The sequence below is a fragment of the Anomaloglossus baeobatrachus genome, chromosome 3, assembly GCF_048569485.1.
Source record: "Anomaloglossus baeobatrachus isolate aAnoBae1 chromosome 3, aAnoBae1.hap1, whole genome shotgun sequence".
NCBI lineage: Eukaryota > Metazoa > Chordata > Amphibia > Anura > Aromobatidae > Anomaloglossus > Anomaloglossus baeobatrachus.
In genome coordinates this window covers 637,294,051-637,366,139 of record NC_134355.1, presented here as the reverse complement: position 1 = coordinate 637,366,139, position 72,089 = coordinate 637,294,051, and positions in this window count along the sequence as shown.

Genomic DNA, 72,089 nt, shown 5'->3' with positions numbered 1-72,089 from the left:
AATGCAGCATGCTGGGATTCATTCTGCATTCCACTGTGGCATGAGAAATCAATCGCAAATGGACACTGCCCCATAGTTTTGTACTGGTGCGAGTGCAGTCCGATGTTTTATCAGATTGCACTCGTCTGTGCAAAATGCAAGTGGAACCGAGGCCTCATACCTGAGTTACAGCCCACATTATACTCTAGTGCTGAAATCACAACTCTGCAAACATCGTAGCCAAATTTTCTAAAATATTTATGGATTTAAAAATTAATTAATTAATTATTAATTAATGTAACTTAAATCAATTCATGTATTTATTTCAATAGAAGAAGATATTTACTTTAAAATTTTGCAAGCAAATTTTAAAAACATACCGTGAACAAAAGACAGTGGATGTGGTTTGGCAAGTGACTTCTAGATACATGACATGCGTTTCTCTAAACAAAGTGCCCAGCCTGTTCATTCACGTCCATTACTAATTTTCTGAAAACGTCTGATTTGTAAGTCTTTAATCCTTTGAGCTAAATTATAAAAAAAAGACTTTACAGCGCTTTATTGTTTTAAGAATTTTCTGCCGGATTAATTCTGTACATTCTGTCAAACTGCAGTTTGGAATGACAATGTAGTAGTGTGTGATAGGGGAGCGCTATTCTTCACAGTTTAGCCCCGGGGATTTTCATTACATTCCTTCATCACACAGGTGAACTGGATTCTTATTTATGGTGTAATGTATCGAAAACACAGTAGAACAAATAAAGAAAAAAAGCAACAACCTGCTTAATATCTGGAAGTCATTGAGAAGCTGATTACATTAGATTAACAAATAATAAAATAATCTTTATTTATGTGGCCAATAAATTCCGCAGCACACAAACAAAATACAAGTGTGAAAAAATTGGGGGTTTTCACTGGATGAAAGGATCAGGTTGTGATGCATAATGTAGAATGAGGGAAATGGAAGAGTTAACTCTTGACACCATAGACCTGCATAAAAAAATATATATTTATACTGAACTCTTAAATCTGTGGAGATTGGGAATTAAACCTAATTTTTAAAGGAAATGCCAATGAATTATTAAGGTATGAAAGCCAAGGAACACAAAGCTAAGGAATACAAAGAAAAACATTCCAAAGAGTTCCCAAAAGCAAAATAAAAATATATGTCAAAAATACCAATATAAAGATACTAGCTGTAGGACCCAGGTATTGTCCGGGACAGTAACTGTCTCTCTGTTTCTCTCCCAGTCTCTGTCTGTGTGTCACTGTCTGTCTGTCTCTCTGTTGCCTCTTTCCTTGTCTGTCTGTCTCTCTGTCTGTGTCTATGTCTCTGTCTGTCTGTTTCTATCTCACTGTCTGTCTTTGTATCAGTCTGTCTCTATCTTTGTCTGTCTCTCTATCTCTGTCTGTGTGTGTCTCTCTCTATATCTGTCTGTCTCTATGTCTGTCTCTCTCTTTCCCCGTCTGTCTCTTGCCCCATCTGTCTCTTGCCCCATTTGTCTCTTTCCAGGTCTATCTCTTTTCAGGTCTGTCTCTTTCCCCGTCTGTCTCTTTCCAGGTCTGTCTCTTTCCAGGTCTGTCTCTTTCCAGGTCAGTCTCTTTCCAGGTCTGTTTCTTTCCCCATCTGTCTCTTTCCTGGTCTGTCTCTTTCCTAGTGTGTCTCTTTCCTGGTGTGTCTCTTTCCTGGTCTGTCTCTTTCCTGGTCTGTCTCTTTCCTGGTGTGTCTCTTTCCTGGTCTGTCTTGTTCTAGATTTGTCCCTTTCCAGGTTTGTGTCTTTCCCCATCTGTCTCTTTCCCAGTCTGTCTTTGTCTCTTTCCCCGTCTGTCTCTTACCAGGTCTGTCTCTTTCCAGGTCTGTCTCTTTCAAAGTCTGTCTCTTTCCAGGTCTATCTCTTTCCAGGTCTGTCTCTTTCCCCGTCTGTCTCTTTCCAGGTTTGTCTCTTTCCAGGTCTGTCTCTTTCCAGGTCTGTTTTTCCCCATCTGTCTCTTTCCTGGTCTGTCTCTTTCCTGGTGTGTCTCTTTCCCGGTGTGTCTCTTTCCTGGTCTGTCTCTTTCCTGGTCTGTCTCTTTCCTGGTCTGTCTCTTTCCTGGTCTGTCTCTTTCCTGGTCTGTCTCGTTCTAGATCTGTCCCTTTCCAGGTTTGTGTCTTTCCCCATCTGTCTCTTTCCCCGTCTGTCTTTGTCTCTTTCTCCGTCTGTCTCTTTCCAGGTCTGTTTCTTTCCAGGTCTGTCTCTTTCTGTCTCTTTCCCTTTCTGTCTCTCTCCCCGTCTGTCTCTCTCCCCGTCTGTCTCTTTCAAGGTCTGCCTATCTTTGTCTGTCTCTTTCTTTGTCTGTCTCTATCTCTTTGATTCTTTCCCCACCTGTGTCTTTCCAGGTCTGTTTCTTTCCAGGTCTGTCTCTTTCTGTCTCTTTCCCTTTCTGTCTCTCTTCCCGTCTGTCTCTCTCCCCGTCTGTCTCTTTCAAGGTCTGTCTCTTTATAGGTCTGTCTCTTTCCTCATCTGTCTCTTTCATTGTCTGTCTGTCTGTTTCTTTCCCCGTCTGACTTTGTCTGTCTGTATCTCTCTGTCTCTCTCTATCCGTCTCCCCACTGACATCATATTATCTCACACATAAACTTCTTATACTAACACTGTCCTTTGTTCCTATAGCAACCAATTATAGCTCCTATTAATAAACTTTAGTTCCAGGGCTCCATTCACTTTAATGGAGGCATGTTTTTATGACAGTAACTGTAAAGCATGGGGTTAAATTTTCATGTCAAAACATAGTCTACGACATTCCCTGGGTCACATGAGGCATCTGTGCAAAATCTTGTGATTGTAAATGCAATGGTGCAGATTCCTTTAGCGGACATACACACACACACATACACACATACACATACACACACACACACACACACAAAGTACATACACACATACACTCAGCTTTATATATATATATATATATATATATATATATATATATGTATATATATATATATATATATGTATATATATGTATATATATACTGTGCATATATATATAGATATATATATATATATTACAGATAAAGAAAAATTAAGAAAGAAAACTGGAATATGGTCTAAATAGTGTAAATTGTATCTATAGAAATATTAACAGAACTGATAATAGATGGTTAAGTGATAGCGAAATCAAAAAGGGGCTTGTGTGAGAAAATGAAGAATTATATTACATAAGATACATAAGGAGCAGGAGTCACATAATAAAATACTGGGGCAATATGATAGAATGTAGTAATTTAAATAAATTCACAAATAACTAGTAAGGTACAAATATACAAATTGATGTTACACCAAACAAAAAATCAGTGAAAAATGTCCAGGAAAAAAGCACTAGAAAAATCACAATCTACATAGCACCTTAAATAGTTATCAATAGTAGAAAAACAAGTCAATTGCACATCAAAGAGGTTTATATTGCACCAGAGGGACTGCACCACAAGAAAAAGCAGGACCTATTGCACATACAGAGATTGGCACCATGCAGCATATAAGGGACCTATTACACATAATATATAGTGTGGCACTATACCAGATCATAGTGTATTAATTGCAACGGATGTAAAGTGCAAGGCAAATCTGTAGGACCACATAAATTGATAATCTTCTTGATGTATAGTGAGCACAAAGGTTTACCTAATAGATGAAAGCACTCATGAGAGATCATGCTGAATGCCAACCCCGATGTACGTTTCGGTCTTCCGTCATCACGGTGTATATTTCAAATAAGGTCATAATTGAAAAAAAAAAAAGGCGCATAGAGCATTTTAAAAAAGGAGAAATATAGGAGGAATAGTTAATGGTTTAAATAATCTCTGCTATGCTGAATAATGAAAGGTCTGCAGTAATTAAAGTTTGTCGACATAACTGAAAAAAGGATATTTTATTTTATTATAATAAAGTTCCAAAGGTAATATTAATAAATTTGATGAACATATTGCACAAAACACATCATGAACCAAATGTTACTTATGAATGTTTGTTTGTATATGAACAGCTGGATTGTAAAGCGCTGTGGACAATGTTGGCGCTATAGAAATAAAGATGATTATTATTATTAGTTTTATTATTATTATTGCTATATGTAGAAATGCACACACCAAATAATGTAAGGTCACTTATCAAAAGCAAATGAGGTCAAATATGACAAATATGTTATACAGACAAGACTGCATGGTTGAAATTTTTTTCTTCTACCACTCACTCAACGTGCAGTTCACATCTGCTTCTTATGGGAATTTATTAGGATCTTATATCAATAAATCATATAATTGCACTTTATATTGTTCTTTCTTCATATATTTTTAATTTGTCTTTAGGAAGACTCTTTTTGGAATTGATAGAGGGTGGATCCCGGAACAAAAACGTCCATTTCAAAAGTATAATATAAAACTTCAAATTTATTGGAAAAATAAAAACAGCATAAAATTCCTCCGATCAACGCGTTTCAGACGCGATCGTCCTTAGTTCATGACTAAGGACGATCGCGTCTGAAACGCGTTGATCAGAGAAATTTATTTTATGCTGTTTTTATTTTTCCAAGAAATGTGAAGTTTTATATTATACTTTTGAAATGGACGTTTTTGTGCCGGGATCCACCCTCTATTGATTGCCTTCAGCCTCCTTCTTCCAGCGAGCACCGTCCAGATTCTCCTCTAAGAATTTCCCCTGTTTTGGTGAGCTGAAGTACACTTTTTTTTGTATTGGATTGGTCTTTTTGGAATTGATATTGGGAATTAAGCTGGTTGTTTGGAGTAGTGCATTCCAGAGAATTAGGGCAGGTCAAGAAAAGTCCTGAAAATTGTAATAAGATGGATATTAGTCTTTAATCACTAGAGAGCATGGGTAAGGAGGTAGAATGAGATGATGTAGAAGGTAGGTGAAGTAGAGCGATGAAGCACTGAGGAGAGATCGATAAGTTTAAAAGGTATAGAGATGAGCAAATCTATTCATAATAAATCAAATTTGTTAAGAATTTCCACAAAAATTATTTTTCTTCAGCGCTCTATTGGGAGACCCAGACGATTGGGGTATAGCTACTGCCCTCTGGAGGCCACACAAAGCACTACATTAAAAGTGCAAGGCCCCTCCCCCTCTGGCTATACCCCCCCGTGGTATCACGGGTTCTCCAGTTTTAGCTTTGTGTGCGAAGGAGGTCAGACATTCCATGCATAGCTCCACAGATTTTAGTCAGCAGTAGCTGCTGACTGTTTCGGATGGAAGAAAAGAGGAAACATATAGTGTCCCCAGCATGCTCCCTTCTCACCCCTGGATGGTGTTGTAAGGTTGAGGTACCTATTGCTGGTACAGGGCTGGAGCCTGACATGCTGTTTTTCCTTCCACATCCCCTTGTAGGGCTCTGTGGAAGTGGGATCCTGCCGGCCTCTCAGCTCTGATGCCGGGCTCCATCCACAGACCCATTAGAACCTGATGGATTCGGAGCAGGAGTACGATCAGGGACAGGGCCCTGCATCTTACAGGTACTCTGTGTCCCCGGCAGGCACAGACACACTCCGGGCTGGCTGGGTGTTATAGTGCGCCGGGGACCGCAACGTGGAGTTGGTGTCCCTACAGATTACTGGGGGATTGTTTGTGTTTGGGAACGCAGCGCCGACCCCCTCTGGACCGGGCGGCGCTGCTGTGACTTGTGGTGCGCCGGGGATCCGCCGTCCGCGCTTTTACGGCGGCGGCGGTTATAACTTTAGTCCCCGGCTTTTTGGGCCTAGGACGCCGGCAGCTCCGTTTCGTTCCCGCCCCCACCCTGTCATTCAGGGTAGGGGAGAGACTCTGTTCGCAAGCAGCGACGAGGGCTGGAGCCTGATTTACATGCTCCAGCCCTCACACTAGGCACAGAGGGAAGCAGGCTTCCCGCTCTTGGCCAGGAACGCCCAGGGCCCGCCCCCCTTCCTCTCTCGAGACGCCGGCAGCCATTACATGCATGCCTGGCTGGAGGAAGGACGCAAGGCTCTGGGAGACCTGGACTAGGGGCTATCTGGCGACCACACACCCGCTTTTTAAGCGGGCGGTAAGCGATTTTTCTGTGCTGGTCCCTCTAGTGCCTCACTGTGTATCAGTGTACTGGATACAGTTATATAGATATTGTATTTCTTGCACTGTGAGGTGCGCTTCTGGCTGCATATCCCAGATCGCTCTGTGGAAGCAGCAACATGTCATCCTCAAAACGCAAGGCGGCCAAGGCAAAAAGGGCTGTGTATACTGCGTGTGCTGCATGTGGGGCTAATCTACCAGCAGGCTCTGATGACCCCCATTGTGTGCAATGCTCCGACCCGGTGCTGCTTCGCCAGCCGGAGTCAGGAGAGGTAGCGACCCAGGCTGAGACGCTTGTAAGTTCTGCCCCGGTGACAGGGACGGACTTTGCAGTTTTTGCAGATAATATGTCTGTATCTATGGCAAAAATCCTTGAGACCTTGCAATCTATGCATGGGGCTCAGTCTCTGGGCACGGCGAGGCCTCTGTCCTCAGGTCCCCCTTACTTGGAATGTATCCAGCCCACAGGGGGGTCCCCGGCTTCACAGGCCGAGGATTATGACTCAGATGATGGCCCCAGCCACCCTAAGCGAGCTCGCTGGGAAAGACCCTCGACGTCTTCACACTGCTCAGGGTCTCAGCGCAATCAGTCTCCCTGTGATGTGTCTGATGAGAGTGATCAGGAATCCACTCCTGGAACCCCTCTCAACCTGGATACCCCGGATGGGGATGCCATGGTAGACGACCTTATCTCAGCCATCAATAGGCTGTTGGATATTTCTCCCCCAGCCCCTTCAGCAGAAGAGGCGGCTGCGGAGCAGGAAAAGTTTCGTTTCCTTTATCCCAAGCGTAAATTGAGTGCTTTGTTAGATCACTCTGACTTCAGAGAATCAATCCAGAAGCACGACGCTCACCCAGAAAGGCGTTTCTCTAAACGATCTAAAGATACGCGTTTCCCTTTCCCCCCTGAGGTGGTCAAGCGCTGGACACAGTGTCCAAAGGTAGACCCCCCGATTTCCAAACTTGCAGCTAGATCCATAGTTGCAGTGGAGGATGGCGCTTCACTTAAAGATGCCAATGACAGACAGATGGACCTTTGGTTAAAATCTGTCTATGAAGCTATAGGCGCGTCGTTTGCTCCGGCATTCGCAGCCGTATGGGCACTCCAGGCTATTTCAGCTGGCTTAGCAAAAGTGGATGCTATCATGCATCCAGCGGTGCCGCAAGTGGCGCACCTTACCACGCAGATGTCGGCGTTTGCGTCCTACGCTATCAATGCGGTCCTAGAATCTACCAGTCGCACCTCAATGGCGTCCGCCAATTCGGTAGTTTTGCGCAGAGCCTTGTGGTTAAAGGACTGGAAAGCAGATGCTGGTTCCAAAAAATGTTTAACCAGTTTGCCTTTGTCTAGAGAGAGACTGTTTGGCGAGCCATTGGCTGACATCATTAAGCAGTCCAAGGGTAAAGACTCCTCTTTACCACAACCCAGAACACCCAAACCTCAGCAGAAAAAGTGGCAGCAGAGGTTTCAGTCCTTTCGAGGTTCGGGCAAGACACCATTTACCTCGTCCAAAGGGACTCAGAGGACGCAAAGAAACTCAGATTCGTGGCGGACTCACACACGCCCCAAGAAAGCAAATGGAGGTACCGCTTCCAAAGCGGCTACCTCATGACTTCCAGCCCCCCCCCTCCGCATCGCCGGTCGGGGGCAGGCTCTCCCGCTTTTCCGGCATTTGGATGTCACAGGTCAAAGACCGGTGGGTGACGGACATTTTGTCTCGCGGGTACAGAATCGAGTTCAATTCTCGTCCTCCAGCTCGGTTCTTCAGAACCTCCCCACGGCCAGACCGAGCAGATGCTCTGCTGCAGGCGGTGGATTCCCTAAAAGCGGAAGGAGTGGTTATCCCAGTCCCTCCTCAGGAACAAGGGCAAGGGTTTTACTCCAATCTCTTTGTGGTTCCAAAAAAGGACGGCTCGTTCCGTCCTGTTCTGGACCTAAAACGGCTCAACAAACATGTGCACGCCAGGAGGTTCCGGATGGAAACCCTCCGCTCTGTCATTGCCTCAATGTCCAGAGGAGACTTCCTTGCCTCAATAGACATCAAAGATGCTTATCTCCACGTGCCAATTGCTACAGAACATCAACGTTTTCTACGTTTTGTGATAGGAGACGACCATTTTCAGTTCGTAGCTCTTCCATTTGGTCTGGCGACAGCCCCACGGGTCTTCACCAAGGTCATGGCGGCGGTGGTAGCAGTCTTGCACTCTCAGGGACACTCGGTGATTCCTTACCTAGACGACTTATTGGTCAAAGCTCCCTCTCAGGAGGCATGCCAACTCAGCCTGAATGCTACGCTGGAGACTCTACAGTCTTTCGGATGGATCATCAACTTTCCAAAGTCGATCCTATCACCGACTCAGTCACTAACGTATCTTGGCATGGAGTTTCATACTCTAGCAGCGATAGTGAAGCTTCCGCTGGACAAGCAGCGGTCACTACAGACAGGGGTGCAATCTCTCCTGCAGGGCCAGTTGCATCCCTTGCGGCGCCTCATGCATTTCCTAGGGAAGATGGTGGCAGCCATGGAAGCAGTTCCCTTTGCGCAGTTTCATCTGCGCCCACTTCAATGGGACATTCTCCGCCAATGGGACGGGAAGTCAACGTCCCTGGACAGGAAAGTCTCGCTTTCCCAGACGGCCAAAGACTCTCTACAATGGTGGCTCCTTCCCACATCATTGTCTCAGGGAAGATCCTTCCTGCCCCCATCCTGGGCAGTAGTCACGACAGATGCGAGTCTGTCAGGGTGGGGAGCAGTATTTCTCCACCACAGGGCTCAGGGGACGTGGACTCCGCAGGAGTCCACCCTTCAGATCAATGTTCTGGAGATCAGAGCAGTGTATCTTGCTCTACTGGCCTTCCAACAGTGGCTGGAAGGAAAGCAGATCCGAATCCAATCGGACAACTCCACAGCGGTGGCATACATCAACCACCAAGGAGGGACGCGCAGTCGGCAAGCCTTCCAAGAAGTCCGGCGCATTCTAATGTGGGTGGAGGACAGAGCATCCACCATATCCGCGGTTCACATCCCAGGCGTAGAAAACTGGGAAGCAGACTTCCTCAGTCGCCAGGGCATGGACGCAGGGGAATGGTCCCTTCACCCGGACGTGTTTCAGGAAATCTGTCGCCGCTGGGGAGTGCCGGACGTCGACCTAATGGCATCCCGGCACAACAACAAGGTCCCGGCATTCATGGCGAGGTCGCGCGATCAAAGAGCTCTGGCGGCAGACGCCTTGGTTCAAGATTGGTCGCAGTTTCAGCTCCCATACGTGTTTCCGCCTCTGGCGCTCTTGCCCAGAGTGCTACGCAAGATCAGATCCGAGTGCAGCCGCGTCATACTCGTCGCTCCAGACTGGCCGAGGAGGTCGTGGTATCCGGATCTGTGGCATCTCACGATCGGTCGACCGTGGTCACTGCCAGACCGACCAGACTTACTGTCCCAAGGGCCGTTTTTCCATCAGAATTCTGCGGCCCTGAACCTGACTGTGTGGCCATTGAGTCCTGGATCCTAGCATCTGCTGGATTAGCTCAGGGAGTCATTGCCACAATGAGACAAGCTAGAAAGTCGAATTCGGCTAAGATCTACCACAGAACGTGGAAGATTTTCTTGTCCTGGTGCTCTGCTCAGGGAGTGTCTCCCTGGCCATTTGCATTGCCCAAGTTTCTTTCCTTCCTGCAATCGGGGTTAGAAAAGGGCTTGTCGCTCAGCTCCCTTAAAGGGCAAGTTTCGGCACTATCCGTGTTTTTTCAGAAGCGTCTAGCACGTCTTCCTAAGGTGCGCACGTTCCTGCAGGGGGTCTGTCATATTGTGCCCCCGTACAAGCGACCGTTAGATCCATGGGATCTGAACAGGGTACTAGTTGCTCTCCAGAAGCCGCCCTTCGAGCCTCTGAAGGAAGTTTCCTTTTCTCGGCTGTCGCAGAAAGTGGCGTTTCTTGTTGCAATCACATCGCTTCGGCGAGTGTCTGAGCTGGCAGCTCTGTCATCCAAGGCTCCCTTCCTGGTGTTCCACCAGGACAAGGTTGTGCTGCGCCCCATTCCGGAGTTTCTCCCTAAGGTCGTATCCTCTTTTCATCTTAATCAGGATATTTCCTTGCCTTCTTTTTGCCCTCATCCGGTTCACCGGTATGAAAAGGCCTTACGTTTGCTAGATCTGGTGAGAGCACTCAGAATCTACATTTCCCGCACGGCGCCCATACGCCGTGCCGATGCACTTTTCGTCCTTGTCGCTGGTCCGCGCAAGGGGTTGCAGGCTTCTAAAGCCACCCTGGCTCGATGGATCAAAGAACCAATTCTAGAGGCCTACCGTTCTGCGGGGCTTCCGGTTCCTTCAGGGCTAAAAGCCCACTCCACCAGAGCCGTGGGTGCGTCCTGGGCATTACGTCACCAGGCTTCGGCTCAACAGGTGTGCCAGGCAGCTACCTGGTCCAGTCTGCACACTTTCACCAAGCATTATCAGGTGCATACCTATGCTTCGGCGGATGCCAGCTTAGGTAGAAGAGTCCTGCAGGCGGCAGTGACACCCCCGTAGGGGAGGGCTGTTTTGCAGCTCTAACATGAGGTATTTATTTACCCACCCAGGGACAGCTTTTGGACGTCCCAATCGTCTGGGTCTCCCAATAGAGCGCTGAAGAAGAAGGGAATTTTGTTACTTACCGTAAATTCCTTTTCTTCTAGCTCTTATTGGGAGACCCAGCACCCGCCCTGTTGTCCTTCGGGATGTTTTTTTGTTGTTTGCGGGTACACATGTTGTTCATGTTGAACGGTTTTTCAGTTCTCCGATGTTATTCGGAGTTAATTTGTTTAAACCAGTTATTGGCTTCCTCCTTCTTGCTTTGGCACTAAAACTGGAGAACCCGTGATACCACGGGGGGGTATAGCCAGAGGGGGAGGGGCCTTGCACTTTTAATGTAGTGCTTTGTGTGGCCTCCAGAGGGCAGTAGCTATACCCCAATCGTCTGGGTCTCCCAATAAGAGCTAGAAGAAAAGGAATTTACGGTAAGTAACAAAATTCCCTTCTTTTTTTGCATTTTGATTCACTGAAATTCTGAGGGTTAAGAAGGGGTTAAAAGAATTCTTACCTCTCCATCGCCTTCCCCATACACTCCTCCAATCAGCTCCACTGTCTTCTCTCTTCCATCAACCTTTTTGTTTGCCAGGTCTCTGCAACTGCAGTTCTTTAGTAGGCTCCAATCCATCACGCAGGGTGCAATGCATGTCTTTGACATTAATGACATGTATGGCATGACCAACACCTGTTAGAGTAGAATTAACTCCAAGAAAAAACAGTGAGTTTAGAATTTAAAAAATAGATTTTTATTAAGAAATATTAAAACATTATAAAAAATAGTATATAATGGTGCTTCAAAAAGGAGGGATGCAATACCAGTCTATAATTTAATGTAAATGAAAATATAACAATATAATTACAAATATACAAGCACAGGTATTAAAGCAAATAAAAAGGTTAATAAATAGCTATCAAAAATATTTTTGCTAGAAATGTATATGGTCAGAGTAAACCTATCTTATACATGTAGCAAACACAGATAAGGAAGTCTATTTTAATTTAATATTCAAAGTGCTGATAAATGGTCCTAAAGTGCATAGACTATAACATTGAATTCATTATTCCAGTGAATATGACAGGAATACATAGTGGGAATTCAAAAAGTGCACAATATAAATAAAGTGCTCCTGTGCTTGTAAGGTTTGTTATTACCTGCTGTGTTGTGCTGTATCGTCCCTCCACCCTGACGTACGTTTCAATTAGCTTTCTTCAGGGGGTGTTTATAATGTTTTTAATATTTCTTAATAAAAATCTTTTTTTTTTAATTTTAAACTCACTGTTATTTGTTGGAGTTAATTCTACTCTAACAGGTGTTGTTCAATATTCTATTAATAGTGGTAGGTCTAGTAAACAGTGGTAGTGTGATAGCGACAGAAACAGAAGAAAGTAAAAAATAGAAATGAGAAGACAGTGGAGCTGGACAGAAGACTGGCAGAGGTGGCGGGGTAGAATGGAAGCGACCAAAGAGAGCTGAGGATAAGATTTTTTTTAACTCCTTCCAGACAAATTTAATTTGTGAGAATTTATTCAATGCAAATTACATTTTCCTACCAAATTTAAGCAAATCTATTTAACTTAATCTCTAATCTATAATTTATTCTAAATAGTTCAGAGCTTGTCTTATTGCATTGAAAATGTGTTCTTGTAAAGCTAGGACTACAAGGCAACTTTGTCATGAGTCACATAAAAGTTGTATAACTCATAAACTTGTGCAATCTGTTTGTGACTTGCTGACTTTCATTTTGGTTCTACTAGGGTGCGTATTGTGCGATGTAGATTTTGCAACACCAAATAGACAGAAAAAACATGTCACAAGTGAATTACAGTTTCACACAACTTACAATGAAGTCTATGTTGAAAAAGTCACAAATGATTTGTGCAGCCTGCAATTTTTGGGGACTCTCACTTCTTAATCATATTTTGTGGTTGGTGGCACCCTAACTACGCTCCAAATAATTACGGACAATGTCTCAATGTGGCATTCAGATCTTCGTGTCTCATTACCAAAATGATGTGAGGTCTAACCCTAAAGCTAAAACAATGAAGCACATATACAAATGGAACTTTGTCACTGAAGATGCATTAGGTTTGTCATAATGGGCAGCACGGTGGCTCAGTGGTTAGCACTGCAGTCTTGCAGCGCTAGGGTCCTGGGTTCAAATCCCACCAAGTACACCATCTGCAAGGAGTTTGTATGTTCTCCCTGTGTATGCACGGGTACTCTGGTTAACTTCCACACTCCAAAAGCATACTCATAGGGAACCTAGATTGTGAACCCCAATAGGGACAGTGTTATAAATATTATTAATGGTCTATGCAGAGGATAGATTTGCATAACTAGCAAAAAATTCAGACTCATTTTTTATTTCTTTACAAATGGCGACTATTAGATAACGTAAGACCAGAATTTGCTCTAAATATGTTGGGCAAAAACTTATAAACCTAATAGACTCTCTAAGTCTCAACATGAAGGAAAACATTCTTCTTTGGGCTAGAATTTTATCTACAATTATATAAAAAACCCCAACTCAATAGACTTAGGGGTGCTTCACACACAGCGAGATCGCTGCTGAGATCGCTGCTGAGTCACGGTTTTTGTGACCTCATTAGCGATCTCGCTGTGTGTGACACTGAGCAGCGATCTGGCCCCTGCTGTGAGATCGCTGCTCGTTACACACAGCCCTGGTTCGTTTTTTATTGTTGCTCTCCCGCTGATAAGCACACATCGCTGTGTGTGACAGCGAGAGAGCAACAATCCTGAATGTGCAGGGAGCAGGAGCCGGCGTCTGACAGCCTGCGGTAAGCTGTAACCAAGGTAAACATCGGGTAACCAAGGTGGTTACCCGATATTTACCTTCGTTACCAGCCTCCGCAGCTCTCACGCTGCCAGTGCCGGCTCCTGCTCCCTGCACACGCTAAGTTAAGCAGTTAGAGCTGGTAACTAAGGTAAACATCGGGTAACCATACCCGATGTTTACCTTAGTTACCAGTGTCCGCAGCTTCCAGACGCCGGCTCCGAGCAAGCGGAGCGTCGCTTGCACGTCGCTGCTGGCTGGGGGCTGGTCACTGGTCACTGGTGAGATCTGGCTGTTTGACAGCTCACCAGCGACCATGTAGCGATGCAGCAGCGATCCTGACCAGGTCAGATCGCTGGTCGGATCGCTGCTGCATCGCTATAGTGTGAAGGCACCCTTAGTAAATGTGTACTAATGTCTTCACTAATTAATGTGTTAGGAAAAAAAGGTCAAGGCTAGTTCATCCATTTACAACAGTATATGGCTGCCATTACCAAGCCTCGCCTTCTCTGGGACTTCAAGCAATGTCACAATAGACATTAGGGATCATCCCTGTGATAAATAACTTGTCTTAGAGCTACAAATGCTTCAGAGACAAATGTGTAACACAGTATAATTGCATTCCTGTGGAATAGTAAAATGAATTTGAATGAGCTGCAATACACAACACTGCCTAAGGCCTCTTTCACACGTTCGTGAAAAATCACGCACGTTTTTCACGGATGTGTCAGAGGTGCATATTGCCCTGCGTGAACCGTGTTTATGGCACACGTGTGTTCCCCGTGTGTTATCTGTGATAACACACAGAGAACGGGAACTTTCTGCTCACCTGTCCCTGGCGTTGCTGTCCGTGGTGCTGATCTTCGGTCTCCGGTCCTGCCGACTCCCCACTGCTGCAGCTTCCGGCTGCAGTGAACTGAATATGCAATAAGCATAATGAGCGGCGGTCGGAAGCAAGTGACAGGAGGGCTGGAGAAGGTGAGTAAAGTTTTTTTTTATTTTCTCAAACACATGTGTTTTCTTCGGCGCGTGTCACATGGAACTCCTCCGTGTGGTCCGTTTGCATTCCGTGTGACACCCGTGATGCCAGAGAAAAACGGACGTTTGGAGCACACGGGCAGACGTATGCTCCACACGTACACACGGTTCATGGCAGAACACACATGTGAGCGCAGACCCATTGATTTTAATGAGTCTACGTGTGCGCGTGTCTCCAGTACGTGAGGAAAAGGACCAAACACGTACCGGAGACACGGACGTGTGTAAGAGGCCTAAGATAGATATCGGCATCAAGAGCCGATGCAGCACATGCAGGCGATTCTGCAAATATGATGGAGAAAAGGACCTCTCACAAGAAACATTGAAGCAATATGGGACCAAGTAAACCAATTTCTCAATCATGAAGAGATATTCTAGGTTGCAGGAGACAAGATGGCTAGAAAGAGGGCAGTGGTCTAATAACTCAATGAAAAGGAACTGTTTTGGATCCAGGCTTCCAGGCTAAAGGTGGCTTTACACGCAGCGACATCGCTAGCGATGTCGCTTGTGAAAGCACCCGCCCCCGTCGTTTGTGCATCACGGGCAAATCGCTGCCCATGGCGCACAATATCGTTAGTCCCCGTCACACAGACTTGCCTGCCTAGCGACGTCGCTGTCGCCGGCGAACCGCCTCCTGTCTAAGGGGGCGGTTCATGCGGCGTCACAGCTACGTCACACGGCAGCCGTCCAATAGAAGTGGATGGGCGGAGAGCAGCCGAAAAAAAGTGATGCCCACCCTGTTGCCGGAGGACGCAGGTAAGGTGTTGTTCCTCGTTCTTAGGGTGTCACACGTAGCGATGTGTGCTGCCTCAGGACGAACAATCTGCATCCAGCACCATCAACGATATTTGGAATTAGAACGACGTGTCAACGATCAACGATAAGGTGAGTATTTTTGACCGTTAGCGGTCGTTCGTTCGTTTCACACACAACGACGTCGTTAACTAGGCCGGATGTGTGTCACGAATTCCGTGACCCCAACGACATCTCGTTAGCGATGCCGTTGCGTGTAAAGCGGCCTTTAGTATTAACCCCTGTGTGGGGGCAACACTACTGTGACAACCAGACCACTGGGGTGCCACATAATCATGGAGGGGCCGATGGTTGTCATGGTAGCACAGGGTCATGTGATGACTCCTGTCGCTATCATGACGTAGCTCCTGTTACTGCCGACAGAGCACCAGCTGTTTTTGCTGTTCTGAGCGCTGCTGCTCTTTTCTGGAGAAATGAATGAGCAATCAGACTGCTGACCCTTATAGCCCCCTAGGGGCACTAGTAAAATTAAAAAAAAGTAAAAAACAAGTTTTAATTTAAAAAAAAATAAAAAAAAATAAAAAACCTAGATGTTCAAATCACTGCATTGAAAATGAAAAGGTTAAAAAAACTAAAAGAATATACACATATATGGTATTGCCATGAGAATCATAAATGTCCATTATATGAAAATATAAAATGTAATTAAACTGCGTAGCAGCAAAAAACAACAAAATTAAGTTTTTGCTCATCGCAAATTTTGTGCAAAATGCAATAACAGACAATATAAATGTAGCATCTTTGAAAAAATGGTACCATTAAAAATTTCAGGTCAAGGCTCAAAAAAAAGGCCATCACTGAGTCTCATATCCCGACAAATGAGAATGCTACAGGTCGTGGAATATGGCACAAAAAGTGTGCCACTTTTTTTGGACATACTTCTGAAATTTTTTTAACTCCTTAGATAGGTGTAAACTTATACATGTTTGGTGTCTACGAACTCGCACCGACCTTAGGCATCACACCCATACATTAGTTTTACCATATAGTGAGTATGGTGAATAAAATACCCCCAAAACAATCGTTTTGCCATTTTTCAGTACACTATATGGTAAAACTTATGGTTTCATTTAAAAGTACAACTCGTCCCAAAAAAAAAACCAAGTCCTGATATGGCAAGATTGACAGACGAATAGTTGTAGAAAAGGGAGGAAATGCAATGTCTTGATACACATTTGTATGTTTTTAATCAGGTTTAAAGTGACTTGTGATTAATTTTGACATTGTCTAAAAAACTTTAGTAATATTTTTCATTTTTCATGTATGGTGATCTGTTATGAGGGGGACCCGGGGAAGCGTGCCAAGATGGGAAATGGACAGCTTCCGCCAGTCAAGGTCCACTGTGCGGTGTAAGGGACCGCTGCTATGGTCAGGAAAGAGTGAGCGGGTTGCTACTAGTGATCGTATGGAATGTCACAGACGATCTATGTACACCGGTCCGCCCTAACCCGTGAGGGTTGTATGGCTCGGGGCTCCTCGTTCGGTGTACTTGTTGCACGGGGACGCACAGAGGTGCCTACGCACGTGTGCCAGTGGGAGTCACAGGAATATGGCACGAGGGTAGCACAGAGGTGCCCACGCACGTGTGCTTCAGTAAAAGGTGAGTCCGACAGAGACTCTAGGAGCTCACCTGGGACAGGAACACAGCCTGCTAAACAGAATACTGCCAGAGCAGCAAGGCAGGGGCAAGACCTGCAAACCAGGTGCTGCCTAAGCAGCAAGGGCAAAGCCCACAAAAGACAATGACGTCTGTACAGTGGCGTGGCAGCACGCTGCCAGACATCCAAACATAGAAGGACAGTCGCACGCCGCCATGAAGGGGGAGCTTTTAAGGAGGCGTAGCTCCACCCAAGGGCGGGCGCGAGACGGACGTGACGCAATCAGGATTCATGATATCCTGGCCCGGCCAGTCAGGATTCAGCACATCACCAGCCTCGTCATCGGGCCGTGTGATATCAGTGAGCGAATCAGAAGACGTCACGTGGGGCACATGCTCATCTTCCTGCCTCTGGGTCCTAAAGGTGGGATCCTTGGTTTCACAATGTGCAGAGATAAGGGAAGTCCTGCTGCTTCCCTGAGCATCCATCCTTTGCACACTGCGCAACCTCTCAGACCCTCTGTGATGCTGAGCAGGAGGGCATGTGGCAGGGAAGGGATTGGAGACCGCTTTATTCCTTGCAAAGGGAGAACCACTAGGTGTCACCCTTCTGCTGTGTCTGTGAGCAGGCATCTCCTACAGACCGTGCAGTCTCCTAGACCCTCGGCGCTGCTGAACAGAAGGGCTCGTGGCAGACAAGGAATGGGAGACTCCCTCATTCCTTGCAACCGGAGAGCCACGAGGTGTAACAGTGATCCCTCTCTATAGTACACTTTTTCTTTCTTGGCTTCATTCATTTTCAAAATGCAATGTGATTGTATCATCAGAAAATAATATGTAATATTTTAAGGGATTTTTAAGTGTTTTACATTTTAGTGAAGAACAGAGTTAAATATTACATTTTTTATCTTGTTCTTTTTGAATACCTCTAGACCTTGTAAAGAAATTAAACACCTGTTTTATCATGCTACGTGATAAGTGGCAATCTATTTTTAATTAAAAATATTAAAAAGGAAGCCTCACATAATGCTATGACATGTGTTGGATAAGGACATTATTACACCTCATGGCCATTTGGGGGGCGAAGCCACTGAATATTCGACGGTACCCATGATGGGGAACAAACTAGAAGTTAGGGGAGTGATGGGTAACTGAAGCAGGGGCACCTAGACTGGCCCTCAGACTGGGAACCCTGCGCTGTCCCTTAGCCCAAAGTTATGCTTAATGGTAGCAAGGTCTGTACTGCCAGAATGACCCTAAGTCCTATCCGAGCCCTGGTCTAACAACCACTCTCCACCACCTCTAGGGTGAGACAGGACCAATGTAACAAACCACACAAATAACACAGACAGGGTAGATCACAAATCACATACACACAGCAATCAGACCCAAGAGAGAGATAATACGCGCACAGAAAGATATAACATACAAGGAGGAAATAAACTGACAACAGGGATATTTTTAAACCAGACAAGATCATAAACAGATCACCAGAAACTGGATCACATGCTAAGACTGGAATCGCTGGAGCAAATCTGGAGCTATTATCGGCAATGTGGAACCGGAGCCAGCACCTTATAAATGGTGGAGGTGGTTGGGAGTGATCATTAGCAATCTGAGCTCCTAGCAGCAGTTCACAAGCCAGACTGGATTAAATCCTGCTGAACTGATGAGCAGTGAACATGAAACAGCTGATGCCCGGCTCTGGTTGAACAACTAAGAGATACCAGGTTGCCTGTCAGAATTTGCAGTGTGAACAGAGTCTGACACCAACATGACATCTATCGAGTGCAGTGCAGAACAGAACACCACAAAAAGAGGTCTGTGAGTGAAGATCAGACTTGACAAGGTTTTGTACAAGGAAGAGAACTCCTATTTGGCCATTTTAATTCCAGGAAATTGGTGGAATTGCAAAAAATTTGGATTCTGGCAAATCTGAATTTTTAAGGAAATTTGAGGCGAATTTTAGTTAAATCAAAGCAATTCACCTATCTACTCTACACCCCAATTTCAACATCTATCAAGCATCCACATGATGCTGAAATGTTATTACAGACTTTACAGGAAGAAACCACATTTTTTTTTATAATAGTAGATTTTAAGGTAAAGTGGAGTATGGTCATTGTTAGACTTTTATATTTTATATATACACAATATAATGATTTCTGAATGTAAAATGATGAGGAATACTCAACGTTCATGTTCACTATAAATATTTTGGGGCTGATTCAATCTCAATGAAGGGACGTCGTAGGGTAATTATGTTGAATTCATTAAGAGGCACACGCCACTTAATGAATTAAGCGCATCTCATTGCATCCATGCACCTCACCAGACATACTACTCCAGTCAGTGACTAGAGTAACATTTCTGGAATAAACTATTCCACTTAAGTGTCATAACTTCTGATGAATTTCACACGCTTTTTTGGCGGATCTAGCCATGACTGGTACAAAATCACCAAATATTGCATAAGAATTTGAAAATTTTCATTGTTTTAAACAAGAAATCTGACATAAACACATAAATAAGTACCTTAATGAAAAATGGCCCTCCTAAAAGGTAAAAAACATGAATTAAAAAAAATTCTGAATCTCATATTTTAATTATAAAGTTATACATTTAAAGTTTGTGAGTGATGACAGCAATTTTCTTACTTGTTGACTGATCAGGTAAATTATATATGTGTCTGATATGATTTATGGCTATTGTAAGATTTATTTGATTAAATAGTTTATATTTTGCTACTTTTTAAAAGTAGATGATTGAAGCTCAGTGTTCATTTGCCTCCTGATTGAGTTTTAATCAAAGGTGAGCCATAAATAATCTAAAATTATAGTCTTTACTTAATTTATAGGGAATGTTTGAGTGTATACATGTGTGTATCTATATTTCTGCGCTACCCAATACACTACTATGAAGATATAAAATATAAAAAAATTGGCATCTTCCTACAGGAGTTCAGATTTGAAGCTAGTTATGAGCTTGTAGGAAATGAACGTCACGTGTATAAACCGTTCTTCACATGTAACCTTTCCGGACAAGCTTTTCTGCATTTATGCATGGTGAATAACATTATAAACAGTCAATATATGATTTACATCTTACATTTTCACCAGTTTTCCCTATTACAGGCTATATTATTAAACCCCTCCACCACCCGCCGATATTCCGTTTTTCGTTTTTGTTTTTTCCTTTCTTTCAAGAGTCATAATAAACTTTTCTCCTCTATAGCCATATGAGAGCTTGTTTTTTGCCAAACGAGTTACAGTTTTGAATGACACCATTCATTCTGCCCCGTATTGCACTGGAAAATGGGAAAAAAATTCTAAGTGCGGTGAAGTTGCAAAAGAATTCCACTGTTGTTTTTGGGAGGTTTTATTTACCATGTTCATTATATGGTAAAACTGCCCTGGCAGCATAAGTCCCCAGATCAGTATCAGTTCGTAGATACCATACATGTATAGTTTTATTTTTAAGTGGTGAAAAAAATTAAAAAATTTGTAATAAAAAAGTTGCGCTTTTGTCACCATTTTTCTGAGATATTCCGTAGCATTTTCACTTTTCAGGATCTGGGGTTGTGTGAGGGCTTATTTTTTTGCATCTTGGGTAGAGATGAGTGGACCCAGACTGTAAGAATTTGGATCCACGGAGTTTCAAACGTGCCGGGCGCTGGGCCCAGGCCAGGGATTCTGGCTGTTTGATCCAGATCTGGCACTTGAGAAATTAAAAAAAAATAAATAAAGGAAAAATAAAGAAAAAAAGAATAAAGCGAACACTTAATATTTACCGGGGCTCCGGCGCTGCTGTACACTGCTCTTGCGGTCTCTCCTTCCTTCAGTTCCTGTGCCGCTCATCATTGCTCATCAGGGGAAGGGGTTAGATTGCTGTTTACTCTAAGCTGGCAGACTGAGATGTCTCCACTACACATCATCAAAGACAGAGATAAATTCCTTTTTGCACATAGACTGAAGCAGTAACACCATAGAGAACATTATGCTGCAGTGCTGTCAGATGAAGTAAAAGACTTGTTAGAAAGCTCAGCACAATATGTTTATACCTCTGCCTTTTTCCTCAGTCTGCTCCTCTCTCCTCCCTCTCCATGTAGTATAATAATCTATAAACTGACACTGAAGTGAGCTGGTAATCCACCTTGCCTTGAGCAAGACAGATTTAGACAGTTTGGAGGAATACATTTGTATGTTTTTCTGGAGTAGATGATAAGTTCAGACTGCAGGAGGAGAGCAAAAAGTGTCTGATAGGTGGGGAAGGAAGCAGATTTCCCTGACAAGATTTATTACAAAGTTTCTTAAGGGAGCTTTACACGCTGCGACATTGCTAGCGATCGCACCCGCCCCCGTCGTTTGCGTGTGACGGGCAAATTGCTGCCCGTGGCGAACAATATCAGAGGTACGCGTCACATGTACTTACCTGCCTAACGACGTCGCTGTGGCCGGCGAACAACCTCTTTTCTAAGAAGGCGGTTCGTGCAGCGTCATAGCGACGTCACACAGCAGGCAACCAATAGAAGTGGAGGGGCGGAGAGCAGTCGCATGAATGTCACTCCCACCTCCTTGCCGGAGGACGCAGGAACGTTGTTGTTTGTCATTCCTGGGGTGTCACACGTAGCGATGTGTGCTGCCTCAATAACAACTAGAGTTGAGCGCGGTTCCCGGTTCGCGGTTCTCCAGTTCGCGGTTCGAGTGATTTTGAGGGGTGTTCTAGAACGAACTAGAACTCGAGCTTTTTGCTAAAAGCTCGACAGTTCGAGTTATGTTTGAGAACAGTTCTAGCAGTAAAAGCAGGGCTTTTTACAGCTACAGTGTGCAGGGAGCCATCGCTGGCAGCCTGCGGTAAGCTGGTAACCAAGATAAACATCGGGTATCCAAGCAAAGCTTTGGTTAGTAACCCAATATTTATCCTAGTTACGTGTGCAGGAAGCCGACACTTCCCTGCTCAGCTTGCTCCGCCCCCCTCCTGCACGCGGCATGTACACACACACACACTCACACTCACCTGTCCCCAGCCATGCAGTCCATGACACTGACGTCCTCAGCGCCACATGGCCCCGCTAGGCTCCACCCACTTCACCCTCCGCCGCCTGCACATATGGCCTCGCTAGGCTCCGCTTACCTGTCAATCTGCACACATGGTCCCGCTAGGCTCCGCCCACCTGTCACTCTGCACACATTACCCCGCTAGGCTCTGCCCACCTTGCACTCTGCACACATTACCCCGCTAGGCTCCGCCCACCTGGCACTCTGCACACATTACCTGCTTACCTGCAGTGATGAAGTCCCGCCCTCCCGACCTCAACGGTGTCACTGTCCTCCATGGCCGCCGCTTGTCACATCTCCTTCTCTCGCTGCCGACCCGAGACTGTGACTAGTGGTGACGTCACGGGCCGCTCGCGATACTTGGCTGTGAAGGTCATTGAACTCAGTGACAGGTGCTGTCAGCAGTGCAGGAGATCAGCGCAGGTAATGTATCTCGCTGACAGCAGCACTTGTCATCCCCTGCAGTGACCTGGGCTGACCCATTGATGTTAGCTCAGGTCACTGCATTGCTCTCCCAGCCAATGGGGAACATCCTGCTCTTCATTGACTGGGACAGTGTGGATCATCATGGGAAACCCTTGGATTACAGCAGACCTGGATTTGTTTTTCTTTCTAATAAATTGGTGAAAGAGGCAATGTGTTGGGCAGTGTTTTTTCAAATAAAAATGTGTTTGTCATCTACTTTTTTTTATTACTGACTGGGTTGGTGATGTCGGGTATCTGATAGACGCGTGACATCACTAACCCCAGGGCTTGATAGCAGGTGACATTACACATCTGGTATTAACCCCATATATTACCCCATTTTCCACCGCCCCAGGGCACGGGATGAGCCGGGGCGAAGCACCACGATTGGTGCATCTAATGGATGCGCCACTTCTGGGGCGGCTGCGGCCTGCTATTTTTAGGCTGGGGAGAGTCCAATAACCATGGACCTCCCTAGTCTGAGAATATCAGACCCCAGCTGTCTGCTTTACCTTGGCTGGTGGTCCAATTTTGGGTGGACTCCCACGTGTTTTTTTTTTTTAAATTATTTATTTAATTTAAAATAACAGCGTGAGGTGCCCTCAGTTTTGGATTACTAGCCAAGGTGAAGCTGCCAGCTATGGTCTGCAGGCTGCAGCCGTCTGCTTTACCCTAGCTGGCTACAAATATAGGGGGAACCCCACGTCATTTTTCTTTTCATTTTTTTGGCTTAATACAAGGCTAAGCACCCCTTAGTGCAACATGAAAGGCACCAAAGGGTGCAAAATTACAAAATGCAGGAGAGTGGGACATTATGTGTCTTTCTGCCATTATAATGACAGAAAAGACTGATATGAAGTGTACAAGCACTAGAAAATCACCAGAGCGATTACGCTGTGAAAAGCAGTAGAAAATGGCACTGGAGTGAACATGTGACCGCCTCATGTAGGTTGAAGCTATGGATCTGTACCGCCCTGGGGGCTCGGCTGCTCTCCGTCGAGCCGCTCGGATCCGGGCTCGGGTTGTCGGTGGCTCGAGCGCCTCCAGACTGGGGGCCACGTTGCTCTGGAAAGGGGGGGTTTGGTTGTTTGGTTTGGGGTGGACTGGTTTCACGGCCAGAGCCACGGTGACCAGTAACAGTTGTGACGCCACCCACGGGTCGTGGTGAGGTGATGGGCACCACTGCTGCGGTGAGGGTGCGAGGGCTCGTCCGGGATCGGTGGTGGGTCGCAGCTAGGTGTTGACCCCTCCGTAGGTAGGGGGTTTGTTGGTCCCGGGGCCAGGTGGCAGGAGCGGGGGGTTGCAGGATGCAGGGGCTTGCTTGCAGCATGGTGCCTGATGGCACTGGTGTACTCACGATTAAACCACACAGAGTCAATGGTAAACCAAGTTCATTGTAGATCGGTGCCCGCAGCCGGCTGTGTATGTCCCCAGTGAGGTTGGTTATGTGGCCTTTCTGCTGCACCTTTAAATTTGCTATAGTGACTCCTATGCTTCAGCAACGGTAGTCCGCTCCCCGGCTTTTGGGTACCGGAGGAGCCCTTTTGCCTGCAGATGCTGGCCCTTTGGATCTCTGGCCCTTGGCGGTGGCTCTTATCCGGAATCGGTGGGCTGTTGCCGTCTATCGGGACTTTGGGTGGGAATGAACCCCTGAGGTCCAGACCGCAATCAGAAGATTTGTCTGAGCCCGGTTGCTTCTGGGCTAGAACGGGGTCTGAGTACCCTGCCTGGTGCTCCGGTTGACTTGTTAGCTCCCCGGTTCAGGTCTGAAGGGTCACCACCCTCTTCTCGATCCCTACGGTTCTGCAGTTCAGTCCATGACCGGACTCCTGCAGACGGCCACCACCGTCTGCCTGACCGTTCCAAGGGGTCCTAGGCTCCGTCCTAGGCCCCTGACTCTCAGCTCGCCACTTTTACTCCTCTCACTACTCCTCTCCCCACTCGACTCACTTGTCCTTTCCCTGCCTCAGGCCAGCAGACTCCTCGGAGGGCGTGCCTATCTGCCTGGCTCCGCCCACCTGGTGTGCCTTGCTAGACCTGAGGGAGGCGGTCAGGATTTGTTGGCTGTTGGTGCCTCACTGGGGTGGGGGTGTGTGTGGTGTTGTGTGTTGTTACCTGTGACCCCTGGGGGTCCAGGGCATCACAGTTCCTGGGTAAATTTATGTATTTTCCCTCCTTCAGTTTTTTTGCAGTACGCAAACAAACGGAAGGCACACGGATGACATACGGACCGTATATGGAACAGAAACGTATGCCACATGGATGCACACGTAAAAAAACCAAACCGATTTTTGCGGACCGCAAAATCGGATCGGTCGTGTGAATGTAGCCTTATTCTGATCTGCCATTTATAAAGAGCAGGCAGAAATAAGTGAATAGCGCCCCCCAGCGTCAGAAAATCTCCGGGGTTTCAGGGGGTAGCTGAGACCCTGGAGATCATGATTTAGGCCGTTTTTTCCGGTCCCCGCTCAAGTGATCACAGGTATACACCGTATACCGATGATCACGTTACAGTAAATGACAGCATCGTTAAAAAAATATTTATCTCCCATCTGGCATGAACAAACATGATAAATATCCTCCCCGGTCCCCCGGTGTTGCCAAAGTGCCCCCCCTGACACCCTCCCGGAAATCCAAGATGGCCACGCGCACAGCAGCGCGCCGGTTGCATTCACCCTACTCCTCTGATTTCTATCGCATGTGCCATGACACATGCGACAGTAAACTCCTCCCCAGGCCCTGCCAGGTCACCCCCAATTACCCCACCGGTGTTCCCCAGTGTCCCACGGTACCTGTGCAGCGTTGATCCCCCGCGTCCCTCTCCTTCACAATAGACGCTGCCGCATGCACAGAGCCGCTGTCAGCTCAGCTTCCTGTGTTCAGACACAGTGAGTGGTGGTTATGCATCTGTAAGCTAAATGGGCGGCACGGTGGCTCAGTGGTTAGCACTGCAGTCTTGCAGCGCTGAGGTCCTGGGTTCAATTCCCACCAAGAACACCATCTGCAAGGAGTTTGTATGTTCTCCCTCTGTTTGCGTGGGTTTCCTCCCACACTCCAAAAACATACAGATAGAGAATTTAGATTGTGAGCCCCAATGGGACAGTGTTCCCAATGTATGCAAAGCGCTATGGAATTAATAGCGCTATATAAATGAATAAATTATTATTATTACTGCAATGCCCTGCTCATGATGTAAGGAACATAGTTGATCAGGAGAGCTATACTACATTTCCAAATGGAGGTATTTGATTTTATAGTTTCCCTGCTGAACGACTACCAAACATGAGAGTCCGTTATACGCCACAAGAAAACACATCTAAATAGCGAGCTCTGTTGTTTAGTATTCATTCAGCTGGATAACTGGACTTAAGCGTCTTTTTTTTTTTAACAATTTTTTAAATAAAAAAATTAATGGGCTTCCCTGTATTTTGATTGCCAGCCAAGGTAACGCCAGGCAGATGGAGGTGGCAACCCATAGCTGTCTGCTTTATCTGCACTGAGAATCAAAAATAACACGGAGCGCTACGTCATTTTTTTTAAAGATTTATTTTTACAGCATTGTCATGTCAGGCAATCAAAATACAGGGAAGCCCTTTTTGTTTTTAGTTATTTAAATAGATAATTAAAAAAAATATATATGGGCTCCCGCTGCATTTTTTTGTATTGCTAGCTAAGGGTAATCCAAGCAGCTACTGGCTGCTAACCCCCACTGCTTAGTGTTACCTTCACTGGCAATGGAAAATCAACGGAAGCATTTTTTTTTTTTTTTGCCAAAAAACTACAAAAAAAATGACGTGCGCTTTTCCATATTTTTGTATGCTAGCCAGGTACAGCAGGCAGCTACGGGCTGCCCCCAACCCCCAGCTGCCTATTTGTACCTGGCTGGGAACTAAAAATATAGGGAAGCCCTTTCTTTACTTAATTCATGAATTTTATAAAATAATTAAAAAAAAAACAAAAAAACGACGTGGGCTTCGCCTCATTTTTGTGTCCAGCCGGGTACAACTAGGCAGCTGGGGGATTGAAATCCACAGCACAGGTTAGCCCGAGGTTTCTGGGCCCCTCTGCTGCGAATTGCAATCCGCAGCCGCCCCAGAAAATGGCGCTCTCATAGAAGCGCCATCATCTGGTGCTGTATCCAACTCTTCCAACAGCCCTGAAGCCGGGTGGTTTGTTGGGTAATCATGAGTTAATACTGGCTTTGTTTTACTAGCTAGTATTAAGTCAGAGATTCTTAATGTCAGGCTCGTTTGACCCGGCCATTAAGAATTTCCAATAAAGGGTTCAAAAAAAACACCACACAGAAAAAAAATACTTTAATAGAAATAAATACACAGACACATTAGAGACTCCATCTTTATTCCCCCTCTCAGCCCTCCACGATCCATGCTCTTCTGTCTTCTTTCCCCTTCAACACATGCAGCTCTGTCTGCTCCATCAGACAGCACAGCTGCATGGGGGAAAACGCTGTGCTCCGGGCAGAAATCACTCTGTGAGAGTGACCACAGGCTCCCGGCTGTAAGCGGTGGCACGGGTTGCCATAGCAATGCTGCTCCGATTACGTGATTCCGGTGGCGCTGCGTGCTGGTAGCGGGACGTCCCTGTCACCGCTACCAAGCGCGTTGCTATGGCAACGGTGATCTCCGTTATTGACCGGCTGTGACAGCCGGTCAGGAGCCGGCTTCTGCGGACGCTGGTAACTACGGTAAACATCGGGTAACCAAGAATCCCTTTCCTTGGTTACCCGATGTTTACCGTAGTTACCAGCATCCGCCGCTCTCACGCTGCCAGTGCCAGCTCCCTGCACACATAGCCAGACTACACATCGGGTTAAATTAACCCGATGTGTACTCTGGCTAGGAGTGCAGGGAGCCAGCGCTAAGCGGTGTATGCTGGTAACCTTAGTTACCAAGCGCAGCATCGCTTTAACGCTCTGGCTGGGGGCTGGTCACTGGTTGCTGGTGAGATCTGCCTGTGTGACAGCTCACCAGCAACCCGTGTAATGACGCTCCAGCGATCCCTGCCAGGTCAGGTTGCTGGTGGGATCGCTGGAGCATCGCTTAGTGTGACGGTACCTTAAGGGAATGGGGAAGCAGAGCGGGGAGTCGACCGTGTGCTAGAGCATGTCGCCGGTACACGGCGATACACAAACGTGCACCGTGTAAAAGAGAGATACAATGACAGGTCCTAGCATGACGCGTCATAGTCATGTGACCAGTCTGTAGCCAATGAGATAACAGACACGTGACTGGTCAAATGCTATTTTGATGACATCACGTAGGTCCTGCATCACTGCTGGTTAACAGGAGGACGCAACGATTATCGGGAGGAATAGCGGCAGGAGACAGAGTGCAGGACAGGTAAGTGTTATGGCAATGTTTATTAACTGTATGTGTACATTTATTATGCTTTTTTATGTGTTTGTGATTGCCTCCCATTGTTTCCTATGGGTTCGAGTGGTTCGCCGAACCGAACTCGAACCAGACCTCAGTTCGGCGAACCGAACTCGAGCCGAACCGCGACCGGTTCGCTCATCTCTAGTAACAACGAACAACCTGCGTCCCAAACGAGCAACGATATTTGGGAAATGAACGACGTGTCAACAATCAATGATTTGGTGAGTATTTGTGATCGTTAGTGGTCGCTCGTAAGTGTCACACGCAAACGACGTCGCTAACGAGGATTGATGTGCATCACGAATTCCGTGACCCGAGCGATATCTCGTTAACGATGTCGTTGCATGAAAAGCGGCCTTTAGAATCACCTGTACTATTAATTTATGCATATTTTGTTGAAACTACAATTTCCTTTTGAGACCCAAGTATACAGTGATGCACCATTATAACAGAATAAAAGCCGCTTTGCACGCTGCGATCTCGCTAGCAAGATCACTAGCGTGCGTATCCGCCCCCATCGGTTGTGAGTCACGGGCAAATCGCTGCCCGTGGCGCACAACATCGCTCGAACCCGTCACACTATTTACCTGCCTAGCGACGTCGCTGTGACCAGCGAACCGCCTCCTTTCTAAGGGGGCGGTTAGTTCAGTGTCACAGCGATGTCACTAAGCTGCCACCCAATAGAAGCAGAAGGGCGGAGATGAGCGTCTGTAACATCCCTCCCACCTCCTTCCTTCCTGATTGCCGATGGCCGCAGGTAACGTGAGGTTCCTCGTTCCTGCAGTGTCACACATAGCGATGTGTGCTGCTGCAGGAACGACGAACAACATCGTACCTGTAGCAGCAACGATATTTGGGAACTGGACAGCATGTCGACAAGCAATGATAAGGTGAGTATTTTTGCTCGTTAGCGGTCGTTCGTACGTATCACACGCAACGATGTCGCTAACGAGGCCGGATGCGCATTGGCGATGTCGTTGCGTGTAAAGCGGCCTTTAGAGTATTCCTCATTTCTGGCAGCTTTGTCTAGCACACATCTATAAAAGATAAGAAAAGAGCTAGGAAAATTTCAGTGCCTATTGCAAGCACATGTAAAAATTTTAGTATCAAAATGAAATAGAAAAATTGCTTTCTAGTTTCATATTTTTATAAGTCAATAGTACTGTATGTACCGTGGTTAGTTTCACCAAATGAGGTGTACTATTAGATTTTTGTGACCTATATTTATTACAGTGCTTGGACACACTTTTGTTTTTTCTAGTTGTCTAGTGGGTTAGTCCAACCCCTACTATCAGGGTACTGTCATAGTGTCATTTGATTTGAATCTGTGTCATAATGACAGGTTCTATTTAAGAGGCATCTGTTAGAAGTTCAGTATCGAGCCCTCCAAACTGTTTAAATTCCCATATTGCTTTCTGAAAGGTAATGTCATTTTTATCTATCCACCGGGTTGGTCATATATATAAAGCCTGCTTTACACACTACAATATATCTTACAATGTGTCGGCGGGGTCACGTCGTAAGTGACGCACATCCGGCATCGTAAGGTACATTGCAGTGCATACATAGCGATTGGACGGTAAAATGTTAATCGCATGTACGTTGTTCATTCCTCATAAATTGAACGTCAGGTTGTTCATCGTACCCGGGGTAGCACACATCGCAGTGTGTGACACCCCGGGAACGATGAACAGATCTTACCTGCGTCCTGCGGCTCCCGGCCATCAATGCGGAAGGAAGGAGGTGGGCGGGATGTTTACGTCCCGCTCATCTCTGCCCCTCCGCTTCTATTGGCCGGCTGCCATGTGACGTCGATGTGACACCGAACGTCCCTCCCACTCCAGGAAGTGGACGTTCACCGCCCACATCGAGGTCGTATGGACAGGTAAGTATGTGTGACGGAGGTGTCGCGGGCGGGGAGGATGCCGTCGCTGCTGCGCTCTCGCTAACGCTCGGGTCCGGCGCTGCTGCGGCTGCTCGGTGGCTCGAGCGGTGAGCCGGATCCGGGGACTCGAGCGGCGCTCCTCGCCCATGAGTGAAAGGGGTGGTTGGTTTGGGGGATTTAGTCCGAGACGCCACCCACGGGTCGTGGTGAAGATGGGCACCACCGCTGCTGGTGATGGGGATCCCGGGAGCAATGGTAGGGAGCAGTTGGGATGTTGTTTTCCCCCTCCATGGGTAGGGGTCGGTGGTCCCGGGGCCCGGTGATGATGTGACGGGGAGGCAGGGTTGGTGAGGTGCAGGGTTGCAGGGACAGCGCGGCGCGGTGCCGGATGGCACGGGTGTACTCACTCAGTAAGAGATGCACAAAGTCCTCGGTAAACCAAACGGCTGGATGGACGGGTCCCGCAGCCGGCTGCAGTGTCTCTCCCTGGACAGGTGATGGCGGCTGTCTTTCCCTGCACCTTGATGTTCTCTTTCTGACTCCTATGGATTCCCAACGGTAGTCCGCTCCCCGGTGTATGGGTACTGGAGGAGCCCGCTTGCCCACAGGCGCTGGCCCTTGGGTCTCTAGCATTAGGCGGTAGCTGTATACCCTCACGGTGTGGGCGGTTGCCTTCAATCGGGACTTTTGCTGTTATGAAACCCCTGGGGTTCCAGTCAAATTCGGATCTGACTATTGTCGGCGGCTCCAAGCCTGGTCGGGGTCCGATGGCCCTGCCTGTGTGTGCTGGCTTCACTTCGCTCCCCGGTCGGTACTGGCGGGCCATCGCCCGACCCCGGTCTTACGGTTCCGTGTTGCTCCACCACTCCTGCAGACGGCCACCACCGTCTGCCAACCTTGCTGTCAGTGCCTGGGCCACAAATCCAGACACCCAAGTGCTTGCTCCTCTCACTTCAAACTCCAACACTAATCTGCCACTTTTCCCGCCTCCAGGCCTGTGAACTCCTCGGTGGGTGGAGCCAACCGCTTAGCTCCGCCCCACCTGGGTGGACATCAGACCCTGGAGGGAGGCAACAAGGGTTTTGTGTTTGGCTGGTGTCCCTGTCTGATGGGGGTGGGGTGTTTGTGTGTTATCTGTGACGACCTGGCTAGGCCAGGGCACTACAGGGGTTAATCATTTGTGCGGCACATTCAACAAAATTGAACGTGCCGCACATACGAAGGGGGCGGTTACGATCGCATACGATATCGTATGCAGAATCTGAACATGTAAAAGCAGGCTTAAGATTGGTGAGATCTTACCACCAGTCCAGAAAATGTTTGACCTTTTTCCCCAATATTAAAAAAGCAATAGTGTGACTGTATGAACATTTCTCCAGTCAGCATGTGAACCAAACCCCAGGATGCAATTCACATCACATTCATGTAGACACATACAGTGGGTACGGAAAGTATTCAGACCCCTTTACATTTTTCACTTTTTGTTTCATTGCAGCCATTTGGTAAATTCAAGAAAATTCATTTTTTCTCATTAATGTACACTCTGCACCACATCCTGATGGAAAAAACAGAAATGGTGACATTTTTGCAAATTTATTAAACAAGAAAAACTGAACAATCACATGGTCAAAAGTATTCAGACCCTTTGCTCAGTGTTGAGTAGAAGCACCCCCCTTTTGAGCTAGTACAGCCATGAGTCTTCTTGGGAATAATGCAACAAGTTTTTCAGACCTGGATTTGGGGGTCACACTGCTACGGAAAGCATTACAGCAGGACAGTGGCATCAATTTCCCCCCATTTCTACTTAGTGTATTTGAACAGCAAGGTATTATGGTTAGGGATGAGCAAGTAGTGAAATACTCGGACTTGTTATACTCGTAACGAGTAGGTCCTAATACTCGGGTACTCATTACGAGTAGCAAGTCCAATGCAAGTCAATGGGAAATGCGAATAATTGTCTGCTAGACCCTACAAAGTGGTGTGGGGGCTGAGTAAAAGGCTGAAATGAATGTATGATTGTTTAAAAGCCGGCCGGTAAAAAGCAGTCACCGTCCCGTGGGCAGTGGAGTAGGGGCACATGGCACTGTGTACGGCACTGTGCTCCCTACTCTTCCTGGCGGTGTATGTACAGCTCTGGCTTTTGCACTACAGGCAGAAGCCGGCGGTAAACAGACTGCAGCAACTAGAGCTGTACATACGGTAGATCCACTGACAGTGCACAGACTAGGAGGCTGCGGAAACATTCAAAGGGTTAGGAGTGTCCAGCAGCTACGTCCGTAAGGATTCATAAACGCACAAAAGTTTTCAGCTCACCCACCAGACCGTACAGCGATCCTCCAGCAGCCATGACGAAAGGAACTGGGCATCCAGAACAGACCTCGAAAACAAAGAGTCCAGCGCTCCGAGAATCACAGGAGACCGCTGTCTCCCTATGGAGTATATGTGTGACAACATGCTGTACCCATAACTTATATGACATCTAACTGGAATTCTAACCTGACAGTCTCCTGTGATTCTCGAAGCGCTGGAATCTTTGTTTCCATAAGGATTCATAGGAGAATTTCCGTTTCTTTAAAAATCCATATTTATTAGGGTCCCATTAAAAAGTTCATGGTTAAAATCAACCAGCGTTGGGTGATGTAACGCGTTTCAGACCAGCCAGGTCCTTATTGACTGTAGTGAATAAGGACCTGACTGCACAAGTACAGGGCAGTGGGGAGTGCAGCACCAGAGAGCGAAGGACCTGGGCGGGGAGCGTGCATCAGCTGATTGCTTAAACAAGCCGGTGACTTTTTACACCCGGCTTTTAAACAATCATGCATCCATTTCAGCCTTTTACTCAGCCTCCAGACCACTTTGTAGGGTGCAGCAGACAATTACTCACATTTCCCATTGACTTATAGTGGACTCGTTACTCCTAACAAGTAATTACAAGGATACTCGCGGAGTAATGAGTAGCCCGAATACTGTACTACTCGGCGAGTACCAAGTAGTAACAAGTATACTCTCTCATCCCTACTTATGGTCCATGCAACACACAGGATGTGGGCTGGCATTTTCATTTTAAAAAGTGAGCACACAGTGACTGTGGCTTTTGCAGCAGTGCATCCAGGCCATAATAGTGCCTTAGAAATTGCTGTACAGCCAGGTTGATCCACACGGTGCATATGTTATTTTGACTAAGCGTAGTGCTGCCATCAGGTTTCCACTGTTATTGCACATGGCCTTTTCTGGCTCCAGGTTCAGTGGAGACAGTTATTAATCAAACTGGGCCTGGAGAGTGGTCCTCATCTCTGCAGCTGTGTGACTGCATTCTCCAATCCATGTAAATTTAAGCACTTCCTGATTGCGTTGACTTACAACAGGATGTTGGTTGGCACTTTCATTTTAAAAAATCAAAAGATGAATGATTGACAGGAATAGACCTTTTACTCACAGAGCCTTGGCACTACAGGCAAGATACTACTTAGAAACCCATATTGGAGTCTTGATATTTAAAAACCTTTTTGGAAGACTGCAGAACAGTGGCATTAATTTGCCCTCCCCCCATTTCCCCATAGTGTGTTTGTACAGCAGGGAAGTATGGTCCATGCAACAAACAGGAAGTGGTCTGGCATTTTCATTTAAAAAAAAATCAAAAGATGCATGAGTGACATGTGTACATCTCTTGCTCACAGAACCCTGGCACTATAGACAAGACACAACTTGGAAACCCATATTGGAGTCTTGATATTTAAAAACATTGCAGGCAGACAGCAGGACAGTGGTGTCAATTCCCTCCCCCATTTCCCAATACAAAACAAAGGATGTGGGCTGGCATTTTCACTTTAAAAAAAAAATCAAGAGATGCATGAGTGACAAGCGTAGGCCTCTTGCTCCCAGAACAGAATGGGTCTGCTCATCTCTAGTGATGAGCCTATTAGGAGGTTTCTTTTTAACAAATACCCAACCACTTTAATAACATTTTATCCCAAGGCTTGCTATAAAAAAAAACAATATAATTTTAGGATTTTACCTTTCTCAAAATTCCCCTTAAAACAAAATAAATTTCATCTGAGAAATAAGGACATTTCAGCTCTTTCTGGTCTTTGGAAGTGTTGGAAATTTTCAATAGTCGTGTCGACCCTTCTCTGAGTCAAGCAATCTATAAACGCCGGAGAGTTTGGGAGAGGTAAATGAACTGTCTGGCTGCTTTTTTTGGCAACGCTCCCAACAAGTGGGAAGTGGCAGCCGAGGGGAACTGAAGTTGTTTACTTTAAACGTTTAGCCAAATGGACAGAGAAAGTCAAGATAAATCTCAACCTGTCAATGATGACAATGTTAGACGGCTACTTGTTCTCTCCTGTGCACACTCTCAAACAAAGCTCTTAAAATTTCACAAGGTCACAGAGAATTTTTTTTCTTCTTTTTTTTATGGTCTATTCCATTTGTTTACTTAAATCGTAAATGCACCGGGCAGCTTTAATTTCCCATTAGATGATTTGAAGATAATAAGCTGCAAAGCCTCACACAACACTTCGGAGATAATATTCTTTAAAGAGTACTTGAGGAACATGAGTCAGTCCCTGCAGAATAATATCCATAGATCAGCCCAAGCTTAATGTTTTCTCACAGAGCCGTGCCTCATATGCTGGGGCACAAAAATTAATTTCGGCTTCTTTCCTGAGCACCTTTCTAAGATAGCAATCTCGTCTTGAAGCTTTAAATTACAGTTAAGACCCTTGTTTAAGCTAACAGCAAGGCCAACAGTTCAGCCAAGAACCTCCTAATTTTTTTTTTGTCCTTTGACCATCGGCAGAGACGCGGCCAAGAAAGGCTTTGACAGATTTAATTGCAAGTAAATATTTTTACCCCTTAATAAATTATTACTCCAATAATAGCCCAAAGCGCAGAAAAAAACATGACTGAGTGCATTTCTGGATGGAGAGTAAAAGGATACAGTAAACAGAGCAATAGAGCAAAGTAAATCAAACTTAAACAGTAGTCCCCAAACATAAGCTGTTGTGGTAAATGTTATTGCGTGTGACCGAGGTTAAGAGGGTTTTCGGCTTTGTCTTCCTTCCCATATACTCTTTTGTTGATGTTTTGTGTTTATAGACAGAATAGTTTAAAGTTTCCTGAAAAAATCTACTTATCTAGAATTTTGTTACTACTTAAAGGGAAGTTAAAGACAGTGTCTAATCTGCAAAATATAAAACAAAAAAAAAAATATAGACTGGACTGTCAAACGTTTTTACAGAGATACGACAACCTCTGGGTCCCCAGCGGTTGGAAGACAAAAATAACCCAACCGAAGGAGAGCGAGTAAGGAAGGAAAAATCGTGGAAAAGAGAGAGAAAGCAAAGGAGCAAAGAAGGAACGAACGAAAGGAAGAAGAAAAGCAAAAAAGAGGATAAGAAGAGGAAAAAAATGGGGGGGGGGACAGAGAGGGGAGGAAAGGGGGGGCAAGGGCCATCCCTTCCCACACTTTCATAAGGTACTATTATTATTATTATTATTATTATTATAATAGTGCCATTTATTCCATGGTGCTTTACATGTGAAAAGGGGTATACATAGTATGGACAATTACAATAATTATAAACAATACAAGGGGCACAATGGTACAAAAGGATACAGGACTCTGCCTGCTAGGGCTCACAGTCTACAGGAGGAGATAGGACCCTGCCCGCTAGGGCTCACATTCTACAAGAGATGGGTGAGGATACAGTAGGTGAGGGTAGAGATGATTGTGTGGTGCTATAGTGGACTGATGGTTATGGCAGGTTGTAGGCTTGTCGGAAGAGGTGGGTCTTCAGGTTCCTTTTGAAGCTTGTCAAGGTAGGCAAAAGTCTGATATATTGTGGCAGAGCATTCCAGAGTATGGGGAGGCATGGGAGAAATCTTGGATGCGGTGGTGGGAAAAGGAGATGAGAGGGGAGTAGAGAAGGAGACCTTGTTCAGATCAGAGGTTACTTGCAGGTAAGTGCGGGGAAACTAGGTCACAGATGTAAGGAGGAGACAGGTTGTGGATGGCTTTGTAAGTCAGGATTTTTAACTGGAGTTGTTAGGCAATGGTAAGCCAGTGAAGGGATTGGCAGAGAGGAGAGGTCGGGAAGTAGCGGGGGGACAGGTGGATTAGTCAGGCAGCATAGTGTAGAATAGATTGTAGAGGTGCGAGACTGTTAGAAGGGAGGCCACAGAGCAGGAGGTTGCAATAGTCCAGGCGGGAGATAATAAGGGCATGCACTAGGGTTTTTGCAGTTTCTTGGGAAAGGAATGTATAAAGGTATTACTTTTTCTTTATCTTATATTCGTCTGTCTGTTGAAAGTCAAGCCAGGTGGCCAAGGACTTCTCGTAAGTGTCATGGATCAAACATGACAGGTCCTCCATATGCATAATGTTGTTAACCCTCTCAGTCCACAGTGATATGGTGGGACAGGTGACGTTCCTCCAGTTAAGAGGAATACATGAGCGGGCCGCCATAATTAGAAATCTCAAGAGCAAATGTTTATATGCAGAAGTCAACATTTTGCTGTGCTGCAGTAGGTATAATGCCTGCCCCATTTCACTTGCATACCCCGTTATGTTGCAGATAATCTGACTCACTCCTGTCCAAAAGGGCTGCAAAACACTACACTCCCAAAAGATGTGGAAGAAAGTACCCTCTGCCCCGCTACACTGCCAACACATTGGGTCTACTGAAGGAAACATTGTGTGTAAACGAGACAGGACTCTGTACCAACGTGAGAGAAGTTTGTAATTCGACTCCTGTAATCTCAAGCTAAAGGACATCTTAGGCTATGTGCACACGGTGCGTTTTTCTCGGCGTTTTTGCGCGTTTTTCGGGTGCGTTTTTGGCCTCAAAACTGCATGACTTTGCTTCCCCAGCAAAGTCTATGAGTTTTCATTTTTGCTGTCCCCACACAGCGTTTTTTTTCAGCTGCGTTTTTGTGGTGACCACAAAAACGCAGCATGTCAATTATTCCCGCGTTTTTCACTGCGCTTTTCATCCATTGAGTTCAATGGGATGTTGAAAGACGCAATGAGAAACGCAAATAGCTGCGTTTTGGTGCGTTTTGGTGCGTTTCTAAGACCAAAAACGCAGCTATAAACGCAGGAGGTGGGTAGTAAAGTGACGTGTACAGGAAGAGGATTCCTTCTGTCAGTATATACAGAAGCGTGAATCCTCCCGGTACCATCACCGCCGCTTCCACCTCCAGTCCTGTGCATGTCTGCTGCCGTGCGGCGCCATGTCTGGGCGGGAGATGGAAGCGGCTGCGAAAACAAAAGTTAACAGTAGAAAAAAAAAAAAAAGTTATACTCACCTGTCTGCAGCCTCCCGGTGCCATGCCCGCTCCCAGATCCTCTCACGGTATCGCCACCCCCGCTCCGGCTGTGTGCAGACGGCCGGGAAAGCTCCGATGGATGCAGGACCTGGCGATGGATCACCTGATGCAGTCACCTGACGCATCAGGTGATCGTAAGTATCGCGGTGACGCGGGCGCCCGGCCGGTATCAGCGGATGCGTCAGGAGACTTCATCCCTGATTACCGGCAGCTGCTGCAGCGATCGGACAGGATCAGACTCCCGCCCCATCGCTCCAGGAGCTGCCGGTAATCAGCACATAAGTGAGTATTATTATTTTTTTTTTTTTTGCACCGATGCATCAGCTGATTGTATAATCGGCTTTTATACAATCAGCTGATGTGTGATGTGATTCAGCCCCTAGAACCTGACACATCATCTGATTGCTTTGCCTTCCAGCAAACCGATCAGATGATATTGGATCCTGATTGGACGGCGCGGGACCCTAACCCAGGATTACTGCGGAGGGGGGTTTATTTCAATAAAGATGGAGTCACTAATTGTGTTGTGTTTTATTTCTAATAAAAATATTTTTCTGTGTTGTGTTTTTTTTTTATCTTTACTAGAAATTCATGGTGGCCATGTCTAATATTGGCGTGACACCATGAATTTCGGGCTTAGGGCCAGCTGATAATATACAGCTAGCCCTAACCCCATTATTACCCGGCGAGCCACCCGTCACCAGGGCAGCCGGAAGAGTTGGATACAGCGCCAGAAGATGGCGCTTCTATGAAAGCGCCATTTTCTGGGGTGGCTGCGGGACTGCAATTCACAGCGGGGGTGCCCAGAAAGCATGGGCACCCTGCACTGTGGATTCCAATCCCCAGCTGCCTAGTTGTACCCGGCTGGACTCAAAAATTGGGCGAAGCTCACGTCATTTTTTTTTTTAAATTATTTCATGAAATTCATGAAATAATTTAAAAAAAAAGGGCTTCCCTATATTTTTGGTTCCCAGCCGGGTACAAATAGGCAGCTGGGGGTTGGGGGCAGCCCGTACCTGCCTGCTGTACCCGGCTAGCATACAAAAATATGGCGAAGCCCACGTCATTTTTTTTTTTGGGGGGGGCAAAGAAATCCTGCATACAGTCCTGGAAGGAGGATGCTGAGCCTTGTAGTTCGACAGCTGCTGTCTGCTCTCCTGCATACACTATTGGATGGAGGATGCTGAGCCTTGTAGTTCGACAGCTGCTGTCTGCTCTCCTGCATACACTATTGGATGGAGGATGCTGAGCCTTGTAGTTCGACAGCTGCTGTCTGCTCTCCTGCATACACTATTGGATCGAGGATGCTGAGCCTTGTAGTTCTGCAGCTGTCTGCTCTTCTGCATACACTAGTGGAGAATGAAGAACACATTGAAGAAGGAAATGACATCAGACCTTTTTTTTTTTTGTTCACTGATAAAAAACGCATAAGGACGCAGTGAGCAAAAACGCAGCAAAACGCAGCAAAAAACGCACCAAATCGCGGCAAAACGCGTGCGTTTTTTGCCGCGTTTTTTGCCGCGTTTTTTCGACGCAGGTGCGTTTTTGTGCGTTTTTAGCGGCCAAAAACGCACAAAAACGCAGCGTCAAAAAAACGCAGCGTGTGCACATAGCCTTATAGGTTAGACAAAATACGTTGTAACGCTGCTCTGGTGAGAAAGTTATACCTAAATATCTTTACCATTGCAGAATGTAGGGGGGAGGTGGCTGATCCGAGGGCGAGACCAATAGGGAGAAGGACATTGATAGGTCCCGATGGCCAGACATTTAAGTGCAATGTCCCACCTACTTATTTTCCCTTTATCTGCAACCTTCTCCGTCTGTATAAAATCGTAGTTGTCAATAAAATAAAAAGGGTTTGAAGATAGTGGAAGAACAAGTAGGTGTAGGGGAAGGTTGAGCCTACACCCTACAATGTAAAGTGTATGGTTATGTAAAGTGTAATGTCATGTGTTATGTGTAAATGTGTTAGCAATGTGTGATGAAGTGTGTTAGTTAGATAAGCTTTAGAGTAGATAAAGAGAAAAAGCGCTTGACCAAAAAGACACTCACTCCAAGAATAAAAATATATAATTTAAATTGTATTCATGTATCAAAAATTTAAAAAACACGTACAGAGTACAACAAAGTGCATACATATTAAAAAACACTAAGAAAACAATATATGAGACCCAATCTAAGTCAAACTCTTCCTAGAGATAGCAAATATTATATTGAAGTTACCATAGATAGCCACAGGATTTCAACAATTAATATAAAGAAACCAAAAGTATAATTATTTGTAAGAACTCAGGTTGGAACACCTGGGTGGGTGGACACCCATGGCCCCTGATGAAGCTAGAATAGCGACACGCGTCGGGCCAGGTTCTCCTCTTCCATTTATCAGATAAGAAATTGCCATAACAGGAATTTTCTATGTATGGAGTAATGAACTTGCTGTTTTGACCACTAGGTCACCAGGTTGTCTAGGAATAGAATGATTGTTCCAACCTGAGTTCTTTAGGGTGCTTTACATGCTGCGACATCGCTACCGATATATCGTCGGGGTCAGGTCATTAGTGGCGCACATCCGGCGCCGGTAGCGACATCGCAGCGTGTGACAACGATCGCAAAATCGTTCAAAAACGGTGATCGTTGACACGTCGCTCCTTTCCTTAATATCGTTGCTGCTACAGGTATGATGTTGTTCGTCGTTCCTGCGGCATCACACATCGCTATATGTGACACCGCAGGAACGACGAACATCTCCTTACCTGCGTCCACTGGCAATGAGGAAGGAAGGGGGTGGGTGGCATGTTCCGGCCGCTTATTTCCGCCCCTCCGCTTCAATTGGCCGGACGCTTAGTGACGCCACAGTGACGTCGCTATGACGCCGAACGCACCTCCCCCTTCAGATTGTTCGGTGGTCACAGCGACGTCACTGAGAAGGTATGTGTATGTGACGCTGCCGTAGCGATAATGTTCGCTATGGCAGCAAGAACCAAATGTCACATGAACGACAGGGGCGGGTGCTATTGCGCTCGACATCGCTAGCAATCGCTAGCGATGTCGCAGCGTGTAAAGCACCCTTTACAAATAGTTATACTTTTGGTTTCTTTATATTAATTGTTGAAATCCTGTGGCTATCTATGGTAACTTCAATATAATATTTGCCATCTCTAGGAAGAGTTTGACTAAGGGGTACTTTGCACATTACGACATCGCAGGTGCGATGTCGGTGCGGTCATGTCAAAAGTGACGCACTTCCTGCGTCACTCTCGACATCACAGTGTGTAAAGCCTAGATGACGCAAAAGCGTCGTAATCGTATCATCGGTGCAGCGTCGGCGAAAACCATAATTACGCCAACGCGACGGTCCGATGTTGTTCCTCGCTCCTGCGGCAGCACACATCGCTGTGTGTGAAGTCGCAGGAGCGAGGAACATCTCCTACAGGCGTCACCGCGGCTCCCGTTGGATATGCGGAAGGAAGAAGGTGGGTGGGATGTTTACATCCCGCCCATCTCCGCCCCTCCGCTCCTATTGGCCGCCTGCCGTGTGACGTCGCTATGATGCCACACGGCCCGACTCCTTAATAAGGAGGCGGGTCACCGGCCAGAGCAACGTCGCAGGGCAAGGTGAGTGCATGTGAAGCTGGCGTAGCGTTAATTTTCGCTATGCCAGCTATCACCACATATCGCTGCTGCTACGGGGGCGGGGACTATCGCACTCGGCATAGCAGCATCGGCTTGCCATGTCGTAGTGTGCAAAGTACCCCTTAGATTGGGTCTCATATATTGTTTTCTTGGTGTTTTTTAATATGTATGCACTGTGTTGTACTCTGTACCTTGTTTTTTTAATTTTTGATACACGAATAAAATTTAAATTATATATTTTTATTCTTGGAGTGAGTGCAAGCGCTTTTTCTCTTTATCTACATGGTTGGTTTTGCTTGACATGTGCACCCCCCCAAAACAAAAAATTATTATATAATTTCTTGTTGTGCATTCTAAGCTGTTTTTATCAAGCTTTAGAGTAGGACATAGGTTTTAACAGATATAGTGTAGTGTAGAATGTTAAACTTTCTTTTCAAATACAGCATCATCCACATTCATGAATCTCAAACAAAATAAAACCAATGAGCAAGTGTAAATCTGCTGTGATTGGAAGGTAAAAGCAGCAATTGGAGGAATCAAACCTCCACAATCACTAAGATACACGCATGCATTGAAAACAGGAACAACATTTTGTTGTAAAATTTTATTACAAATTTTTGTTCCAACTAATGCTTGCTATACTTAACAATGTGAGGTTCTAAGCTCAGGTTTTGATCAAAGTGAGTGAGCCCATCTACCACGACAAGGCAGTTTCACAAGTAAGTGATATACACTGTGCAAACCTAACTCCCTAGAATCTCAGCCTCCAAAATAAATGAAAAGAGCAAAATTTAGTGCAACAATTTGCAACAGTAGTTAATCTCTACAGTCAGCTGACATGATAGTGCATCATTGCATTAGATTTTCAAAGGTGTAATTAATGTCAAAGGTGCCTCTAAAATAATTGCAGTTGGCCAAATGCTTGATCAGCCAAAAGGTATCTCATGCCAATTTTCCCCTCTAAAGCCTGCTTTACACGTTGCAATTTGGCATACGATATCGTATGCGATTTGCAATGCCACCATCGTATATGTGGCACGTTCAATTTCTTGAACGTGCCACACAAACGATTAACCCCCGTCACACGTACTTACCCGTCCATACGACCTCAATGTGGGCGGCGAACGTCCACTTCCTGGAGTGGGAGGGACGTTCGGCGTCACAGCGACATCAGGCGGCCAATTGAAGCGGAGGGGCGGAGCTGAGCGGGACGCAAACATCCCGCCCACCTCCTTCCTTCCGCATTACCGGCCGGGAGCCATAGGACGCAGGTAAGATCTGTTCATCGTTCTCGGGGTGTCACACACTGCGATGTGTGCTACCCCGGGTACGATGAACAATCTGACGTTCAATCCATGAGGAATGAACGACGTGCGTGCGATGAACGTTTTACCGTTCAATCGCAATCGCACGTAGCTGTTACACACTACAATATACCTTACGATGCGGGATGTGCGTCACTTACGACGTGACCCCGCCGACACATTATAAGATACATTGCAGCGTGTAAAGCGGGCTTTACATAAAGCTGAGCCAAGCATGTGTTTTCAATTTTTGTCAATTGACAGAGGGGAGTAAACTCTTGCAACATTAAACATTTCTTTTGGTGACTTAACGTAAGAAGATAGGGAACTAAACTTCAAACTTCTCTCCTTTATCTGTTGGTAGAGATCTCAGAGACCTCCGTAAACATTACATGGTAGGCCCATCCACTCAAAACCAGTGGGCTCAGCTGATCTAAATTTAATGGGTGTGTAAAAAAGATTAGCAGATCCTTCCACCGAGGATTGAGTTTAAGTCAAATTTCCTGAAATTTGCAGTTTCATATGCATTGAAACACTTTTTGCAGTTGCCATTGTGCTAAAGAAAAATTTGCACTGCACTTACTCCCACATTGATGAAGCATCAGACAAAGAGCTGGTATCCTTTTGGGTCGGTCAGTGGATTTCCCAAATTGCACAACAGTTGTGACATTTTATGGATTATTCCACTTGTACAGTGGTGATCAGTACCTGGGACATCACAGATTAGGGGTTCCCAGTGGAGTACAGATTGTGCGAGTCATTTTCCATTATTATATTCACTGGGTAAGTTTATCTCTCCTGTAGAGTGTAAGCTCATATGGTCAATGGAGTCTTTTCTATCTTCTCTAGAGTGTAAGTTCTTAAGGTCAGCGGGGTCTTGTCTCTCTTCTGTAGATTGTAGCTCTTATGGTCAGTGGGGTCCTTTCTCTCTCCTGTAGAGTGTAAGCACTTACGGTCAATAGGCCCCTCTCTCTTTTTTTGTATACTGTAAGCTCTTATGGTCAACGGGGTCCTCTATTTTTTGTAGACCATAAGCTCTTATAGTCAGCAGGGTCCTCACTTTCTCTCTCTTGTAGAGTGTAAGCTCTTATGGTCAGCAGTGTCCTGTCTCTCTCCTATAGAGTGTAAATTCTGATGGTCAGCAGGATCCTGTATCTCTCCTATAGAGCATAAGCTCTTATGGTCAGCTAGGTCCTTTTTCTCTCCTGTACAGCATAAACTCTTAAGGTCAGTGTGGTCTTGTCTCTCTCCTGTAGAGTGTAAGCTCTTATGGTCAACGGGGTCCTCTCTTTTTTCTATAGACTCTAAGATCAGCTCTTATGGTCAGCAGTATCCTCACTTTCTCCCTCCTGTAGAGTATAATTTGTTATGTTCAGCAGGGTCTTCTCTCTTTCTGCTGTAGAGTGTAATCTCGTATGATTAACAGGGTCCTGTCTCTCTCCTGTAGAGTGTAAGCTCTTATGGTCAGCTGGGTCCTTTCTCTCCACTGTAGAGTGTAAGCTCTTATTGTCAGTGGGGTCCTTTCTCTCCACTGTAGGGTGTAAGCTCTTATGGTCAGTGGAGTCCTTTTTCTCTTCTGTAGAGTGTAAGCTCATATGGTCAGGAGAGTCTTCACATTTTCTCAAAGTAGAGTGTAAGCTTTTAAGGTCAGTGAGGTCCTCTCTCTCTCTTGTAGAATGTAAGCACTTATAGTCAGCGGGGTCATTTTTCTCTCCTGTAGAGTGTAAGCTCTCATGGTCAGCGGGGTCCTTTTTCTCTCCTGTAGAGTGTAAGCTCTCATGGTCAGCGGGGTCCTTTTTCTCTCCTGTAGAGTGTAAGCTCTCATGATCAGCGGGGTCCTTTTTCTCTTCTGTAGAGTGTAAGCTCTCATGGTCAGCGGGGCCCTTTCTCTCTCCCTTAGAGTGTAAGCTCTCATGGTCAGTCTGTTTCTCTTTCTCACTCTCTCTTTCTTTCCTCTCCTTATTTGTATATTCCAAGCTGTTACAAGTTTTCAAGTCTTGATAAACATGCAAATTTAATTACCTCAAATAAAATTGTTGGATAAAGTTGGTGAATTTGAACTTCAAAGCTCCACTCATTTCCAGAGTGTTTGAGTCTTATCATTGAAATATTCTCATGTTGCTCAATGTCTGCACTGTACATACAGTTAGGTCCAGAAATATTTGGACAGTGACACAATTTTCGCGAGTTGGGCTCTGCATGCCACCACATTGGATTTGAAATGAAACCTCTACAACAGAATTCAAGTGCAGATTGTAACGTTTAATTTGAAGGTTTGAACAAAAATATCTGATAGAAATTGTAGGAATTGTACACATTTCTTTACAAACACTCCACATTTTAGGAGGTCAAAAGTAATTGGACAAATAAACCAAACCCAAACAAAATATTTTTATTTTCAATATTTTGTTGCGAATCCTTTGGATGCAATCACTGCCTTAAGTCTGCAACCCATGGACATCACCAAACGCTGGGTTTCCTCCTTCTTAATGCTTTGCCAGGCCTTTACAGCCGCAGCCTTCAGGTCTTGCTTATTTGTGGGTCATTCCGTCTTAAGTCTGGATTTGAGCAAGTGAAATGCATGCTCAATTGGGTTAAGATCTGGTGATTGACTTGGCAGAATGTTCCACTTTTTTGCACTCATGAACTCCTGGGTAGCTTTGGCTGTATGCTTGGGGTCATTGTCCATCTGTACTATGAAGCGCCGTCCGATCAACTTTGCGGCATTTGGCTGAATCTGGGCTGAAAGTATATCCCGGTACACTTCAGAATTCATCCGGCTACTCTTGTCTGCTGTTATGTCATCAATAAACACAAGTGACCCAGTGCCATTGAAAGCCATGCATGCCCATGCCATCACGTTGCCTCCACCATGTTTTACAGAGGATGTGGTGTGCCTTGGATCATGTGCCGTTCTCTTTCTTCTCCAAACTTTTTTCTTCCCATCATTCTGGTACAGGTTGATCTTTGTCTCATCTGTCCATAGAATACTTTTCCAGAACTGAGCTGGCTTCATGAGGTGTTTTTCAGCAAATGTAACTCTGGCCTGTCTATTTTTGGAATTGATGAATGGTTTGCATCTAGATGTGAACCCTTTGTATTTACTTTCATGGAGTCTTCTCTTTACTGTTGACTTAGAGACAGATACACCTACTTCACTGAGAGTGTTCTGGACTTCAGTTGATGTTGTGAACGGGTTCTTCTTCAGCAAAGAAAGTATGCGGCGATCATCCACCACTGTTGTCATCCGTGGACGCCCAGGCCTTTTTGAGTTCCCAAGCTCACCAGTCAATTCCTTTTTTCTCAGAATGTACCCGACTGTTGATTTTGCTACTCCAAGCATGTCTGCTATCTCTCTGATGGATTTTTTCTTTTTTTTCAGCCTCAGGATGTTCTGCTTCACCTCAATTGAGAGTTCCTTAGACCGCATGTTGTCTGGTCACAGCAACAGCTTCCAAATGCAAAACCACACACCTGTAATCAACCCCAGACCTTTTAACTACTTCATTGATTACAGGTTAACGAGGGAGACGCCTTCAGAGTTAATTGCAGCCCTTAGAGTCCCTTGTCCAATTACTTTTGGTCCCTTTAAAAAGAGGAGGCTATGCATTACAGAGCTATGATTCCTAAACCCTTTCTCCGATTTGGATGTGAAAACTCTCATATTGCAGCTGGGAGTGTGCACTTTCAGCCCATATTATATATATAATTGTATTTCTGAACATGTTTTTGTAAACAGCTAAAATAACAAAACTTGTGTCACTGTCCAAATATTTCTGGACCTAACTGTATTCATGTTTTTATAATTTAAGGGGTAATTTAGATGTTCTGTTTTGCACTGTATTTCGAGAATTTCTCCCTTAGAAACAATGTTCTAATCAATTTAAAAAAGCATGTGGTGGGATATATCACAATCTTTTCCGCCATGGGAAATGATAGACAGGGAGGCAAAAAGGTACAGGAATACATTTTTTAATACTATATTACAGCTTTATACAACTTGTGTGCAAATGTCCATGAGTACTAAATGAAATCAGTGGTAAATTATTAAGTCAATGCCAAGAAGAAAATAAAAACAAAACATAGTTGCTATTTGTCTAATTTTCCTATTGGCAGCAAGGTCTAAAATGATACATATTTGCAAACGACCATGGAATCTGATCTAGGATGACTCACGGGCTGCTCTGTCCATGAGATACAAATCTTGCCAATGCTGTGTTATTCCTGTGGATAATATTAAACTTTCGTCCCTTGTGTTATTTCTTTATGCACCTTGTACGACCGCAACGATCATGCAAGTATGAAGAGATAGCTAAGAGTAATTATTAGCCTGAAACCATTAAAGCCAATGTTATTCCCATGACATCTCCATATCCAAGAAGTAATTTGCAAATAATATTTTAATAGACTTGACTATGCTGCTCATTATGAGTGTTCCATAGAAAAGAACAATGTCAAATGAAGATGAATTATTTTGGCTTAGAAAGCCAAGGGTGATTGGGTCCTTCTATGATTTATAGATTCTAGAATGCAATAGTAGAAATTGCTTACGAAAGTAGGACAAGTTTATGAAATGTGGTTAAGCTTCAATCCTATTTATGAAAAATACAAAATAAATAATAAAATTTTAGGCCTGTAGTCAAAAAGGGAGGTTGTATAACCTATATTTATCCCTGTTTTGGGTCACCTGGTGAAGTGGATCCTCCAAACTAAGGTCCGGGTGGGCACATAGGCCATGGGCATTGGTTCAGCAGACAGATGAGGCAAATGGGAAATGGGTAGTAGAAGTATTGGAAGCCAAAAGCAGACAGATGACCAGGAAGCAGGTAGTTTAGGTACTGGATGCTGCATAAACTCAAGAGACCAAGAAGCAGGTAGCAGAGGCATTTGGGGCTGCACAGGAGACCAAAATGCAGATGGCAAAGGTACTGGAGGCTGCATGCCAACAACAGACTGGGAAAAAGTAGTAGGAGCTCTGGAGACTGCAGCCACTGAGGAGACCAGTAAGCATGTAGCAAAAGCACTGGAGGCTGCAGGTAGACAGGAAACCAGGTAGCAGAGATACTAGAGGTTGCAGGCAGACATGAGACCAGGAAGCAAGTAGTAGAAGCACTGGAGGCTGCAGGCAGACAGAAGACCAGGAAGCAGGTAGTTGAGGCATAGGGGGCTGCAGATAGACAGGAGATCAAAATGCAGATGGCAAAGATACTGGAGGCTGCAGGTAGACAGGAATCCAGGTAGCAGAGATACTAGAGGCTGCAGGCAGACATGAGACCAGGAAGCAGGTAGTAGAAGCACTGGAGGCTGCAGGCAGACAGGAGACAAGGAAGCAGCTAGTAGAAGCACTGGAGACTACAGGTAGACAGGAGACTGGTAAACAAGTAACAAAGGCACTGGAGGCTACAGATAGACAGGAAACCAGGAAGCAGGTAGCAGAGATACTGGAGGCTGCAGACAGACAGGAGACTGGAAAGCAGATAGTTGAAGCACTGGTGGCTGTAGTCAGACAGGAGACAATTAAGCAGGTAGCAAAGGCACTGGTGAAAGCAGGTAGACAGGAAACAGGTAGCAGCTGTGTAACAATCCTGCTTAGTATTTTGATTGATTGAAATAAAATGAAATTTTCATGATTTTTACTTAAATTTTTATGAAATGTGTGTCGCTAGTAATAATGTCTCAAATTCAAGCTGACAGCCATAAAAAAAAATAAAAAATAAAGTAATAATGTGAACAAAGATCTGATCTTGTTCTGTTCGTTATGAAGAAGAATAAAAAGGGGAAGAGAAGAAAAATAATAATAATAAAAGCATAAAAGAACAAAGAGATAAAGAGAAATAAAATAGAAGAAGGAAATACGTCAGGAGAAGAAAACAGATAGGAAGAAAGAGCAAAAATATGAAGGACACGTGTCACAATTCCTCTGTGCAGAGCAGTTGATGGTCTGCTGTGTTTTGCTGAACTACTGAGCTGGCAGGTAGAGTGACAGTGTAGGATTCCATGCAGGTTCTGGGAGGTGCTGATTGCTCAGTTGTTCCATCTTCCTAGTAATTGCTCTGCTTCCCTACTGAGCATGCTCCCCCAGAACCTTGCCAGTTGTACATTCTGGTTCTTTTGTTGTGCTGTTGTCCTGTGTGTCTGCATGTGTTCTGATCTTTGTGGCTTGACCCCAGACTGTTGTTTGACTCCTCTCTACCCCCTCCATGTTCCTGTTGTGACCTCCTGGATTTTCTCCTCAGACCGTTACCTGAAAACGTCTTAGTTTTCTCCCTGAATCTATGTGCCCTCCTGGAATTCTGACCCTTCAATCCTGACCTGACTACACTTCTGTGTACTCCCTGCATCCATACGTGTCCTCCTGTTACCTGACCCCAACTTGCCTGACTACTCTACTGTTTGTACTACCTATAAGCAGTGACTGCATCACAACAAGCAACTGAAGAAGAACAAGTACATTAAGTACACGGATGTCATACAAAAAAAGAATAAGCAGTAGAAGGATAAGAAGTAGAGAAGGAAAAAAAAGAAGAAAAGCAAAACACCGAGGGGAAAAAAAGAAAATGAAGCACAGGTGAAAAATGAATAGAAAGAAAAAGAAAAGGGAGGAAAACGTAGCCAAATGAAGGATGAAAGTAACGACAGCTATTTTTATTGCTGCAGTATGCTGATAATTCACATGAAAAAAATATAAGAAATTGAAGGGAGTGTCTATTTAAAAGCTGGCATCCTGTACAGATGAGAAGAGCGAGCGCTATGCCCAGCTAGAGATGTTTACACACACAATTCCTTGCGTAGTTTCAGAAACAGCTGCCTCCCACTGAACTGCTGAGACTTGGCAGGTTCTCTGTGTAAGTGAGATGTAGCAAAATGTTAACATAAATTCTGCTTGTAATCCTCAGTAATTTAGATGTCAGTGTTCCCAGTTTACAAAGGGATTAATAGAATGCGTGCTGTGTACCTCTATTTAGATACAAATGTAAACAGAGTAAATGCCCATCGTGGGGATCGGAAATGCCAAAATGTGTTGTATCTTCATGACATAGACCAATGTGACAGAGACTTCAGATAACCAAATACATAAAAATGATATTCAGATTAGTGTCCTGGAGCTGATCATCTGCAATGATTACACCAGGGGTTAGCTGGTGTCAGGCGTTGTCTGCAGATGGTGCAGAATTGGGTTATCAAAAGAGGACCCTTGCCCCTGTATGAGGGAACTTCTGACCACTTCATGGGTACAGTGTCCATTTTAGGACATGATCATGTATCAGTGTCAAACATCAGAAATACCCTTTGACAAATGACACAACTGATAACTGACTCTGACAACTGACTCTGACTGCTGAAATATTAGTTGTCACTGGTCAGATGTCAGTTGTCACTTGTTAGATGTTAATAATCATTTGTGAGATGTCAGATATCAGTTTTCACTGGTCAGATGTCAGATATCAGTTGTCACTGGTCAGATATCAGTTGTCACTTGTGAGACATCAGTTGTCACTTGTCAGATGTTAATAGTCATTTGTGAGATATTAGATATCAGTTGTCACTTGTCAGATGCCATTTGTCAGATATCAGTTGTCTTTTGTCAGATATCACTTGTCAGATATCAGTTGTCACTTGACAGATGTCACTTGTCAGATATCAGTTGTCACTGGTCAGATGACAGATATCAGTTGTCACTGGTCAGATATCAGTTGTCACTTGTCAGATTTCATTTATCAGATATCAGTTTTCACTTGTCAGATATCACTTGTCAGATGTCACTTGTCAGATATCAGTTGTTACTGGTCAGATGTCAGATATCAGTTGTCACTGGTCAGATATCAGTTGTCACTTGTCATATGTCATTTGTCAGATATCAGTTGTCACTTATCAGATGTCACTGGTCAGATGTCAGATATCAGTTGTCACTGGTCAGATATCAGTTGTCACTTGTCAGATGTCATTTGTCAGAAATCAGTTATCACTTGTAAGATATCACTTGTCAGATATCAGTTGTCCCTTGTCAGATGTCACTTGTCAGATATCAGTTGTCACTTGTCAAATGTCAGCTGTCAAGTCAGTTACAGTATCATATGTCAGTTGTCAGTTCTCAGCAGTCAGAGCCAGGTGTCAGAGTCAGTTGTCAGTGTCAGTCATCAAGCAGGGTATTTCTGATGTTTGACACTGCTATATCATCATGTCCTAAAATGGACACTGTACATGTGGACACTCTCCGATGACTGTGGCCAAGCTTCTATGTGCTTCAATAGGGAAAGAGAAGCAAGTTACCGTTAGATATCTCTAGTGCTGGTTTATCTACAGAGAGAATAGAAGGTTTGGTAGTTTGAATTAAAAAACTCATTTGTGAGATATTAGATTTCAGTTGTCACTGGTCAGATATCAGTTGTCACTTGTCAGATGCCATTTGTCAGATATCAGTTGTCACTTGTCAGATATCAGTTGTCACTTGTCAGATGTCATTTGTCAGAAATCAGTTGTCACTTGTAAGATATCAGTTGTCCCTTGTCAGATGTCACTTGTCAGAAATCAGTTGTCACTTGTAAGATATCAGTTGTCCCTTGTCAGATGTCACTTGTCAGATATCAGTTGTCACTTGTCAGATATCAGTTGTCCCTTGTCAGATGTCACTTGTCAGATATCAGTTGTCACTTGTCAAATGTCAGCTGTCAAGTCAGTTACAGTATCATATGTCAGTTGTCAGTTCTCAGCAGTCAGAGCCAGGTGTCAGAGTCAGTTGTCAGTGTCAGTCATCAAGCAGGGTATTTCTGATGTTTGACACTGCTATATCATCATGTCCTAAAATGGACACTGTACATGTGGACACTCTTCGATGGCTGTGGCCAAGCTTCTATGTGCTTCAATGGGAAAAGAGAAGCAAGTTACCGTTAGATATCTCTAGTGCTGATTTATCTACAGAGAGAATAGAAGGTTTGGTAGTTTGAATAAAAAACTGCCTGACCCTTTTCTCCGACATTATCTCTTAGGGAATCTGGGAAGTCCCATGTACATTAGATGGTTATCCTGTGCTGCCAAAATTGACAAAACATGATCCACATTTAGTGTATGAGGGCATTTACTTTTTAGATTTACTCAAGCTTTGGTTCGCATTTGACTGTGCCTGATCAGTAATATATTCCTATGTTGTTTCGCCATAGGAGAGGTATCATGCATATAACTGCTGCATCACAGTCTGGTGATATTATTTATTATTATTATTATTATTATTTCACCAATAACAGTATAGTTTTATTATTTATTATTTACTGACAGCATGCTTTAATTAAATCACTGTATGGTGCTATTATTTTTTAGAGTATGATGTTATTGAGTCATTGTATGGTGGTATTATTTGCATCAAGTATGATGCAATTATTTACTTTCAATAAAATGTTATTAGACACTGTATGGTGGTATTATTTACTTATAGTAAAATGTTAGTTAGTCATTATATAGGTGTATTTTTTACTTACATTATAGTGGTAATTTTAGGTTTCTGTATGGTGGTATTATTTACTTACAGTATGCTGGTAATATTTATTCATTGTATGGTGGTATTATTTACTTACAATATGATGTTATTAGTTAATGTATAGTGGTAATATTTACTTATAGAATGATGTTATTTAGTCAATGTATGGGTGTGTTATTTACTTATAGTATGGTGGTAATATTAGGTTATTGTATGGTGGTATTAGTCACTGTATGGTGTTATTATTTACTTACAATATGATGTTTGGTGGCTGAGTGGTTAGCACTGCAGTCTTGCAGGGCAGGGGTCCTGGGTTCAGATCCCACCAAGGACAACACCTGCAAGGATTTTGTATGTTTTCTATGTTTGTGTGGGTTTCCTCCTCCACTCCAAAGACACAATGATAGGGACTAGTGATGAGCGAGTACTAAAAAGCTCAGGTGCTCGAGGCTCGGGCCGAGCATCCCAAGATACTCGTGTACTCGGCCCGAGCACCGAGCCCAATGTTATCCTATGGGAGACCCGAGTATTTTTATGACATGACCCCCGGCAGCATGTAGAAACCCTAAAAATGTCACAAAAGTCTCAGAAGAGTGCTCAAATGACATGGCAACAGCATGGGGAAGACCCCTTGAAGCATTTATCACTCAAAAGTCACAGCTGTGAACAACTTTGTCCGCGTTTTACGCCATTTTTACGGACTCACCAAAAAACCTTCAAAAATGACACCAAAATGAATTTTCATGGCAGAAATGTTAAGGGCACATACCCAATAGTGAGATAGAGCTGGTGTATGTTACTTTTTGAGATTAATACATGAAAGATTTTACGTAAAACATTGTGTGGCACTCCGATGTCCCTGAGAAGAGACGTACATGAAGGCCTCTTGAGTCTAATGTGCCCATTTTGAGGAAGTGAGTCTTTGTAGTATTTTCCTTTGCCAGGGCAGTACAAAATTGTGAGGTTCACCAATGCCCCTGCATACAGACGTGCATGAGGGCCTGTAAACCTGAAGTGCCCATTGTAAGGAAGTGGGTCTATTGTAGTATAGCCCCTTTGCAGGGCAGCCAAAAATTGGGAGGCTCCACGTTGTCCCTGGATAGAGACGTGCATGATGGCCTGTAAACCTGAAGTGTCCATTGTCAGGAAGTGGGTCTATTGTAGTATAGCCCTTAGACAGGGCAGCCAAAAATTGGGAGGCTCCACGTTGTCCCTGGATAGAGACGTGAATGAGGGCCTGTAAACCTGAAGTGTCCATTGTAAGGAAGTGGGTCTATTGTAGTATAGCCCTTAGACAGGGCAGCCAAAAATTGGGAGGCTCCACGTTGTCCCTGGATAGAGACCTGTTAGGTTCTTAGTGCCTCCGTGCTTGCATTTAAAAACCGCACGTGTGTGCCTGTGGTGGCAGCGTTAAGGTGCACTTGTGTGCGTTTTGCAAAAACTTGGATATAACGCACAAGTCTAGTGAATACACATCAGCACAGCATTGCAAAATGCGCAAGGGGCGTTGGCAACGAACAAGGAAGTGGACGTGATGGTGGTGCAGGCAGAGACCGAGGTCGTGTGCAAGCTCTAATTTCGCCACAACAAAGGGCCACATCTACTCGCTCACACGTCCTGTCCCAATTTCTTGGGGACCGCAGCAGTACACCGCTTTTGAACCAAGACCAGTGTCAACAGGTTGTTAGTTGGATAGCGGATAATGCTTCCAGTCAGATTGGCACCACCACAAACACTTTGTCTTCCACACGGTCAAGTGTCAGTAGCCGTGATACTGCACCGCACATTTCAGAACCTGATCCTCCTTCCTACCACCAGGCCGAGTACACGTCCATGGACATTACTGATCCCACACTTGGACAACTCGGAAGAGCTGTTCACGTTTCCATTCACACATTCTGGCCTCTCGCCAGCTCCTGTTGAAGTGGGCCATGACGAGATTGTATGTACAGATGCCCAAATATATGAGAAGCCACGTTTTCACGAAGTTGGCAACGTGTCTCAACAAGGGGTGGACGATGATGAGACACAATTGTCAGGAAGTCAAGAGGAGGAGCAGGGTGCGGAAGAGGAAGACGACGTGGTGGATGATCCAGTAACTGACCCAACCTGGCAGGAGGATATGCAGAGCGAGGACAGCAGTGCACAGGGGGAGGGAGGCGTAGCATCCCAACAGGCAGTAAGAAGCAGGGTGGTGGCCCCAGGCAGACGTCAGGCAACCGTTCCCCGGAACAACAATACGACACAAGGTGCCTGTACAAATGTTAGGTCTTCCCGAGTCTGCAGTTTTTTAAGTTGGCTCCAGATGATTCTAAAAAGGCCATTTGCAACACCTGCCATGCCAGCATCAGCAGGGGTACCAAAACTAGCAGCCTGACCACCACCAGCATGATCAGGCACATGTCAGCCAAGCACCCGACTTTGTGGGATGTACAACAGAGTCGAGGAGAAGTGATTGCTGATGTCACTGCTGCGTCTTCGCTTGTTGTGCATGCGAGCCAATCCCCTGTCCATACTGCCCGCGAACAAGCCTCCTCCGGCCCTGCACCTGCAGTTGGCCACGCAGAAATAACACCATCATCAAGCACGTCCTTGTCCAAGCGCAGCGTTCAGTTATCCATTCAGCAAACCTTTGAACGCAGGCGCAAATACACTGCCAACTCCTCACACGCCACACTTCTAAATGCTAACATTTCGCAACTGCTTGCGCTGGAAATGTTGCCTTTTAGGCTGGTGGAGACAGAAGCATCCCGCGACCTGATGGCGGCAGCTGTCCCACGTTTACTCGGTCACCAGCCGCCACTATTTCTCCCAGTGTGCCGTCCCCGCATTGCATAACCACGTGTCACAAAACATCACACGTGCCCTGAACAACGCTGTTTCAGCCAAAGTCCACCTAACCACAGACACGTGGACAAGTGCTTGTGGGCAAGGCCGCTACATCTCGTTGACGGCACACTGGGTTAATATTGTGGAAGCTCGGACCCAGTCTGAGCGATGGCCGGATCCCGGGGACTCGAGCGGCGCTCCTCGCCCGTGAGTGAAAAGGAGTGGTTTGGGTTTTGGGGGATATTGTCCGTGACGCCACCCACAGTTGTGGTGATTGTGTGGACACCACCGCTGCTCTGGACAGGGATCCCGGGAGCCTGTGACAGGTAGCAGCTTTGTTGTTGTTTCTCCCCTCCGTGGGTAGGGGGGTTGGTTGTCCCGGGGCCCGGTGATGGGGTAGAGATGGATGACAGGCGGGTTGCGGGGCCTGATGAGGTGCAGGGTCACAGGGGCAGCGCTGTGCCGCACGGCACGGAGGTACTCACTCAGCCCAATGATGATGACACAGTTCACGGTAAAACAAGTGGCTGGATGGATGGGTCCCTCGGACGGCTGCGGTTGTTCCTCCCTGCAGGTTAGTGATGACTGTCTCTCCCTGCACCTAAGTTCAGTGTTGGTAGTGATGGTTTCCCAGCGGTAACCCGCTCCCCGACCTGGATATGGGCCGGAGGAGCCCCTTTTGCCCACAGGCGCTGGCCCTGGGAGACGGTTGCCCTTGGCGGTGGCGGTGTCTCCCCTTCACGGTTTGACGGTTGCCTTCTATCGGGACTTGGCTGTTTGGAAACCGGAGGTCCCCTTCACTAACGGATTTGCCAAATTCACGGCGACACCAAGCCTTGCCGGGATCCGAAAGGCCCCTGCCAATGGTGCTGGCTTCTCTTTGTATACCGGTCCCGGTACGGCCGGGTCACCACCCGTCAACGGTCCTTACGGCAGACTACAATCAGCCTCCACTGCAGACGGTCACCACATCCTGCCAACCTTGCTGTCCTGTCCGGGCCACACACCCAGACCAACTTCAGATCTTTGCTGTCACTTTTCTCCTCTCTACTACTTTCCTCCTTCCACTCTCTTAGCTTAACTCTCACTGCCTGTGTTTTCCCTCCTCCAGGACTGTGAACTCCTTGGTGGGTGGAGACCAACCGCCTGGCTCCACCCCCTGGTGTGGGACAACAGCCCCTGGGGAAGGCAACAAGGATTTTGTGTTTTGACTATGATGTGCCTGCAGGGAGTGTGGGGTGTGTAAGTGTTGTGCTCTGTGGCCCCTGGCTTGTCCAGGGCGACACAGAAGCACTGCAGCACTGCCTCGGCGAAGCGGCAACAGGCTGTGCTGAAGCTAATCTGCATAGGTGACAAACCCCACAATGCAGAAGAGGTGTGGACAGCTCTGAAACAGCATGCAGATCATTGGCTCACACCTCTGAACCTAAAGCCAGGAAAGGTTTTGTGTGACAATGGCCGGAACCTGGTGGCGGCTTTGAGGCGAGGCCAGCTGACACATGGTCCATGCGTGGCCCATGTGCTCAACCTCGTGGTTCAGCGGTTTCTAAAGTCATACCCAGAGCTGTCTGATCTGCTGGTAAAAGTTCGCCGCCTGTCTGCACATTTTCGAAAGTCACCTACTGCTTCAGCCGGCCTTGCCGGCTTTCAGCGCCATTTGCATCTTCCGGCTCACAGACTGGTGTGTGATGTCCCCACGCGTTGGAATTCAACTCTGCACATGTTGGTCAGGATATGTGAGCAGAAGAGGGCAGTTGTTGAGTACCTGCATCACCTAAGCCGTAGGGAAATGGGTCAAACTCCACACATAACACCTGAGGAGTGGAGATGGATGTCCGACCTATGTACCATCCGCCAAAACTTTGAGGACTCCACCAAGATGGTGAGCGGTGATGACGACATTATTAGCGTCACCATACCGCTTCTCTGCCTTCTAAAATGGTCTCTGCTCAAAAAACAACCATGATGCATTGCAGGCGGAGCGCGATGAGTTTGAGCAAGAAACAGTAGTGGGTGTGGGTGATAACACACAGCCCAGCCTCATCTCATCACAACGTGCAGTGGAGGACTATGACGAGGAGGAGGATGAAGACATGGAGCAACTCTCCGGCCAAATTGAGGATATGACATGCAGTCATATCCTCGGTTCAGCATGGCTGGCCAGGGGACAGGGTAGATGATGAGGAGGAGGAGGAGGAGGACAGCATGTTCAGTCATCGTGTTGGTCAGGATACTGAAGTGATGGCTGTTAAGAGTCTGGCACACATGGCTGACTTTATGGTAAGCTGCCTGTCTCGTGACCCTCGCGTTAAGAACATCTTGGCCGACAATCATTACTGGTTGGTAACACTGTTAGACCCACGCTAAAAGGAGAACTTTATGTCTCTTATTCCCAAGGCGGAGAGGTCAGGCAAAATGCAGCAGTTCCAGAAGGCCATAGTCACGAAAGTAGGCAAAGCATTCCCCTCACAAAACGCTAGCGGCATAGGTCAGGAATCAGTGGACAACCAAGGCGTACAGCCGAGAGGGGCACAAGTCCAATCCGCCAGAGGTAGGGGAACAGTCTTCAAGATGTGGGACAGTTTTCTCAGCCCCTCACATACCACAGCCCCTGAGGTGCGGGGTAGTGCCACAAGAAATCCTAAGTTTGCCCAGATGCTCAAGGAGTACCTTGCAGATCAAACAACTGTACTCCGACATTCCTCTGTGCCTTACAATTAATGGGTATCCAAGCTGGAGACGTGGCATGAATTGGCTCTCTACGCCTTTGAAGTCCTGGCCTGCCCTGCCGCTAGCGTTTTGTCACAGCGTGTTTTTAGTGTCGCAGGTGGAATCATTACAGATAAACGCACCCGCCTGTCAACTGAAAATGCTGACAGGCTGACTCTGATCAAGATGAACAAGGGTTGGATTGGGCCAGACTTCACCACACCACCAGCAAATGACAGCGGAATTTAAAGTTTGTAACGGGAATTTGCCATGTACCTCCACTCACCCACGGTAACACACTTCTGGACTTTGGCTAATCGCTGGACTGCTCCTCCTTCTCCTCATGCGCCATCATGATGACCGTTACAATAGTTAGGCCGTTGTTTCAGGTATACCCCCAGTGGTAAATTTTTTCGCCCATTCTTTCAGAATGGGCATTACAACAACAGGAGACCCGCTCCTTTGCAATGGGAACAATGTTTTGAGGCTCTCATGCACATCTCTATCCAGGGACAATGTGGAGCCTCCAAATTTTTGGCTGCCCTGCCTAAGGGCTATACTACAATAGACCCACTTCCTTACAATGGGCACTTCAGGTTTACAGGCCATCATGCACGTCTCTATCCAGGGACAATATGGAGCCTGACGCTGCCACCGACTGCCACACACGTGCGTTTTTTAAATGCAAGCACGGACGCACTAAGAACCTAACAGGTTTTTAGGAGCGACAATTACTGAGAAGTCTGACACTATCAGACACTGCTGACTGACGTGTATTATTCACTAGACTTGTGCGTTATATAATAGTTTGTGCAAAACGTGCACCTGTACGCTGCCACCGACAGGCACACACGTGCGGTTTTTAAATGCAAGCACGGACGCACTAAGAACCTAACAGGTTTTTAGGAGTGACAATTACTGAGAAGTCTGACACTATCTGGACTGTTTTAGACTGTGTACACCAGCCCCAGATATGAGGAAGGCTGGTATACGGTCACCACTAGGAATGGCTATATACCCTGCCTGCCTGCCTGCCTGCCTGTATACTGCTACAATAGTCCTGACAAGGACTCTTCTGGTCACTAGCCTGTATTCCGACCTGGCTATACCCTGCCTGTATACAGCAACAATAGTCCTGAGAAGGACTCTGCTACTGTACTCCGACCTGGCTATACCCTGCCTGCCTGTATACAACTAGAATAGTCCTGAGAAGGACTTCTGGTCACACTGTTTGCAGCCCTGATACGGAAATAGCTATAAAGGGCCGCAAACCTTTCCCTGAAGCAGCAACACTCTCCCTGCACTCACTGTCTGGATGGCTGTGTGCAGAGCACAGCGCGCCCGCCGGTATAAAGGCTCGGTCACGCTGTGCAGGCCGGCCAATCACTGCAATTCCACAACTAACAGGGCTGTGGCATTGCAGTGGTCTGCCAGCCAATCCCTGCATGAGGGCTGGCTCTCAAAAGAGCGCCAACATGCAGGGATGAAGACCACGAGTACAGCACGAGTATCGCGAGATTACTCGGTCCCCGCCGAGTAGCCCGAGTACAGTGATACTCGTGCGAGTACCGAGTAGTAACAAGCATACTCGCTCATCACTAATAGGGACTTTAAATTGTGAGCCCCAATGGGGATTGTGTTGCCAATTTTTAAATTTAATTTTTTCACTCTTTAATTGCAGCCATTTGGTAAATTCAAAAAAATTCGTTTTTTTTCTCATTAATGTACACTCTGCACCCCATCCCCCATCTTGACAGAAAAAAACAAATGTAGAAATTTTTGCAAATTTATTAAACAAGAAAAACTGAAATATCACACGGTCATAAGTATTCAGACCCTTTGCTCAAACACTCATATTTAAGTCACATGCTGTCAATTTCCTTGTGATCCTCCTTGAGAAGGTTCTACTCCTTCACTGGAGTCCAGCTGTGTTTAATTAAAATGATAGGACTTGATTTGGAAAGGCACACATCTGTCTATATAAGACCTCACAGCTCACAGTGCATGTCAGACCAAATGAGAATCATGATGTCAGAGGAACTTCCCAAGGAGCTCAGAGACAGAATTGTGGCAAGTCACAGATCTGGCCAAGGTTACAAAAGAATTTCTGCAGTACTCTAGGTTCCTAAGAGCACAGTGACCTCCATAATTCTTAAATGGAAGAAGTTTGGGACTACCAGAACTTTTCCTAGACCTGGCCGTCCAGCCAAACTGAGCAATCATGGGAGAAGAGCCTTAGTGCGAGAGGTAAAGAAGAATGCCAAGATCACTGTGGCTGAGCTCCAGAGGTGCAGCAGGGAGAAGGGAGAAAGTTCCACAAAGTCAACTATCACTGCAGCCCATCACCAGTTGGGCCTTTATGGCAGAGTGACCTGATGGAAGCCTCTCCTCAGTGCAAGACATATGAAAGCCCGCATAGAGTTTGCAAAAAAACACATGAAGGATTCCCAGACTGTGAGAAATAACATTCTCCGGTCTGATGAGACAAAGATAGAACTTTTTGGTGATAATTCTAAGTGGTATGTGTGGCGAAAACCAGGTACAGCTCATCACCTGCCCAATACAATCCCAACAGTGAAACCTGGTGGTGGCAGCATCATGTTATAGGGGTATTTTTCAGCTGCTGGGACAGGACAAATGGTTGTAACTGAGGGAAAGATGAATGCGTCCAAGTATAGAGATATCCTGGAAGAAAACCTCTTCCAGAGTGCTCTTGCTCTTGACCTTAGACGTGGCCGAAGGTTCACCTTCCAACAAGACAATGACCCTAAGCACACAGCTAAAATAACAAAGGCGTGGCTTCAGAACAACTCTGTGACTATTCTTGACTGGCCCAGCCAGAGCCCTGACTTAAACCCTTTTAAGCATTTCTGGAGAGACCTAAAAATGGCTGTCCACCAACGCTCACCATCCAACCTGATGGAACTGGGGAGAATCTGTGCAAGGAAGAATGGCAGAAGATGCCCAAATCCAGGTGTGAAAAACTTGTTGCATAATTCCCAAGAAGACTCATGGCTGTACTAGCTTAAAAGGGTGCTTCTACTCAATACTTAGCAAAGGGTCTGAATACTTATGCTCATTTGATATTTCAGTTTTTCGCGTTTTAATAAATTTGAAAACATTTCTACATTTTTGTTTTTTTTCCATCAAGATGGGGTGCAGATTGTACATTAATGAGAAAAAAATGAACTTTTTTGAATTTATAAAATGGCTGCAATGAAACAAAGTGAAAAATTTAAAGAGGTCTTAATACTTTCCCTACCCACTGTATAGTATACTGCTAATATTTAGTCTATTTACTAGTAAATAGTCCAAGAACTGGACAAGATTGGTGTTTATTCCAATTCCGAAGAAAGGAGATGCTACCAACTGTGGAAACTATTGACTATTATGTTCACAGTCACACCTGAGGCCTGAAAAATTCTACTGAAGATCTTACAGAGACGACTACAACATTTCTTTGACAAAGAGCTAACAGAGAAACAACATCTCAGAAAAGGCAAGAGATGTAATTGCTAACATTAGATCGTTAATAGAAAAGACCAAAGAATATAACAAAGAGTTCTATTTTTGCGTCATAACCCTTTGATTGTGTTGATCATCAGACACTTTAGAATACCATGAAGGATATGGGTGTACCAAACCATCTGATCAGCCTCATTAAGAACCTTTACTTTGACCAAGAAGCAAAAGTCCAAACAAAACAAGTTGACACGGTATGGTTCAAAGTAGAATGAGATGTCAGAGAAGGCGACAAGACTGCATCCTGTCACCATTTCTTTTCAATCTTAAATATGCAGATGATGCAACAAGCGTAGATGGAGCAAAGGACTATTTACGGAGTGCCAAGATAGAAAGCTCAAACATGTGACTCCTATAGGATACAAAGAAGACAAAACTATTGACTACTGCCAGGTACAACCAGGACACATTTGAGATGGATGACGATGAAATGGAAATTGGAAACAACTTCAGCCTACTCGGACCAATGATCACTCAAGATGGATGGACAACACGAGAAGTCAATTGGAGAAAAGCTATGGCCAAATCAACAATGATGTCACTGGACCAGATCCTCTAATTGAGAAACATTTCACTAGTGCCGAAGACATGGCTCGTACATAGTCTTGTCTTTTGTGTGGTAACATATGGATGGGAAATCTGGACGACACATGAATAAGACAGAAGAAGAATCAACGTCTTCAAAATGTGGTGCTGGAGCAGGATTTTATCAATACCACGGAAGGTAAGAAAAACAAATGAATCCATTTTGGAACAAATCAAGCCAGACATATCACTTGAGCAAGGATCACCAAGCTACAATTTGCCTATTTGGGATACATCATACGAAGAGATCAATCACTGGAAAAGGACACCATGGTTTGAAAAATAGAAGAAAGAAGGTGAAGAGATTACCAAAGCTCACAGCATCTGGTTCTCTTGGCAACTTTGAGGCCTGGAAAACTTAAGGGAGCCTTTACATTTCTTGGAGTTCCAAGCTGTTGGACAACTGGAGGCTGTGAAATCTGGTCACAGTTCACAGCCTCCAGATGTCCCAGCAGCTGGGAACTCCAGAAACCTTAAAGGTTCCCTTAAACGCTCCTTCAAGGTTTCTGGATCTCACAGCTACAGGACTTTTGGACTGCTGTGCTGCCATGTCCTGCAATGCAACAGTCTGGCAATCTGGCAGTCGGTCACTGGAGTTCACACCCAGGGGCTCCCCCACTGCTGTCAGTGCAACCAATTGAACCGGATTGCTTGACATGGCTGCACAGCAGTCCAGCAATCCAGCAGCATGTTCAACTGAGTTCACTTCGGTGACCTGACTGCCAGATTGCTGGACTGCTGTGCCACTGTGTCCCGCAATCCAGCAGTCTGGCAATCCGGCAGTTGGTTCACCGGTGGTCACACTTGGTAGCGTGGGGAACCGGCATCCACTGTCCTCAGTGTGTCCCAGGAGTTGCAGTGATCATTCACGTTTTCTATCACTGCAGCCTCTAGATGTAGTGGAGCCATGATTGTTGTGGGACGTCGTGTGCATTGTGTCGGACCTGCGGGAGTGTTTTGGGGACTAATAAATTGGTAAAAGACGAAGTGTTTTTTTTTTTATTATTCAAAGATGTTTTATGTTTTTTGTTTTTTTCTAACTTACAGGGTTGAAAATGTGGGGGTCTAACAGACACCTTTCAATTGCCAACCCTTGGCTTCATGCAACTGTGATTTTTGACAAATCACAGCTGACATCAACCCCATATATTACCTTGATTACCACCGCATCAGGGCAATTGAGATGAGGCAATGGGTTTGCTAATTGTGGGATTGCTGCGGGCTGCCATTTTTTAGCTGGGGAGCATGCAATAACTATGGACCTTCTTAGCCTAGGAATACTAGTCCCCAGCTGTCTGCTTTATCATGGTGGTTATCAAAAATAAGCAGGAGCCCACATCTTTTTTTCATTGTTTATTTAAATAATTAAAAAAAAAAAACAAAAAAAAACATTCTGGGGGAGCCTCTATTTTTGATAACCAGCCAAGATAAAACACACGGCTGGGGCCTGCAGCTCCCAACTGTCTGCTTTACCTGCACTGCTTATCACAAATAGGCAGGGGACCACATGTCAAAGCAGCATAATGTTCAATCAACATTGTTCCCAGGAGCAACCTGTTTTTCAGAGAAGCATCCAGGTATCTTCCCCATGCTGTATGAAATATTCGAGATGAATAATCCAAAGTCGAATATTTCACTATTCGCCCATTACTAGCATTAATGTATTTTTTGGTAACATTACATTACATGAGCGTATGTTAATATTTAATACATTTGCAGGATTGAATGATGACAGCAATAGAAACAGAAGGTTCTGATGTTGCTAGTGACAATAGTCTGTCAGTATGTTCAGATTATACTTAGGGGTACTTTGCACACTACGACATCGCAGGTGCGATGTCGGTGGGGTCATGTCGAAAGTAACGCACTTCCGGCGTTACTCTCGACATCGTAGTGTGTAAAGCCTAGATGATACGATTAACGAGCGCAAAAGCGTCGTAATCGTATCATCGGTGTAGCATCGGCGAAAACCATAATTACCTTGCTGCGACGGTCTGATGTTGTTCCTCGTTCCTGCGGCAGCACACATCGCTGTGTGTGAAGTCACAGGAGCGAGGAACATCTCCTACCTCCTTCACCGCGGCTCCTGTCGGCTATGCGGAAGGAAGGAGGTGGGCGGAATGTTTACGTCCCACTCATCTCCGCCCCTCCGCTTCTATTGGCCGCCTGCCATGTGATGTCGCTATGACGCCGCATGGCCCACCCCCTTAATAAGGAGGCGGGTCGCCTGCCAGAGCAACGTCGCAGGGCAACGTGAGTGCATGTGAAGCTGCCGTTGCGATAATTTTCGCTACGCCAGCTATCACCACATATCGCAGCTGCGACAGGGGCGGGGACTATCGCACTCGGCATTGCAGCATCGGCTTGCGATGTCGTAGTGTGCAAAGTACCCCTTAGACTATGCTAATATAAGATACAACCAGTCAGTATATCATATTTTTAAGTATTTATATAAGGTGTTTCCCATGATAGAAGAATTTAATCTTTTTTTAATTGCAGACATTGCTGTTGAAAAAAATCATCTAGCCTCAAGACCTTCTCATTCTTGTCTAGCTCCTAATATTCAGTTTTCGGGATTACACATTGATTTTCTCTGAGAGAATATTTATTCTAATGTGTAATGCATCCCATTTCTCACCTCCAGTAGAATCCTAACCTAGCTGAACAAAAGGCGTATTGATCGCGAGTCAAGACAATCACCCAATATAATGTCTTGTAAACAATCATAAGACAGGTTTCTAGTTTCTCCGGTATGTGTTGATGACCCAGGTGCTTATAGCTTGAAGCTAAATTTAACTGAGAACCAATACACTTCTCAGTTCTCAGATAGCGGTAGAAATCTTTAACAGGTCATGATAGTACTGGTATTGTTCTCTATTTATTAAACATATACAATAAATTATAAAGCTAATATTATGCACATCACTTACCTAAATAATAAGCCCAGAGGTTGTATAAAACAAGGAACAAGGACATACACTGGTTTTGTTGATGTAATTCATTAAAAAATCCCCTAAAGGGTTTATCTTAAACTATTAAATTGGTTTAATTAGTTATACAGCATGAAAATAAGCAAGTTTGCAAATGTCTTAGTTTTTCTATCCAGTGCCGTTGTCCTGCAATAAGATCTTTCATCTTTCATAGTGTACAGCTGGTTTCCATGGAGGTTGTTTACCAGTTCTTTCCCAGATGTTATCAAAGTTTAGCTACATACTAAAAGAGAAGTTAACTGTTAGCATCACTGTCAGCACTCTCCAGCTCTTTGATTTCTATACAGCAGTTAGCTTCTCCACTCACTCTCAACTTTTGACTGAACTCTTGTTATGATTCTTGCTCTTAGCAATCCTGTAGACTAATAATCCCTGGCACCCAACATCACTGTCCTAAGTGCCCTGCTCTGTGTAAATTCAAAGGCAGCAGTGTAGACTCAGAATAAACCTGTCACGGTCTATGCTTGGCCCAATCGTTGCTGAGCAGTAGCATGTGTCCTCTCTCCAGGGGTACTGGTCTTATGGGAGGTGCTTGTTCCATTCTGCCTCATTCTGGAGGTCATGCCGCCATATCTTGGTGCTGCTACCTCCGGAACGGCGCCAATAATAATCCTGCTCTGCAGCATACATGTCAGGCTTTTGTGAGTGTACTCCATCCTTCCTCTCAGCTACCTTGTCCTGACCTGTGTCCTCCTTTTACTGCTCTTTTCTCTCATTCCCGACTCCCCGATTTTGTCCTGTGTCTCTTCTACCTCGTTTGGCTGACCCCGGTCCTGTCCTATGACTTCTCCATCCCTGCATGTAGTTTTGACCTCCCGGCTCCTGAGTTAATTATTATTTCTGACTTTGGCTCCATTTCTCTCTTCTCTTATTTACTTGACTTCCTGGTACCTGACCCCTGGCTTCCACTCGACCGCGGCTTGTTTTTCCCTTGGTATTGACGAGACATCCTGATGCAGACTTGGCTTGCCGACTACTCTATTGTATTCTATCGCCCTTTAGTAGGATTGTCTGCTTACTGCATATTGGAGTTGTCTCTAGAGTTAGCTTCATGGCCCCCACTAGCGTAGCATGACAAAACCACTGATAGCTGCATGTGTAATAGTAGAACCAGTGCTGAGCTTTATAGTTCTACTAATACCACCTAATACCACAGCTCTGCTGCTCATCAAAACTGTACAGCTAAAAAGGGATACTAGTTCTAAAAAAATATTGTTTATTTAAATTACCTTAAAACTCAACATACATAATAGATTTATAACAAATGTATGGGTGTCACATGGCGCATTTAAAATTTAGTCTCCCATTAGCATTATTGCACAGCCAAGACCACCTCACTTCTAATAAAATTTGTGTAAATAGAACATAGGTATTAGAGCAAGAGTTACTATCAATCAGACAATGAATAAATACAGTGGGTAAAATAAGTATTGAACACGTTAGCAATTTTCTAAATAGTTACATTTCTAAAGGTGGCTTTTCACCAAGTGTCAATAATAACCCATTTAAATCAAACCATAGATGTCCATAAATTATGTTATCTATAATAATGAGAAATGACTGATATCGATGTAAACTTTCATACACGCACCCAACTGGTCCCTGTACAGACTAGAAAGATCCTGCATGACTAAAAACACCACCTTGGATCTGACTCCCTAAATGGCCATTGACAAGTTTCTCATACCTCCTGAAGGACCAGAAGCCTGCTTTACACGAGATGACCGATTGTGCGATAGCAAGATCGATCGTACCCGCCCCTGTCGTTTTTGCGTGGCGCACAAACTCATTTAACCCCCGTCACACGTACTTACCTTCCGGATGACCTCGCTGTGGGCGACGAACGTCCACTTCCTAGAGTGGGAGGGATGTTCAGCGTCACAGCGACGTCACACAGCAGCCGGCCAATAGAAGCGGAGGGGGCGGAGATGAGCGGGATGTAAACATCCCGCCCACCTCCTTCCTTCCATTAAGCCATCGGGTGCCGCGGGAGGCAGGTAAGCTGTTGTTCATCGTTCCCGTGGTGTCACACGGAGCAACGTGTGATGGCACGGAAACGATGAACAACCGCTGCCATTTTAATTAATTTTATGAAACCTAGCGACGAATACACGACTCACGATTTGTGAGCGATACTGTGTCGCTAGGAGGGGTTACACGAGACGATGTCGTGTACGATGCCGGATGTGCGTTACAAAAATCGTTACCCCGACGATGCATCGCACGATCAGTCGTCTCGTGTAAAACCCGCATAAGCCTCAACACACTGCTAACAAGGGGAGAGGAAGATGTACAGGAAGCTACAATAACCCAGAGTGAGAAAACTAAAACACATTCATATCAGGTAAAAAGGGAAAACTAAAGAGAGCTACAAATAAGCAGATCAAGTAAAACCCTTCAGAAACCTAAAATAGGTGAAAGAAATAGGTGCTGGAAAGGAAACAAAGCCAACTTATTGCAGGAACTAAAATGCTGTTTACCCTTTAAGGTTGAAAGGCTGAAACTCCTAAAATGGTGAAAGGTGAAGATATAAATGCCAAACCAGAATGTGATAGAGCAGACAAAAGCAGGGAAATGAGAAACACCTGGAGAAGAATAAACCAAAAAGGAAGAACAAAGATATTTGGAGCCATCAACATTTAAACATAGAAGAAAAGTAAGTATCCCAACAGACAGGGGAATCTACCTGTCACGGCAGGGAAGAGAGGCTATACCAGCTGTATAGGACAACACACAGGGAGGGAGAAGGAAAGCCTTATAGCTAGGAAAAGGGAGAGATGGTGACCCCTTACAACAACCTGCAGCTCAATCTTCTTATTGCTCTTACTGACCATATACAGGTTCTGCCGCTGTTGTTAAGCTGGATAGCTGGGGCCCTGTCTCTTCTGGCAAATGGGCCCTAAGTAGGGATTGTGGGTATGAGCACTAGTCAACACCACTAATTCAATAGGAAGACTTAAGGGAACAATACAGGGGAAATACGACTCCAATCATCAGAGCACTGTTAGCAAAATAAAAACACGTATCTGAGGCATAGGCACTCACCACAGTAGTCTCTTCAGCAACAGGAGATGACCTCTCCAGATGTCAGCAAGGAACAAACTATAAACCACACCCAACCCACCCAGGGTGAGATTAATAAAGGAAGCCAGAGGATAGCCACTGAGATGCAGGATGACAGTTCTCCAGGGTCATAGAGTCTGCCTGCTGCAGAAACAGGGAACTGTCAGATACCAACACATACTGCCAAACTCTGTGATCTTGTAGTACTCGCTGCCACTGGATTGTCAGCCAGTCGTGATACCTCCGTGACAGCCGTGTCACATCCGTGACACTAATGCAGCGCCCCATGGGGCAGGTGGTTAATCTACTCGTTACCGGGAAATTGCAGGTCGGGTCAGGCAATGTCACGGGTGGCCTTGCCCGGTTCTGTTGCCCTGAGGTGTGCAGTAGATGAAGGGGAAAGCGGGGTGATTAGGGAAAGTTTGTTGTGACGCTATCTATGGCATGCGGCCAGGGAGTAGCCGCTGCTGCAGAATTCCTCACCAGGGCAGGTGTTATGGCATCCATGATGGTGTTGCTCCCCACAGGCGGAGTGGGCCACGGGTGGATGACGAGGGCAGTAGTCCACGGGAGCGCTGACGTGCGGGGCACTGGTGCCGGCAAAAACAGGGACAACACAGGGAGCTGTGGTTCAAAGTTCTCTTTACTCACAGTTCTTAAGGTGCCCCGGAGGTGCCGCTCTCTGCTTCGATTGGCCTCAGCTGGTCCCGGATAAATTAGAGGCAATCACTGGTGTCCGTGGAGTGTGAGACCTCCTTTCCTTGCGCTTGGTTGTGGATCCCCGTGGCTTGAAGCGGCTTGGGGACCCCAGTGTCTCTGTTAACGTTAAGTGTCCCATCCCATAATATAGGTGGCACGGATCCTCACTGTGGAGCCTGGCTGCAATCCCAACCCCAGATCCTATGTGTCACTGTGCTCTGGGAAAATGGGTGGTGGGTGATGGGACTTGGAATCCCCATCTCCTGCAGATTCTGGCAGACAACATAGAGTATAATCTGCCCTAGGGCTTCTGCATCCTGTCAACGCTGGCACTGTGGGAACGGTTAGGCTCAGCCTCCAGCTACCATGTTCTCCTATGTCTCACCATCTCCACCAGTTGCTTCTTACCCTCTTCCAGTCTGGCCAGTTCCAGATACAGAAGCTCTTAAGCACTCTCAATAGCAGCCGTGGTACTACAAGTCCCAAGATGTTCTGGCACTTTCTCCTTTCCTGAGATAGCTCTGAAGCACGCATCTTGGGTGGTCTCCCTAAGCGGTCTTGGGCGGTCTCCCCCCAGGGACCTGTTATTACTTCTATGTCCCAAACGGATCTGAGTATTGAACATGCTTGCTGAAATGTATTTATTAATTCTTACAAAAGCCTTTGTTGGTGATTATAACAGGTTCAAGATGCCTCCCGTATGGAGAAACTAGTCATGTGCATTTCTCAGATGTGATTTTGGTCCATTTTTCCACCCAAACACTCTTCACATCTTAAAAGTCCTGGGGGCTCTTTATATGAATTCTGAACTTTAGTTCCTTCTATAAATTTTCTATTGGATTCAGGTCAGGTGATTGGCTTGGCCATTCAAACAGCTTTATTTTCTTTCTATGAAACTAATTGAAAGTTTCCTTGGCTATTTGTTTGGGATCATTGTTTTGCTGGAATGGCCACCCTCATCTTATCTTCATCATTCTGGTAGAGAGCTGCAGATTTTTATCAAGAATGTCCAGTCATTTGTCCAGCACTGAAATTTGTCAGTGTTGTATAAAAATGGCCCCACACTATGATGTTTCCACCTCCAGACTTCACTGTTGGTATAGTATTTTTGGATTGATTTGCATTGCTTTTTAGCCTCTAAACATGGTGTGCATAACATGCATAACATCCAAAGCATTCAATCTTGGTCCCATCTAACCAAATTATATTCTCCAAGTATCTTAGAGACTTGTCTAAATATTGTTTAAACACACTTGAACATGGTTGTTGTTCAGCAATAGAGTGTTGCGTGGTAAATGTACAGGTTGAGTGCATTACTTATTGTTTTCTGTGAAACAATTGTATCTGCTTACTCCAGCACTTTCTGTAGCTCACTATAGGTGTTCCTTGGCTCTTGGACAACTCTTCAGATAATTCTTTTCACTCCTCTGTCTGAAATTTTGAGGAGCATCTCATGGTAGATGTTTTTTGGTGGAATGATGTTCTTTCTACTTCCAGATTATGGTCCTAACAGTGCTCACTGGAAGCTGCAGCAGTTTAGACATTCTTATGTAACCAATGCCATCAGTATGTTTTGCAACAATAAAGTTGTGAATGTCTTAAGACATTTCACTGGTTTTACCCATCATGAAATGTTTCTTGTGTGGCACCTTGGTAATGAGACACATTTTTGTAGGTCATCAATTGAACCAGTTGATATTATTTTGCACAGTGGCAAGATTACTTCTAATTACTTATAGATTTCAGTTGGTGTCAACCCTTTCCATGGCTTGTTGCACCTCTCTTTCTTTATGTGTTCAATTATTTTTCCCTGTATGTTTTCAATATTAATCAGGAAAAAGCTGTGGAGAGGTAGCGCAATAGGTTCGTACCAGATAGCAACCAAAAACATAGAAGTCAGGTTCATATTACAAGGGAATGGGCTCATTGTGACAAGCAAGTTGCAAAGCGTCCAACTGGCTCTGACTTTCTGTCCTTTGCTTATCAAAGTTGCTTCAATGAAATGGTCACAAGGTGACCCCATTCACCTGCACCCACTCTTCTAATGATGAACCTTTTTTCTTTCAAGCAAAAAGAATTCATAGAAAGGGGTTTTGAAAAAAACATAATGATATACAGTAGATTACATTCTAGATTTTCTCTCTAGATCAGCCTTCATCCCAGTCACTTAAACGGAGTCATGCTGACGTTCCATGCACAGTTGTTGTCCGGGTTCAGTAAACCAGAGCAGCATCCACTGGATTCTTACGATCAGTAGGGGTCCGAGAGTTTCTAGCAACACGCCGTCACTTTATTAGATGGGAAAACCCCTTTGATGCTCTAATGTGCTGATTGACTACAGAATCTTTCATCTCCTGAACATCTGTCTTTAACCAGCTCTAAAGAATGAATTTACTGAAATTAATCTAAATATAACATCATATAAAATGAATTGAAACATTCTTTATACGTGCAGGCTTTATAATAGTATAAATGCTTTTGTAAAAACACTGCCAAGGTTTTTTACACGTCCTAACACTCCATCTAAGTGCTCGGTACCGACTAGATGTTTATAGAGCCACAATATTTAACGGGCTCCTAAATAGACTAAGTGAAACCAGTTGCAGCTATTTTTTTATAACATTTTATTTGGAAAAAATTCCACAGGTCAGTAAAAATCGCTTATTCTCAACCTGTGCTTCATAAATTTTGGAAGTGGCTGTTTTTTTCTTAAAAAATAAAACTTGTGTTGAGGTTTCAGTTCAGCTTCTGGATGTTTCCAATGGCAAGAATGGTGTAAGAGGCAGTTATAGTTCTGTGTATTGGCAGATGATGTATGTGTCATGGTTCTGATTTGCGGTGCTCTGTGATTTCCTGCGTTGCTCTCCTGCAGAGCCTGTACTTGCCTGTTCCGTCACACAGAGCGTTTTGCAGGTTTAGATGCTCTGCTGTTTGTCTTGAGCTCCTGTGGATGGGTTGTCTCTGAACCCTGGGTCCATCGCTGGTGCTGGGAGGGGTTTACTCAGGTGCTCCTCATTCAGGGTGATTGCTCTGCTTCATTTGAGAGCATGCTCGCCCAGAACATCGCCAATCGTACTTCCTGGTTCCGCAGTAAGTGCTCTCGGCTCCTATTGTGTACAGTTATCTGATTTTGGCTAATCGATCCTGGACTGTTGTTGACTCTGCTCTGCCCGCCTCCCTGAGTTTGTCGTTACCTCTGGCTTCTGACCTCGGAACTTCTCCTGATGACGTCTCTTTCTGCTCCCTATATCCTATACTGAATGAAAAATGGAAAATCATCAAGTGGTGAAAGGGTTAAACAACAGGTCCTTTTATAATCATAGATTCCTTTTAAGGAAGCAAACATTTTTTTTTCCATTCTTTCTTCCAAGAGCCATAATTTTTTAGAATTGTCTTTTATATGTGGGAGATTGTTTTTTGCTGGACGATTTGTCATTCTGAACTACATAATTCATTTTGCAATATCATGGACTGGAAAACAGGAAAACATTTTCAAGTGAATTAAAATGCTGGAAAAACACAATTCTACACTTCTTCAATTCTTAAATGGCCCTTTCTAACCAGTGACCGCCATTTTTGTAAGTCCATGGGGAAGCACATAAGAAAAAAAATAAGCATTTTGGAACATCCATATTTTGGGAAAACTCTAGTAGGATTAAAGTTCACTGAAATAGATTGGATTATTGATAACTAGAAAACATTTTGAAGTTGAAAATTAAATTAACTCATTTAGAAAGTGATGGCAGCAACACATGACAAAAGAATTGGGACAGGACCATGTCCACCATTGTGTAACACCCCCTCTTCTTTTTACAACAGTCTGTAAATGTCTGGGAAGTGAGGAGACTAATGATGAGCGAGTTTCGAAATACATATTCGTTCCGAATCGTGTGTGTAAGGCAAGTCAATGGGGAATACTTGCAATGTAACTAGTAACCTGAATGCCGCACTATTCGCTACTCGCACGAATTGTACGGCATGCGGGTCACTCCTTACATTGCGAGTATTCCCTATTGACTTGCATTGCACACACTATTCGGAATGCATACGCGAATATTAGACAGTACTCGTTACAAGTATTGCGAATCCGAGTATTTCAAAACTCACTCATCATTAGGGAAGACCAATCGCTGTTTTGGGAAAGGAATGTTTTTCCATTCTTGTCGGTGGAAGGGTTGTAGCTGTTCGACATTCCTGGGTCTTTGTTGGACTTTTTGGTTTAAAATTCGCCAAATATTTTTCATTGGTAAAATGTCTGGACTGTAGGCAGCTGTTTAATCATTTTAA